Source organism: Beta vulgaris, chromosome 1 (genome assembly GCF_026745355.1).
Source record: "Beta vulgaris subsp. vulgaris cultivar EL10 chromosome 1, EL10.2, whole genome shotgun sequence".
In the NCBI taxonomy this organism is placed as follows: domain Eukaryota; kingdom Viridiplantae; phylum Streptophyta; class Magnoliopsida; order Caryophyllales; family Amaranthaceae; genus Beta; species Beta vulgaris.
Window position 1 is genome coordinate 1455090 of NC_079202.1, and position 72089 is coordinate 1527178.

General features: G+C 35.7%; 5 protein-coding genes across 8 annotated transcripts in view; 3 read left to right on the forward strand and 2 right to left on the reverse strand.

Moving 5' to 3' along the window:
• Positions 1-9944: 9944 nt before the first annotated feature.
• Positions 9945-24022, reverse strand: LOC104902159 (hypothetical protein). Of its 2 annotated transcripts, XR_791326.4 has the most exons (9): positions 23683-24022; positions 18452-19170; positions 15456-16807; positions 14714-14889; positions 13620-14268; positions 13452-13533; positions 12610-12657; positions 10729-11384; positions 9945-10605 (listed from the first exon to the last, which is right to left on the reverse strand). XR_791326.4 is itself a non-coding variant. In XM_010689857.4 (8 exons), the coding sequence occupies exons 1-8, from the start codon at positions 23990-23992 to the stop codon at positions 11181-11183; spliced, it is 3540 nt and encodes a 1179-aa protein (XP_010688159.1). In that variant the 5' UTR covers positions 23993-24022; the 3' UTR covers positions 9945-11180. The 2 variants fall into 2 exon arrangements, 1 of the variants encoding a protein (XP_010688159.1); XM_010689857.4 differs by having other exon boundaries at positions 9945-11384.
• A 3605-nt stretch (positions 24023-27627) lies between these two features.
• Positions 27628-41628, forward strand: LOC104902150 (uncharacterized). The gene is made up of 9 exons (XM_010689849.4): positions 27628-28395; positions 29625-29784; positions 29934-29995; positions 32238-32332; positions 35173-35286; positions 38849-38914; positions 39223-39320; positions 39450-39874; positions 40373-41628. The coding sequence occupies exons 1-9, from the start codon at positions 27996-27998 to the stop codon at positions 41470-41472; spliced, it is 2520 nt and encodes an 839-aa protein (XP_010688151.1). The 5' UTR covers positions 27628-27995; the 3' UTR covers positions 41473-41628.
• Positions 41629-45641: 4013 nt separating this feature from the next.
• On the forward strand, positions 45642-52374 carry LOC104902143 (uncharacterized). 2 transcript variants are annotated; one of them, XM_010689837.4, is made up of 13 exons: positions 45642-45985; positions 46620-46785; positions 46953-47033; positions 47484-47566; positions 47646-47761; positions 47849-47959; positions 48219-48328; positions 48875-49178; positions 49527-49604; positions 49694-49744; positions 49843-49935; positions 51827-51904; positions 52020-52374. In XM_010689837.4, the coding sequence occupies exons 1-13, from the start codon at positions 45976-45978 to the stop codon at positions 52059-52061; spliced, it is 1323 nt and encodes a 440-aa protein (XP_010688139.1). In that variant the 5' UTR covers positions 45642-45975; the 3' UTR covers positions 52062-52374. The 2 variants fall into 2 exon arrangements, 1 of the variants encoding a protein (XP_010688139.1); XR_007276125.2 differs by lacking the exon at positions 52020-52374 and having other exon boundaries at positions 49694-49754; positions 51827-51875.
• A 2858-nt stretch (positions 52375-55232) lies between these two features.
• On the forward strand, positions 55233-58841 carry LOC104902132 (cyclin-D5-1). 2 transcript variants are annotated; one of them, XM_057393130.1, is made up of 5 exons: positions 55233-55991; positions 56322-56408; positions 57147-57441; positions 57568-57665; positions 58344-58841. In XM_057393130.1, the coding sequence occupies exons 1-5, from the start codon at positions 55698-55700 to the stop codon at positions 58560-58562; spliced, it is 993 nt and encodes a 330-aa protein (XP_057249113.1). In that variant the 5' UTR covers positions 55233-55697; the 3' UTR covers positions 58563-58841. The 2 variants fall into 2 exon arrangements, with proteins under 2 accessions (XP_057249113.1, XP_010688128.2); XM_010689826.4 differs by having other exon boundaries at positions 55239-55991; positions 57532-57665.
• A 2367-nt stretch (positions 58842-61208) lies between these two features.
• Positions 61209-72089, reverse strand: part of LOC104902123 (calcium-transporting ATPase 1) — a 13819-nt gene continuing 2938 nt past the window's right edge. The window contains exons 3-8 of the mRNA XM_010689815.4: positions 72066-72089; positions 70025-71961; positions 69316-69474; positions 63396-63567; positions 62698-62996; positions 61209-61920 (exon numbers count right to left, since the gene is read on the reverse strand). The exon at positions 72066-72089 is cut by the window's right edge and continues 31 nt beyond it. Coding sequence (XP_010688117.1) covers positions 61681-61920; positions 62698-62996; positions 63396-63567; positions 69316-69474; positions 70025-71961; positions 72066-72089 — 2831 coding nt within the window. The 3' untranslated portion in view covers positions 61209-61680. The remainder of the gene's footprint in view (positions 61921-62697; positions 62997-63395; positions 63568-69315; positions 69475-70024; positions 71962-72065) is intronic.

A 72089-nucleotide genomic window follows, 5' to 3' on the forward strand; every position in this document is an offset into this window, starting at 1 on the left:
AATTGGTTTTGGTTGCTGGTGATGTGATGTTTGGACTTTTTACTTTCGGGTTTGGCTCAATTAAATAATGTTCACATTTTTCCAATGTCTTGGGACTAGTAATAATGTGAGAATTATTTGAAAGTAAACTTTTTGTCTTCTCATTATCTGATGACAGAGTTACGTCATGATTTGTCTTACCTGGAGACGATGACTTTTGTTGACAAGATCTTTCTTTTTCCTTTTCAGACTGACCTTCTTTGCTGCCATTTGATGATTGCTGCCAGAATTGCCTTTTTTCGGATATGTAAACAGGGTAGTTAATCCCTTCTATGCTCATGGATATTTTTTTGTTAATGTCAAAAAGGCAGTCAGTTATGATCCTCACATTTGCACAGTCAAGATCTTTGTAAGTTACTGACACGACCTTGCCCAGAATACTTCCTATATTGTAGAAGTTTTCATATCCCCATCCTACCATAGGCACTCCATAAATAGTTATCCATGTCTCTCGCCATAGGGTTGCACTTTGACTATTGACGTCTTTTAGTACCATGTACCATCTCTCCAGCCACTTGCATTCAATCATTGACTTCTTGTCTTCTTGCGAATTGAAGGTGATGAGGTGTTGCATTCCTCCCATTGATTTAATGGAGAGGCAGTTTACTCCTTCTGAGAGTATGTGCTCGTGGATTATTTCAGCTGGTTGGGCTGATAGTGATATGCCAATGACACTTCTCGACAATGTTTCTTCTTTATCTTCGCATCTTTTTCCTTCTATCGCAGCAGCATAGTCTCCTTCAATTTCAATTTCAGTGAGAGAATTTCTCACATTTTCTGTATCCTCTCCTAGAACCCTTGAACTCATTATTCTATGGGCTGTTGGGTTTGGCTTTGATAGGTTTTGAATGGGTATGGATTCTTCAAAGGGAGTTTTTGCTTGTTTGGGTTTACTTGGGTCAAAGTGTTGGGATTTTCTTTGTGTTTGTTGTTTTTGATAGTTGGGTTCTGTGTTTGGTGTGGTGGCTTGGGTGGGATTCATCACTTCTTTATATGATCTGTTGTCTCTAACACTGTCTTGATAATTTTTGGGGTGCATTTGGCTGGTTTTTTTGAATGTGGATGGCTGGGTTTTTTTAATTGGGTTTGTTTGATTGGGTGATATTTGTGGTTTGTCGTATTTTGCATGATGCATCGTTATTCTAGCACCACCTACTTTTGTCCCATTTTCATCTCTCATTGTTGTGACGAGGGATTGTGAAAAGTAGTATTGAACAAAGGCAAAACAGTGTTTTGGGTGTTTTTGGGTGGTGGGTATTGTTATGGCTTCTATTGCTCCATGTTTCCGGAAAATCTGGTCTAGTTCAGGGACATTGATGGTTAAGGGTAGATGATTAACAAAACATGTTCTTGTGGCTTGGGGAGGTGAGGGTTTTGGTTTCTTTTTGGTGACTACATTCCATTGGTTTCCATGGCTTCTTTCTTTGGTTTATCTCTCTCTCTCTTTCTCTCTCATCCTTTCTTTTTTGGTTTGGCAAAGGTAATAAGTAACTTTCATGAGTTATGTATCATACATAAGTGGATGGAAACTTCTTTAGTATGCTATCTTACTTTTTCTTTTTTGATTTTTTTTAACATGAATTGGTTTAAGACATAATTTATGCACAATACAACGACATACACAACTAAAATTTAGCATAAGTTATTAAAAAAATTATTTGGACATGATATAGACATTGCAGCCTCACCATCACCCAAGTATGTGCAAACCTACTACCAAGGGAATCGTAAGCATGTGCAAAATCAATATGATTCAAAATGTTGAAGACATACTTATAAGTAAGTGAGGGCAAATTTATTTTTATTTTCAATCATTTTTCGTTAATTCTATGTTGAATTATAAGTTGCTTTTAGTGAATGACTTAAACTCAATGATAACTTACAAGCATGTTAGTTGTATATTGTGTTTAAATACTCTTATATAATAACATGTTTGATTTTCTAATAATCAATGAAACTCAATAATAACTAAGAATTTATATATTTCATGTGCTTTCTAGATGATTACCAACATAGTGTATAGCATATATAAAGCTATAATTTTAATTTATTGCAGACATATAGAAGCCCATTTTATCACTAATCAACTCCATAAATTTTTTGGTTGTTGTTTGATAATCAAAGAAAACTGTAGCGCGAATACTTAAGCTATTTGAATCAATTAATTTGCATGACAAATTGGTCCTCATAGTACTCTCAGCATTAAATAGGCTCAAATGTATATTAGTATAATTTTTTATCTATATATAAGTTCAACATATTTACTCTTTCTATTATAGACATAGTAATTTGTATCATTATATATGTATAGCTGAAGATGGCTTCACATACTTAATTGATTGTGTAGTTATAAACAAAAGGTATGTGTGTATTATATATATATATATATATATATATATATATATATATATATATATATATATATATATATATATATATATATATATATATATATATATATATATATATATATATATATATGAACACACCGAATTTACAAGACAAACGAAAAATTGATTGAGACCGACAAGAGGACCATAATAGTTTTTTTTCGCTGATTATATTTTTGATTACCTTTGTACAGGATATTAAAAAAAGAAAGAAGAATAAGAATACTAATGATGTTAGTGATAATAAGAGAAAGAAGGTGAGGGAAAGTAGTGTGTAATGAAGACGGTATTTTTGGTAGTTTTAGTGAAGTACATGCAGCATATAATTTATTTTACATTCTTATTTTTCTATATTATATATTTAAAATCTTATTTGGTGGAATATATTTTAATTGTGTATATGTGACTTTTTTGTTGAGGTCGCAAAAAGTCATACAAGCAACCCACTACCTCAATCTGAATCCGACACGAAATTATCGGGTTGTTTAATTTAGTATATTTTGGTAAAATATTAGTAAATAAGAAATGGGTTAAAAAGATTCATGAGATTGATTTGTTTGAGTTATGCATATGTTCGAACTTGATAAATGGGTTAATAAACGGGTCGGATACATAAAATCAACTAATAAACAAAACAATTTATATCGGCTACTAAGAACCCAAAACTAGAGCTTTCTATAACTCCTCGCTTCAAATAAGAAATGAGCTTGAGGTAATCACTTTCAAGGATAAGCCTATTTAGACCCGCCTCCAAAGAAATCTTCATTGCATGCCTGGCCGCGAAAGCTTCAGCAACATCAATGTCATAACGTCCCTCAACCGACACACATGTAGCACCCAGAACTGCACCCTTAGAGTCCCTCATTATCTCTCCACACCCCACGCTTCCATCTGAAAATACAGCAGTGTCTGTATTCAGCTTTACCATATCCCCCTCCAGTGGTTGCCTGCCAACTTCAGTGTTGCGCGCGTTAACATCACGAGCATCGAGGACCTTGTTATACTCCTCCACACTTGACAACACTTTCTCTATCACACTTTGATTCTCTAATTTTTTTTTCCTTCAAAGGCCCACTTATTTATTCTTAACCACATATACCAAATGATGAACCAGATTATTGCCCACCACCTATCGTCATCAATCAAGTTTGCAAAGTGTTCACACCATTCCTTAAACGAGCACTTCAAAGCTAGGTTCACATCAATCTGCAAAGGCGAGACCTTCCATACCCACTGAGCGTCTGGGCAAGTGACCAACTTGTGAATGATGGTTTCTGCTTCCTCCCCACACAATGGACAGACCTGATCACACTCACAACCCCTCGTTTTAAGTTCGCAAAAACTATAATGCCATTTTGTAATACCCTCCACCCAAAAACTTTTACTTTTGTGGGAGTATTCGCCTTCCACAATTTTGTCCACATCCCTCGCCTACTCACACCTGACGTTGAGGCCCCATTTGTTTCACCTCGTTTAATTCAAGGAAGTACACACTTCTAGTAGAGAAATCTCCATTCTTTGTGAAGTTCCATGCCCAAGTGTCAACTCTTGCATTAGAAGCAATAGGGACGATACTTCGAATAGCTTCAACTTCCCAACTTGTAAACAGTTGATTCAACAGTTCTACATTCCACTCTCTCCCCACCATTAAGTCACTCACCACTTGTGGACCATCCTCTTCGCACGCCCCATAACAAAAAATGTGAAATTGGGGAAGCCTTGGGACCCATGAATCCTCCCAAATATTCACCTCATGTCCACTTCCCACCACTTTCTTCAAACCTTTTTTGATCAGATCCCTAGCCGACATAATGGACCGCCAAGTGAAGCTACAAATAGGGCTCACCTTGGTCTCCATGAATGACGTGTGAGGGTGATATTTATTCTTTAGAGTTTTCGGCAGCAACGAGTGACCGAATTTAATGATGCGCCATGCCTGTTTCGCGAGGAGAGCTTTGTTAAACATTAGGAGATCCCGCATCCCTAGTCCACCATCCTTTTTCGATGCCACTAATTTATGCCATGCCACCCAAGCTATCTTCCTTTCTTCTTTCCTTTGTCTCCAAAAAAACGTCTGATACATACTTTTCACTTCTTTCAAAATGCTCATTGGAATGGTGAAACATTGCATAGCATAGGTTGGGATGGTCTGCGCTATCGCCTTTATAAGCACTTCTCTTCCTGCTTGAGATAGAAAATCCTCTTTCCACCCTTTTAACTTCTTCAAAACTCTTTCTTGAATATATTTGGAAACCCTTTTCTTCAAAGCACTAACAAACGTTGGAAGTCGAAGATATTTCTCATGGTCATCTAAAGCCTTAAAGGATAACTTCATCTGAAGAAACTATTTCTTTTCTTGATCAATGTTTTGGCTAAAAGAGACCTCTGATTTCTCTATATACAACTTTTGTCCTGAAGCAGCTTCATAGGTTGAAAGAATCTGTAAAACTCGTTCAACTTCCACTACTTCATTGGCTCTAGTGAACAACAAGCTATCATCCGCAAAAAAACAAGTGAGATATTGCATCCACTTTTTTGCCAATTTTTAGGACGTGAATCTCCTTTTTTGCTTCTGCATCTCTTAAAAAAGATGATAGATCAGCACAAATTATAAACAGGAAAGGAGAGAAAGGATCACCTTTGGCGAAGCCCCCTAGACGGAACAAATTTCTGCGTTGGCTGATCATTCACTAAAATTGAGAAAGACGTTGACGACACGCACCTCATAATAAGTCCCACATATCTCAACGAGAAACCCGTTTTCAACATCATCTGCTCCAGAAATTGCCACTCAACTCTATCATAGGCCTTGCTCATATCCAATTTGAGACCCAAGTACCCCTCCTTGCCCTTTTTCTTCTTCTCTAGGAAGTGAAAACATTCATATGCAACCAGGATGTTATCTGTAATAAGTCTTCCTAGCACAAAACCGCTCTGAGATTCATGGATAATGGACGGGAGAACTTTTTTCAATCGATTTGCCAACACCTTGGAAAGAATTTTTAAAAAAACATTACAAAGGCTAATTGGTCTAAAAACTACTGGAGATTCACATGTTTTTTTTTTGGAATTAAAACAATATGACTCTAATTTATAGAGCCAATATCTCCCCCATTGTTCAGAATTTCAAGAATTTTCCCACAAATATCATTACCGATAGTATGCCAGTACTTATGTTAAAACAAAGCGCACATGCCATCGGGTCCATGAGCTTTTGTGGGGTGCATCTGTTTTAGAGCTTCCTCGATCTCTTCACGACGAAAATTCTCATTCAACATGCTGCTCATGTGAGGAGATAGTTTAGCACTAACTTTGTTTAGGATCGGCAGCATTTCGATAGCTTCATTGGCCTTAAACAAATCCAGGAAATATTGCACAAGCAGGCTCGCAACATCCTCTTCATCCTCAAAAACTTCCCCAGTTTCATTCTTCAGACGCTTAATGTGATTCCTAGCAACACGTTGTTTTGCTTTTTCATGGAAAAACTTCATGTTTTGATCTCCGTGCTTCAACCATTCTTGTCTACTTCTTTGTTTCCAGTAAATCTCCTCTCATTTCTCAAGCTCATCCATCCTCGCATCAAGTGCATGCATTCTAACAATGGTCTCCTTGGTTTGCTCTTCCTTCATTAATTTCCCCATTTGATTCTTACAAGCACGCATCTCTTGTGCGAACTCACCAAACCTTTTGTGACTCCACTCCTTTAGCTTGCGAGCCATGCGAGTCAAATTACCACACACATCTTTCCCCCTTTCGCCACATAGCTTCGACAACCTCCCCACATTCCTCTTCTCTAGTCCACATTTCTTCGAACCTAAAAAGTTTCCACTTGTTTTTCACATTTCTAGGGGTCATTTTATGACGGATGTGCACCACCAGTGGCAGGTGGTCAGAGCGTCGCTTTTCCAATTGTGAAACAGACGAGTACCCATATTTATACCTCCACGCAGCATTTGCAACGAATCTGTCTAAACGTTCGTGTAAATTTTTCTCCCCTCCTTGATTATTCATCCAGGTAAACGGGTGCCCAACGTAATGAAGATCATCCAATTTACAATAATCCAAGGCATCTCGCAGAATTTCCACCTCTTCAAAATTAAAATCTCGACCACCTTGTTTTTCAATGGACCAAAGCATAAGGTTGAGGTCGCCCCCACAAATCCACGACCTATCATCGTCTTTATATAGATTTTTTTAGCAGCACACCTGTTTTCGATTTATTATCCGCCTCCGGGTAACCATACAAACCAGTGAACCGCCACGAAACCCCATCCTCCATTGTTATAAGTGCATCAATATGGTTGTTGGAGAAAGACGTCCCATCCCTTCTTCCATAGCAAACTAACCCAACTTTCCTTCTTCTCCCTTCCCCCATACAATCTACCGCTAACATACCCTACACTTCAGTTTCATTCTAACCCTCTCCATCTCAGCATGATGGACCTTCATTTCTTGAATAAACACCACATTTCTTGAATAAACACCACTTGGGGTTGTTCGTTTATAACAACACGCCGAAGCACATTGACTGCCGGGACGTTATTCATTTAGCACCGATGGTCCAAGAGGTGGGACCCGCTACTCCATCAGCAATTGTGGTGTCAACCAGAGTCTGAATCAGACTAGCATTTAGACCAAATTTTTTCTTTATTCCACAGTTTACCCCTTCCCGCTCACCCTCCTTTAGATCACCTTCTCTTTCTTTCCGACGTAATCCACATACACTCTTCTGTGTCTCCAGTTCAATGTCTCCCTCCCTAGCTGCCCTTTTCCGTCCTTTTTTCCTCCCAGCCTTGTCACCTCTTCCCTAGATGTGACTTCCTACAGGCTATGAGTATTGATCGCCAAGTTTGCTTTCTCACTCCCTCCACTCCCTTTGCCCACGTTTTACTCGATTACATCCACCCTTACCTCTTGGTTACCCTTCTCGCTCTCTAAAGTAAGAGCCACATTCCGTATGCTTGCCACATCCCTCACTTGTTGACACGCCTCCTGGGTTACTGCGGGTTTTGGTTTCGTTACAAACAATTTCTTCGCACATCCAGAATTCTTCATATACTCTTGTTGATGGACCCTTGCCGAACTTCACTTCCATGGTGAGGCTTTCATCCAATCCCATAATTTATGTTCGGTTCTTCCTCCTCCTTACAGGCGGCACAATCCTTCACCCCATGCCCAAGCATCCCACAGTGATAGCAAAACAAGGGAGGTCTCTCATTTAATTTCATAGAAATCTTCCTCCCCTCCCCTTAATTTCACTTTGACTTTCTGTAATAAGGGTTTTCTAACATCAATTTCAATATGCAGACGAATGAATTCATCAATGCCTAGAGATCCCGAACTATCCATTTTTACAAACACCCCAATCTTCTTTCCTAAAGCTTCAACATTGGTTAGGTTTAGCCGACCCTTGAAGGGTAAATTATAGATACGAACCCACATTGGCAGTTCAAAAAGATTCAATTCTGAAGGTCTAAAGTTACCTTGTATGTCATCAAAGATGATAGCATGTTTATTCAAGTGCCATGGCTGGCCTTCAACAACCCTATTTTTGTCCCACCAATGGTGAAATTAAAATATGAATGCGTTCTCCCCAATACTGCTAATGTCAACGCCATGCATTGGTTGCCAAACTTGTTGCATCGTGCTCATGAAGGCCTTCGCATTAATGGTACGCTTCGTCCATACCTTTCCCACCAAACCTAATTCAATCCTTGCATCGTCTTCCTCCTCGCCTTCGCCACTGTTCCACCATCAGAATTCTCTGCATTAACTTTCTTTTTTAGGGTTTTGGAAACTTGGTCAGTGTCATTGAGAATCGAGCGAGGGTCATCCCCACATAATGATTGGTTTGTAGTCTCCATTGAATTGAAACAAATGAATCATAATAAATCCCGAGGAAAATCTCGAGAATGAACCCCCCTAAACGAGGAAACCCTAGAAATCACCTAGACCACCCTCCCAAGGAAAACCTAGAGGAAACTTTTCATAATTCACACCAACTAGCATATTAGTTCAACTTTTCCCCTTGTACTTAATTAATGAATAATAATTTTTTCAGAAGTTTTCCTTTTCTTTTTTCACTCTAACGGTTAACGTTACCTTATACACAAGGAGATCCTTAATTGCTAACTATTAAATTAGAAAACTTTAGGTCCTTAAATGGCACTTAAATCGGAAAAGTAACTTATTTAGAGGGTGTTCAGTATGGAAAAACTTAATGTAAGAAACGGATTCAAAATAAGCTTTTCCATTTCTAGTTGTTTGGTATGAGTGTTACGTAACAAATACCGTTTCAAGAGGGAAACACAATCCCCCCATTTGTTACCCTTATCTAACTAGTGAAAACAAATCATATTTCCTTCCTCAATCATAAACCTCTCAATTGTTTCCATTCCACTATGATACCAAACAACTATTAAAGGTAACAATTATTATTTTCATTTTCCCTCCTTATCCAAATCATTTCCATTATGTTTCCTTTAATCATACCAAACGCCCCCTTATGACTTATGAGGGAACTTTAGAATGTAAAACAATCTGGAGAATGATACATGTACGGATGTACCCACCAAATAAACTACCCACTTGAAATAGACAATAAATATTTTATTTAAAGCTACTAAGTAATACTCCTTCCGGTTTTTTTTAGATGTAACATTGGACTTTTCACATTTTCCGAGGCACAACTTTGACCGATAATATCTCCAATTGTATAAAAGTAAAAATTCTAAAAAATATATATTTGGAAAGTGTATACCGTGACGAATCAAACAAGATCCCACATGACTATATTTTTTCTTATGTATAAATAACAATTAGTGGTCAAAGTGTAATGGATGAATAGTGCCCAAAGTCAATATGTTACATCTAAAAAAAACGGAGGGAGTATTCACTAATTATTAAATATTATCTATCTAATATTATCTCTAATAGATAGATAATAATTTTCCAAACAATTTCAATGGCTTTTGTTTTAGTATATAATATAGATTTATATGTTTAAGTTATAATGTGAGGAAAAATTGTAATATTAGAACACTTGACTTCAAGAAAAAAAGAAAAAAAAAGTACTCCTACGTTCCGTAATATAGTGCTCACATTTCTTTTTAGGTGTCCTAAAATGTTGTGTCTATATATTTTTGATCAATTTGTGTGTACTAATTTATCCTTGTTTTCTACACAAACATTCCAAAATACTCCAACCTTTCTTTCAAAATATATACCCCTATTTATTGATTTATACCATTCCAACGAACATGTATTACTTTTTTATTCTTTTTAAGGAAAAATGAAATAAAGAATTAATTGCAAGACAAAAGTACCAAAAAAACTTCCTTACGTTGTCAAAAAAACAAAAAAAAAAACTTCCTTAAATATATTTATTTGAGAAGTCTTAGTACTCATTCCAATTTCCTTAATTCCCGTGAATATAAGAAATAAACATTATATTATGAAACAGAAAGAGTAATCAATACAATAGTGAAAATGGGACTACAATAAACTTCTTGTAGATGATGTGAACAAATACTTATAATAAACTTATTTAATCCACGAAAATTCCGTCTTAGTAAGATAATCCTAGCTTTATACTCCCCCGTCTCAAAATATAGTTCATTGTTTCCATTTTGATTGTGTCTGTAAATAAACAAAAAGTCTTTGCTTTCCTCTAAAATTCTACTACTACTTTTCTATCCAAAAAAAAATAGAATCAAAAACTATATTTTAAAACGAAGGAAATATTACACCAAAATTATAACTTGATAATTTCTAAAACATCATCCCTATCCATGTTTATGTTCTTTTCTTCAATGGAAGTATTGAGATCACGTTTTCACAGAAACCCCAAGATTATAACAACTCGTTACATGTTGAGGAATCAGAACTAATGGTGGTCACCTCAATATAGCATTCATACAAGAGATGCGACACTTTCTATGTAATCATACACGTTGAAGAGCAATCAAGCTGCCTGAAGCAATTTATACCGCTGCAATGTTCTTCAGCGCAGCTGGGAGCCTCAAGTTCGCAGTGTTACTCAAAACAGAAGATAAATAAGAAGTCGTTGGATGTATTTACTCATATACAAAATCTTGTCCAGGCGACGAGGCAAGTTGTTTCTCAAACGCAATCTTGCCCACGAGACCGATGCCTTCTCCTTGGCTACAACCCGCACCTATATTCAAATTGTAACTAAAGCACAAATATATGCCAATCGACTCGATACATTTGAATCTTAAGAACTTGTCAAGTTATAACCACAAGACAAAGCAATTTACATTTGCGTAGGAGAACTAACCTGCGGAGGGTTGCATGGTCGCTGATGCTAAACTGTGGCGGTGCTAACAAAAATTTACATACTACTACAGTAATCTTTGCGAATAAATGCAGTCCATGTTGCCTAACATAATGAACCTTATTCAACTTTGACAGTACCCTCATTGTAGGAACTATTCAACAGTTCAAAGGCAACTCATATTTCTGCTCGGCCTCTTTATCTGATTACTGTGCAATAATTGAGGGACATATCTGCTGCTACTTAAGCTTCCAAACTTAGATTCAACTAAAGCTCAGCTCCATATACTGGACTTACATCAATAGCAGCAAATTTGCTAAATGGTTGGTGACTGTGATCTAAGTGATCAAGCTTCTCACTCCCTTTATATTCACACGCACAACCAGTGCAACATCATTTCCTCTTAACATACATGCTCTCCAAAGGTCTTCCAAACAAGCCCCAAACCTAACAAACTACGCACATTCCAAATTTGCTTCCTTCGGCAAAACCACAGTGAAAAGGCAATCAGAGGCGCTTGACTTTATAGAAAGCATTGAACAAGCCTCTGGTGAGCAGGGAAGAATGAAAAGCAGTCTAGCCCACATAGCTTTAGAGGCTGGGATCTTAATAACTCCAGCACATCCTCTCTGCTTCAGATACGAGATGAAGTCCTGAAACTGCAGGAAGAGAATGATAGATAGAGTAAGCTGCTGCTTACAAGTTATAACCATCAAACTCACTATTCTGGGTAAGAAGCAAAGGTGCACATGAGCTAACAGAAAGGGAAAGTAATACCAATGAAAAGTTGCTGATGAGATCAGCCATCACAGCACAAGCTACAATTATTATACAGGAAATCACTACAAGATTATGACATTTAATCACAATAGGAAGTTTGAAATTTCTTCAATCCTAAAACAAGCAACGTCAACCACCACTCCGACCATCAAGAACAATTCTGCCATTGGTAGGAAGGTACAGAAGTACATACCTTACACTATCGGCGATCCAAGTCTACTAAGAGACTGGCTCTGAATCAGGGAAAAGAGACAGTGATATCACATTATCAATATCCAGAAAAGGCAAGGGAGGTAAATGATGGTGACAGATTCTGACTAAAATCAGAGACCAGGAACATGATAACATAACCCTGTAACATTCTCTTGAAGTGAACATGCTGTAGGTTTACGATATCATATTCTTGATATATACTACCTCCGTTTCAAATTAATTGTTACACTTTGACATTTTACACTATTCACAAATTGCACTTTGACCCTCGTTTGTGATTTATACGTGAATAAAAACATAGTCATGTGGGATCTTGTTAGATTCGTATTAGTATGTATTTTATTAATATGTACTTTTTATAATTTTTACAAATACAAAACTAAAGATATATGTCCTCAAAGTTTTGCATTGGCATGCGTGAAAAGTGTAAGTGTAACAATTAATTTGAAACAGAGGTAGTATAAGCCTAGAACATATACCAAAAGATGCCTAATCACAGAAGTAAACCTTTTGTGCAAGTGAGGTTGTTCCATCCACTCGAAATTTCTTTAACAATTCCCTTATAAGACACCAGCAACATCAAAACAACAAGAAAGTAAGCCAGATATGACAGAGAGTCTGCCAATGAGGCAAAGGAAAACATCTCATGATTTTAGCGGATTCCTTTCCAGTCAATTTAATCTTTACTATGACATCCATTTGATGGTCTAAAACAGATTTTCAAAGCCAACCCATCACCACAAGCCCTACAATTCCACAGAGTGGAAATTTTATATGTATCATGCTATAAAAAGAGAAAAAGATCCAAGCTAGTGTAGCCATCTCGTATAGATAAAAGATAAAATAAATGAAATATAGATAATGTAAGCATGTTTCTGCATGGTAACTTACTCCTTTTTTATCAGCAGCCGAAGATGGGACAAGCAGGCATACCTCCCTCTGCTCCACAGCAAAAGACCAGTCAGAATTACATTTTTAGAATCTCAACCACAAAAAAACTTGCTGCTCAGACAGAGATCGCAAGTATAAGAAGCACCTCCCAATCCACTCACAGAAAAACAGGACAACGGACCGAGAGAAAAGACAAAGAAGTCAGCACATGTAGCATAGCACAAAACAATTGGCAGAATTTTCAAAAAATGCAATAAACTTAGTTACCCAACCAATTTTCTCTCATTTATGGGGAGTTTCCTAAAACAAAAGAAGTTCAGCAGAAAAAAAATGCACAATAGAAGTTGCAGATGATGTAAGATCTGAACATAAAAAGAGAATATATATACTAGGTCAACATTTCATTATATTTCACAACAAAGCACTTGATGTCCCATAGTTGTCAACTAGCGGCTCAGATTGATGTCATTATGTGGATAAGCAAAAGGACATAGACCAATCCTATTAAAAAATGGCAAAACTTTGTATCAACATCAAACAGCTCTGACACATATATCCATCAGATGGAAAAAACTGAGCTATTGGAATTTCTTATCGAATCATCAGCATTCTTTATGGATAACAAAAGGTAACACCTTGCGTCCTTGCCTTTCCAGTATGTGTGTGTGTGTGTGTGTGTGTGTGTAGGGGGAGGGGGTTGTCAAATGATAAATACAATCTATAATCTGTCTGATAATTTGATAATGGCATGCTTGGAAGTGTCATTTTCTCACACCCGATGTAAACTAATGCTTTCTACTTTCAGAATGCTTAGATTTGACAGAGACAAGCAATTGACTCACTCTAGATGATGGGGTGTTGGTAAATGTAGCCTTAACATGACGAAAATCTGTGCGTTTTGTCATGTCCAATTTTGCTGGCCACCTGCAAAAGCAAATGTCTGTCATCAATAGTGAACATCATCTAGAAGATGCCTAGTTCAGCTTGTTTATTCAAATAGAAGTCCTTACCCAGAAGGCTCTGACATAGAGATTGTATATTTACAAAGATCTGAATCAACTCTATGTGCGTAAATATTACAGTAATGAACTCCACTTTTTGATAATGTACCCTGCCACTGAATTGGCATACTGCCTACTCCACTAATCATGTCGGAAGGTTCAGTAGCAGGTGGGGGTGGGTTCATTGTAGGCGGTGGTGGAGGTGGCGGAGGAGAACAGGGAGGAGGAGGAACCATAGGTAATGGAGGCGGTATTTCAGGTTGAGGTGGTGGCATTGATGGTAAAATAGGCGGTGTAATTGGCTGGGGAACCATTTGATTATATGGGTGAATACCACTTCCTGATATCTGTGACAATGGGGTCAGAGAAGCTTGAGCAAAAGGTGGGAGAATGGAATTATTATGTACATTAGTAGGTAAAACATTTGCAGAAATTGCATTTAGAGGCATGTGATGGCTCAAACCCTGTGCATCCCACAAACTGGTAGGTGGTGGATAAACAGGTTGCATGTAAGGTTGAGTCTGAATAGGCTGAAGTGTTGCATTTGTAGGTCCTTGGGTTGCTACAGGTGTGCAAGTGACACTTCCTCCAGCAGGTTGCAATTCAACCTCAGGTCTCCCATATAACCACATCTGTCCCGACATACAAGGCGCATAACCTAAAAAAAATCTTCAATTAATGATTGAACTAAACAAGCCTCCACCAAGGCAAAAGAAAAAATAAAAATAAATAAAAACAGTAATGGCTAAGCTAATTTTTCTAGCAAAATCAGAAGTTGAATAATTTTTATGATTCTCAAGTAATACCAGATAATTGATACTTCTCTGTTTTTCTTTTAATTGCACCATCTCTTTTTTTTTTTTTCAAGTCTGACAAGAAGCTTCTTTGAACGTCAATATCTCTAATTGCGTAAAAGTAAAAATTATAATTTGATATTTGGAATCTTTGCATTGAGACGAATCCAACAAGAGTACAAGACCCCACTTGACTATGTTTTTTTATATAATGATATGAGATAGCTTAACAAAGTTGATTGATGAATAGTGTCAAAAACGATAAATGGTGCAATAAAAAAGAGGAAGTATAATTCTAAGAGCACCAACCTTGGTTGCTCCCTACACCCCGTGTATCAATGCAACCAGAAGCCGCCATATTTAATTGTGAGCCTTGTCCACTTCGTAAAGTCAATCCCTGCTTCTCAAAACCTGCTTTAGGCGATAAAAATTCGGGACGGATGCCTTCAGGATTCATCGTAAAAGGCACACTAGCATTATGCATCCTGTATTTTAAAATTGTGTGAGAAAACCCCATCAAGAAATACAAAGCATGTCCTTCAAAAACTAAACTTCACAATAAAAAAACTGCTGGTCAATAATTTTAAAAGATTTATCAATACAAAAGAGCCCATGCATGCTCCAGACCATGACTTAAGATCAATGTCAAGCAATGAAAAATAATGTATTAGTATGCTCATAGCAACTCCAAAAGGAGAAGGCGGAGAAAGAGGGTGTAGAGCATCATGAGCAACTTAAGTAAGAGAATCGATATATAAGAAAACATTTTGAACTTGCCAGTCATAGCAACTCGGCATTGAAATTTAGAAGCTTTTAGTAAAATTATTGAAACAAAATACTGATACAAGATCACTGACATGAAAAGCATCGACTTTGAAATAGCCTAATTAGGGAAGGGAATAGAAAAATGATAAAAATAAAACACTGAGGATAGATCTAATTACAAATAGGTAATAATCCATCCAAGTTCCTAGTCTTCTTCTATTTTTTCTCTTTTTCTTTTTTCTTGGGAGGTGGGATTGGGGGAGGGGGTGGAGGGGGAGAGTCAAACCTGTTAGATGGGCTCCCAACTGTATGACCATGAGGGGAACCAAGTGAGGTGTTGCACATCCCGAAGGAACTGCTGATAGGAGCAGGACCAACATTCCAAAAACCAGAACAAGGTCTTGACATGTCAATTCCAGCACCAGCTGCCGGAAAACAGGCCGTTCCTCTGCGGAACTGCCTTACACATGCCATCGCGTTCGCAGCTTCTTCAGGAGTATCAAACTCCATAATTAAAGCAGCTTCACTGGTTAATTCAGTAACCTGACGAGGCCCTCTACAAATGGCCTTCATTGTTTCATTTATAATCTCATCTTTCGTCCATGGATTCAACACATTCCCCACAAACACATGGCAACTGGAGCCAACGGCCACACCATTGACAGCTCCTCTTGTTCCCAACCCAATATCGATGAATTTGACACGAACCTGGTAACCCCAGGGAGAATATCTTCGCATGAATTTCCGAGCGTTAATGGCATCAATAAGACTGCTATACTCTACCAGAGCAAATCCTTTGACTGCAAAAAATGAGAAACTGTCTATAGGACCAAATTTCTCAAGCTCAAATCTTACTGCAGCCTCAGATGTATCAGGGGTGAGAGAACCCAACCAGAGCTGTCTAGAAGCAGAAAACACATCCATCGCAGCAGGGTCCCCATCTGAAAACCAAATGATATGGCTTGATGCAGATGGGTAAGGTACGGCAGTATTGCTTCCGTAAACAGCATTAACTCCCAGACTACTAGAGAATCTCAAGGCATCTACATTCATAGGTTGATTTTTCTCATGTCGCGCTGCCTGATCCCGCTGTTCAAAACATTCCATCTTAATGTGAGATGGTTTTCCTGACAGCGGTGAGAGTAACTGGTCACCATGGTTGTCCTTAGCCATGGGCAACCAACCATGGCACTTATCTCCCTGCTCCTTGCTGCCAATTTCCCTACACTTGGACCCTCCACTATCATAATTAGAGCTAGTGTTCGAGTGGTGATCACTTTCAAGTGAACCCATGGAGCTATGTCGTCTCAAAATCTGCCCTGAAAGTTTATTAGCCAACTCATCCTTGTAGGACTTATCATGAATTTGCAAAGAAGAATCTTTTCCAGATGCTTCACAAAGAACCCCACGTTGACTAGAGATCCCATGGACCAGATACTGCCTGTTAACGTATTTGGATGATTCTGAACCTTCGTCATCACTATCTTCTACAAATTCTTGGACTTGTTCAGTAAAAGATTCAAATATATCCTGAAAAGCACCAGTGACCTGAGACACAGCTTCAGAAGATGCTGATTTCTGAAACTTCCGGTACCTAGAAAATATCCACTTCTTCAAGGAAGGATCTCCGTGAAGCACCTGAAGCCAGAAAAAAAAATAAGTAAAACTAGAAAAAGAAAAGGAATAATTTGATATAGCTCCTTATGAACATTATGGTACATGACCACATATAACCAGGAACTCCAAACTAACCAAACAACACCCCCCTCCCCGGAAGTCGAACTTCAAGAAACTCCTCTTAGATTAATGAAAGAGACTTAAAATGACTGAGTTGCATAGAACGAAGATGACTCAAATCCCCTCGATATAGTAACCAGAACAAAAATGCAGAGCAAATTAGAATATTTCCAGTGATGAACGGGTAACGCATAAGAACGAGGAGGGAAACAACAGCTGGAAACGGCTGCTAATACCCGGCAAAACTTCTACCTCGAGCCCACGCAATGGAGCCGTAGACAATCAAGTGCAATCCAATCCACGAAATAATTAGATCTATGGACAGCGTCGTTGTGGTAAAAAGGTTGTAATGCCAAAGGAATCATCATAGCGATCCATAACAAAACACCAATAGTGAGATCAGCTTGAACAAGGTAAAACGGATTGCCTTCTTATTGGATGATCATGATACTTTCCAAAAAATCAAAATTCTTCACCAATGGAGGAACAATATCACCATATTTGTTCAATAAGATACCAAATTGGGATTTTCGATAGCATAACAAAATTTCTAAGCCAGATGAAGATATTGCGTTTATTTATTAGTGACATCCACTCTCTTCGAGAAAAATCTTTTTATTTGTATGTTTGATTCTTTACTTGCCAAAGAAGAAACATATTTATAAGAAAGCGGTAAAGAAAAATGAAAGACACCCAATTTTGCATAAATGCTCCGTTTGGTAGGGCGTATAACATTTTCTTGGAAAACTGTTTTCATCTATTAATGAAGGAAAAATTATTTTCCTTCCTTTTCCTTGCACACTCCTCTCACTACCTCCTTACTTTCCCTTTTATTTTCATTTCATCATCTTTCTTACATGGAACCAAACAACGAAAAACTAATTTGGGATTGTATTTCCATTGTAAATTGTTTTCCATGAGAATTATCTTACATTGAAAATATTTTACCCCCAACCAAACAGAGCCAAAACGATAAACCTTAAATAGAAAAGAAAATGAGCCATAAGAGTAAAAATTTGTTGTAAGCAACATAGAAGAAAAAAAGGAAAAGGAAACATACATCTATTAATTAGTCACGAATAGCCAAAGAAAAAGCACAAGCGTACACTCCCGTCAACACCACGGAATCAATGAATATTTCGTTTAAGGGTTGGTTTCTTCGGAGAGAGAGAACGGCGTACTACCTCCGTTTCTCAATACATGCAACATTTTCGTCTTTAGATGTTCCACAATACATGCAATATTTCCCTATTTGATAAGTTTTTAAGCATTAAATGACTTATGTACTCTTACGTTTGATAATCAACAAAACTAATCACATGGGCAAATCAAAAGGAACACTCTCTCTCCTCCTCCTTGGTTCTTGTGCCAAAACAAAATGTTGCATGTATTAAGAAACGCGGGTAGTATGTCGCTTAACCTGTTAGCCATCACACATAATGTCATATTCTTATATTACCAAATTATCAAAATATCACTCGTTTCGTTCTTTGCTTGAGATGTAGTCCTAGAGATATAGAGGTTTAAGTCAAATAAAAACCTTACCAGTCCTAGCAAACAGCTTTTTTGATCACCAACAGACTCTGCCCCTTCACCATCCTCTTTAAGAGCATCTGATCCTTTACAATCGGTGCTAGCTTCAGGCTCACCACCTTCGTCATTCACATTAGTGGAATTAAGGCCATCATCAATATTGAGTACACAACACAGCTGAGCAAGAATGTACTTTCCTTCTCTACAAAATCCATCTGCTGCATGAGTGCTGAAGAGCTCAAAGCAAGCAGCAATTAAGTCTTTAGGGCAAAGAAAGAAGATCCTAAGAAGACATAAAGCTTTTAACTTCAATAATTTAAGTAATGGAGATATTTCTTCTTCTAAAATGCTCTGCTTTAACTGAATAAAAATTTCACCAGAACCTTGCATCTTAAGGCCATCTTTATCTATAATTTGAAAAATATCTTTGCCATCGACTGATGATGCAAAGAATGCAGCAGCATTGAGGAACACAGCAGAGCAGATTCCTCGGATAACTGATGATGAAGGTGCCTCTACTGAGGCTGTACAGCATATATCAACCAAGCCAGTAACACAATTTTTAGCAGTCTCGAAAGAAACTCCATCAACATCCTCCCCTCTGCTTATCACAGGCACACTCCAATTATGCATATTAATTACAACTTGTGCAGCAGCTTCAAGAGCTGTAGGACAGTATGATCTGTACCGAGGGATGAACTCAGATAAAATACGCTGAACACTTGCACAACCTGCAGCAAGAGGCACAATAATGAGTACATTGAAGATCAAGCTAATTGTCCTAGTAAAGAAATTAGCAGCCCATTGTGATAACTTCTTACAGTTGACAGCTAACACCAAATCAATTAAGGAAGAGGATAAAAGTAAGATACAGTGGCAATCGAAGGTGTGCATTTCCTCCACAATATCCAAAGTATCTCTTTTTTGGTATCCCATTGGAGGTTGATAATGCATCAAGGATCGGTTTGGTAATAGATGCGTGAACCAAGACACTTCAAAGGTAGATGTCATAATCTTTTTTTTTCCATACATCACATTTGTCGATGACATCAGAGAAAGTGTCAACAAGAAAATAGAACTTCGAAAGATATTTTGGAGTCAAGTAATTTAAGACTGCAAAGGGTGAAAACGTAATTACAATGATACTACTTCAGAGGTGAAAGAGAATAGGGATAACTCCTCCTTTGGAGAACTTCTTTGGATAAGGAAGGGGGGGGGGGATGAAATTCAACGGCAAAAACAAAGAATACGAACTTGACGCCAGAAGTCCATGAATCAAGAAAACAGAGAAGATAACTTTGATCATGCAATACATAATAGAGGGAATCACCTATAACATCCCGCCCGCGTAGTTGCTTAACTCGCTTCTAATCCAATCCGTAATTCTTTAATCATGCATGAGTTACGCCTCTAACGGTGTGGACTTTACTATAATTACCTCCCAATAAGAGGGAAAGTAGCTTCATGATATCATAGTTATCCTTCTTCATATCAAAAAAAAGTAACTACTAACTATTACATCCTATTCTAGAGGTTGTAATTCACAGGAAATGTGATACAACCTCTAGAATAGGATGTAATAGTTAATAATTACTTTTGTTGATATGAAGAAGGATAACTATGATATCATGAAGCTACTTTCCCTCTTATTGGGAGGTAATCATAGTAACGTCCACACCGTTAGAGGCGTAACTCATGCATGAAAGAAGAATTACGGATTGGATTAGAAGTGAGTTAAGCAACTAAGCGGGCGGGCTGTCACAGGTGGTATCACAAATTCCCCATGAGCCAAAGGAGGAGTGATATACACTACTCACTCCATTTAGTAAACAAAGAAGACCCCGGTCATGGAAAATCCTATCATTCTTCTCCAACAAAAGGACATACCTCTTGTCACAAAATATTATGCTCACCCTTAAGTTAATCAGAACGGTTATAATATTCTAGATTGAGTTCTAAAGATATCTTAGGCCAATTGGCAATGATAGACAGATGAAAACATCAAAAGTCACATTAACAAATGGCTAAAGTATGACATGCATTACATATCCTATCTATAAAGATAACATTCTTTCCTTTGTCCCTAGATAATTGCCGACGTTCGACTTTTTAAGAGAAAGTTGACAAATTGACCTAAAGCTTAGGAAGAAAGAGTAGCCTCTCAAAAGGGAGATCAAAGTGACCAAGCACGATCAGTTGCTTACCAAAAATACAAACCTATGCAAAGTCGTAAGGAAATTATGGGGATGACGCCTACCTAGTATCGGAAGATCAAGGAAGTTGACAACCAGTTAATGATAGGAAGCGAGCTACCAAAGCCCCTACGAACACCAACCTTTGTTAAAATGGTCCTCCATCATTTAATTCCATCATTCCACCATAATTGTAAAATATAAACTCACAATATTATCTAAGTATATCTTCACATAAACTTTGTTATGTTAAGGTGTGGAAGACCGATTTCACAATTTGGTGGTGCACTAGGATATAAAGAAACCAATGGACTTTTAAGGGTTTAGCAGCCACTTGTCAAAATTTCAACTTCCAATTTTTAACATTTTTAGACACCAATGAATATTTAAGGGGTTAGCTTCCATTCGCCCTAACATTTCATATTCCAATTATTAAGGGTTTTGCATAGATGAAGTCAAGTTCTACGATGGCCCAATTGTCTTCGACATTTGGTTTAATGTTTGAAATTCCCATATCCAACAATTGAACAAATTTCCAAACGATGATTCCAAAAGTGATCCATGAGACTATTCACTCGTGATGAGGCCATACGATATTGAGCAAGATAATCTATTTCCAATCTTTGTCCTTGCTAACACTCATGTTCTCTAGAAAACTTTCAAGCTTAAAGAAATCGTGGAATAAATAAAATGTGCACAATCTTGAGCCTAACTTATTTCTATACACAAACCACTTGGCAGGAATATTTTCCGCATTAAAAGGCGTCCACTTGCACTACCTCTGGAGTATCTCATAAATGAGTCTTAGCATTAATGGCAAAGTCCTTTTCCCTAAAGATGGACAACAATAAGGAAGTTTTCTAGTTAGAGACTTAGAGAAGTAGGTAACTTCAACACTCAACTTCTAAATTTTATGTTTTGGTAACCCTAACTTCTTACAATAATCATACGGCTACTCTTAATATCAATTTCTAATCTTAGTTATGCAACTAAATTTGGTGGTGGATTTTAGGATTTCAAGGTCGACTTGGCACCATTGGCCCAACCTTCATAATACTCCTTATGATCTTGTTTAGTCTTATGGATCGAATTTCTCAATCATGAAGTAAACTTCAACGTTATTACACACAAAGAGAAAAATATTAGTTGTCATGTGGGATCTAATTAGGTTTGTTTCATTATGTTCAATAAAAAAAAAAAAAAAACAGTACATCCTACTTTTTCGCACATATATAGTCAAATTTATTCATGACTGAAGTTTGCATATAAAACTATGAAAAATCAACCAAAAAAAATAGAATACAGGGAGTAATATAAAGGGAAATATGAATAGTTTAGAAAGTATTACATTTGAAAAGCCATTCAAAACTATATCATGTTGTAGCATTCATAAGATAGGAGTAGATAGAATGAAACAAAAGAAAAAAGAATTACTTATCAAGTTACCCAACTAATGGCTCACTCAAGAATAAGACAAGAGCCGAAAATAGAATTACTTTGCAATAAGCTCTGTAAGAAAAATAGAAACAACACATAAGTGGGCATGTTCCGCTCCAAACCCATTACTCGGTCGTAAAATACCATCTTTTTCAATTAAAATATCATAATATAAAAATTGATGCTTCACAGCTCCTAGTCAATCACTCACCTGCCTAAACCCTTCACACATTTCCCTCTTTTACAACTTACAAGCACCTCAATCAAACAGAGGACTGGTAGCCGGCAAGGCGGCAACACCTCAATCAAATCAAGTTCCAAATTTTGAATGCATCAAATTCGCACATAATCTAAAGACCAAAACGAAGAAGTAAAAAAGGAGAAGTATGTGCAATGAGGGGTGAATAAAAAGAAAGAGAAATGAAATTCTAAAGAGAAATTTTTTCAGTTCGGGTGATAAAAAAAAAACGTCATTGTGAAGTTAAGATTCTATTTTTCCTTTTCGGGGTAGCATATGCCACTCCTTGCTACTACACAGATTATAAAAGTTCCCAGACTAGAGCCACACTACACAAACATGATGGCCTAAAAGCACCAAACATGACAACAGGAGTGTGTCACAATACTATTCAAAGAACTCTTTTCCCACTATTCATGAATAAGTTGAGTAAAAACTTGATAAGCTGCCAAATTGACGATCTTGCACTTACTTGATAACAACATAGTAAGACATAAGCAAACAAAATTACTGGTTTGTTCACAAGTATCAATCTATAAACTGGCAAATGATATTACACACATGCACCAGGATTCAGGGCAGCACAAATAACAAATTGGCCATATGTACACAAAGGGGTCTATAAAAATCTGAGAGGTAAAAACCTAAAAGAGTGCAAGATCCAATTCTCTCCCTGTCCAAATGTTTCTTCAAAAAACGGCATGAAGTGATTTTTCATTCATACAAAATATTCATTTTGTCATTTTATTTACATGAGTTCTAATCTAATAATACAACTGAATGATCTTTAACAGAAAAACAAAAGTTAATCTTGGTATCTAAAAGTCAGATTTACAAAGAATAGCATACCTAATTCAAACATAGCATGATAACTTGCACATAAACACTCCAATTATCGTGCTTAATCCCACATTAATTATTATTCCCTTTTACCATTACATCAAATAATCCCATCACAAACTAAGCAAATTACGTCAACGTTGAAAACCAGAAAAAGTGATTTTCACTTTTCAGTTGTCAATTTTCAAAATCATCATGTTCCCAATAAATTTGACTAATTTTTTATATATGACCCTACCCAAACAATTCAAATCTCTACTATATATAGCAACTACCTACTTTAATTAAACAAAAAAAAAAATTAAGATCACCATAACGCACGTATAACGTGCATATAAGACTAGTTACATACAACCAAAATATAAATTGTAACATAATATAAACCTCTAATCACAGACAATTCCTTGTTTTCCACCCCATCAGTTCGCTAGTAAAATTCCCGAAGAAACAACGAATTCAATTCTAATTTGATAAAATCAAGGAGCAAAAACCCTAGAAAAACCCTAAGAAAACGGAGGAAAGAGAAAGACACAAACCTCGAGAAGCGGAGATGAGAGATAGATAAGATTGCTCAAGCTCCGACATATGACGAGGATCACTGCCCAAGAAGATGCAACGTTTAATGGTCTTGTAATTCTCGTATACATTGCGAATTTCTTCCTGGTTACGCCGCCTTCGCTGAATTTCTTCGTGCGGTAATTGTGGCGGAGTTTGCGGCGGTGGTGGTGGTGCAGATTCTTGCGGTGGAGGAGGTGGTGGTTGTGGTGGTGGTTGTGACGGAAGAGGTGGTGGTGGTGAAGATTCGTAGAGCTTTCGCTTCTTTAGAGGCTGCTCTGTCGAAGACATAATTGATGGAGATACAAATGACCAAACGTTTGCCGTCCAACCTATTAAAAGCAAAAAAAAATAATTGGACCCTGTTTTTCTTTCTAATCACTAATTACTAGCAAAAGATTATTAAAAGTGTGTTAAGCCAAAAATAAATATAAAAAAATATTGGGGTGTTTATTTTAGGATTGTTAATAATGATCTAACTCGCGATTCGTTCGAATATTCGATCCAACTTTTTTGAATTTGTTTCGGGACAATTGTGGATCACGATTTTTTGTTTTCAGGTATTCGGAATATCTGTTTTTAAAAAAAAAAAAATCCTAAGTAAAACTACTAATGAACTAATGGCTGGAGTAAACCGAAGGCCTTCATTTTTCATACCTTAAACGTTGCGCTCGCCATTAATTCTCTCTCTCCACAATGTGACTGATCGACACTCGCCACCGGTCCACCACAGTCTAGTCGGCTGTCGCAACCATAATCGGAGATCAATCAGCGACATCGCGAGGCCCACCACGACATAACGACGGCCACCTCACTTCTTCTTCTTTATCCGTGAATGAAATGAGCTATATCACTTCTTCTACTTCTTTATTTTGTTGTTTCTTGTCATTTACAGTATCACATAGTCATTTATTAGTTATTATTAGGATTTAGGATTTTCGTACATCACTTCATTCCTGTTAGATTTTAATTTATTTACTGGCTTGCTTTCAGAAGTTGGATGATTAACATCTTTTTTTCCTACTTAACTTACTTGCTTTTGGGAGTTGGATCATTGTCAATGGATAATGCATGTCAAAAAAGGCCCAAAACCGTTCAAAATGGATCCTTTTTAAAAAAAATCGGATATCTGGATTAAGATCTATAAATTTTGAATATTCAAAATTTTCAAAATCAGGTTCGGATCACATTTTACCGCAAGTAGCTAGTACTCAACTCGACTAATATATAGTCGTAGATGAATATTTATGAAATTGAGTCAAACTCGACTCAAGCGTTGACCGAGTTCAGTTCGAGTTGCTCATAACTAAGAAAAATTTGATTGAACACCTTTTGTTGAAAGCGTAATGGGTTGAGGTCTTAAGTAAAGAATTAAAAAAAATAGATGATATAATGTCGTGTTACTCCACCTTATGACTTTTCAAATGTTAGTTTTTTTTTATATGTTTGCTCTAGCATTCTCGCCATTTAGAATTAATCTATTTGTTTAAGTTACCAAGCATTTGCTTAGTTTTTTTTATTAAGGAAGAATTAGTTTCAATATTAGACAAACTATAGCATGAAATTATAATATAAGTATAATATTATAATAATAAGTTATTATCGAGCTCAATTGTGGCTCGTCAGTTCGACTTGTTAAGGTGTTATTGTAGCCTTAAAATCAACGGCTATGGAGGTGACACGTGGCCTCATCGCCACCTTACAAGTGGCATGTACTTGTACTGGTAAAGTACATGGGTCAAAAATTTAGATGGGCTAAAGTACACTTTTCTGAGGAAAAAAGTGTACTAACAAGCTTCATTGTGGCACAAACTTGTACTTAGGCCCAGTAAAGGTAAAGCCTATTTCTGTAAAAAGGTGAGGTGTACTGACCAATCAGCACCTGCCACGTGACAACATTATTGCTTAGCCAATCAGATGCTCCCAAATTAGGATGACATCAAGGTACAACAGTCATTTCAAACAGTATAAATAGTCCTTGAAATCAGGGGAAATGTACGTTTTTCAGAGCATAATACTGTTATTCTGCCATAAATTCTCTCTCTCTCTCTCTAAAATTTCCTTCATATCTCTGATATCTGACTTAAGCTTCGGAGGGGGAAATACCACCCAAACCTCCAGGGTGGGTCCCTTTCTTACAGGTTTCAAGGCAGACCTCAGGTCCGGAATACGAGCTCAGGTGTTGTTGCACAAGTCTCCAAATTGAGAACCTACTGTTGGGAGTTGTAGTATTGATTTACTAGTTTTGCATTACGTAACATGTGTGGTGTTGAGTCGAGTCAACTTGAGTTAAGCTTTTATTGAATAAGTACGAGTTACTATCTAGCAACACAATTCTATTACCGCCCTAGGTGTTAAAGAAGCACTTGAGTTATTTTGAACAATATTACTCATAAATTTCCTAGACTATATTACCCTCTTGCTCTTTTTTCTTCAGCACCTAATTCGTCCCCACATTGTATATTTTCTTTTATGGAAGACTATCAATTATGGGGAAAAAGTTTGGGACTCTAAATTCTTTTATTAGTGGAGCCAAAACATTTATATGATCAAAAACTTGCATAAGAAGTCTTGAATTCGTAACCTCTTACTTTACAATGATATGATTTTACCGCTAAACTATGACATGTCCTTGTGACGAAATATCAATACCAAACTATACACTCTTTTATCTTATTGAATGGTTGGGGACATCGTTCCGACTCAATAAAATTTTGATTATTAAATAGACAAGTCACACGTCCATACAACACTTTCACATTCTAGAGCGTGCTTCTCTTTTGATGATTAAACATGTTTGCTATCCATTAATAGGTTTTGAAAGTTGGAGAAAATCTTAACCATTAATGATATCAATATTAAAATTTCTATATTTACGATGTAAATATACTTACAAGGTTTAAATTTATTTATTTATCAAAAGGGGACATTCGTATGTTATATGCAACTTCATCATTCTATGTTATAACATTATAATTTTTTTCCATCAAAAGGATCTAATTTAAAGATCTAGAAACAATAGACTTGGAAGTAACCATAACTGTTGCACTTAATAAAAAGTGTTTATTTGCATGTAATGTTGTAGGAGTTGATCGTCGCAATGTGGTAAGGACCATTATCCTAAAAGACGATTTTGCACTATTTAGGAGTACATACACAACAATTGTCTTTTAGGAATTAGGATAATCACAAAACAGTAAATTAAATGCTTGTTATAAGCTTTAATCATTCTAAATACTTAATTTATACACGGTAGTTGCTAACTAAATTCCATCAGTAGATCAGATCATATTTAATTTGTAACAACAAGTAAAAATCTATCATTAGGGGTGTTTGTAGTTTGGCTTGGTGAAGTTTGTGACATGACTAAACCAAACCCCCCAAAAATAATTTGAGATATTGTCAAACTAAACCGCACTACATTATGGGCCAAATTGAATCATACCTAACCACTTAACAACGAGTAAACCAAACTAAACCACAAGGTACACTCCTAGTTAAATTCTCAAAGTAAATAACAATTTTAACCGCAAACCTAACTAAACAGTGATAAAACAATTCAATATGCACTTTGTGTAAATTCTTATTTTAAGTGAAGATTGAACCCACAATCTTTTTTCCACAACAACCATTTAGGAAGATTGTTGAACACCGTCCCAAATTTTCTTAAAATTTTCCCAAAACACACTTGAAAATACAATTTTACCCTTGACTTTCTCTTTCATCCTCATCATTACTAAACCCCCTTCACTACCCAACCATCATTACCCACATAACCACCATCAAAACTACGCAAACCACCACCAAAACCATGCACGACCACCAACTAGCCAGACGTTCCAGTGGTGGAGGAGGCCAATTTCTTTTTGGTTTTTGTGGCTTGCTCGTGGGGGTTGCAGGGATAGGGTAGGGGCCTGCTGGTAAGGGTGGGGTGGACTGGTGGGTGGTGGAGGGGGTGACTGTGGGGATGGAGGTGGTGGTTTGGGAAATAAAAAGAAAAAAAAAATTAAAGTTGGAAATATTTGATGAGATCGCGACAATATTAGGAAGTTTTAGGGGATGATCGTTAACATTCTAGTCATCTAGGGTCCAAGTCCAATTTTTTTTTTTTTTTTTTTTTTGTTTCTTTAAAGAAACTTTTGACATCAACTGATCATGCTCATTGCTCGCAGCATCAGAAATCTACTTTTTCTTGCCAACAAGATTTCCTGAGGTCATAGACTCCCACTTTCCTTCTACTGCTCTCCCCCTTAATCTCTCTCTCTCTCTCTCCTCCACCCTAAACTGCGCACAAATGTCGAACCGATCAACGCATCACAGGCAAGATTCCAGCAACTTCAACAACAGCAGAGGTTTCCGAGGCAAAACTCAGACGAAATTCGTGGCAAAAACCAACCTTTCTTCTTCTTCTTCACTTCCATTTCCTAACCCTAGTTTCTCCGCTTCTGTGCGCCAATCTCAACCCCCAAATTCAGCTTCATCCACACTTCCATTAGCCAACAATGGCGGCGGCGGTGGTGGTGGTGGTGGTGGCAATTTCGTAAATTATCTCCCTCAAGATGAAGCTGTTGCTGTTGGTCGCAGTGCTGAAGATGGTGGTTTAGATCCTCTTGAGTCTCAACGAGTTGTTGATCTTCTTAACAGAGAGTTGGCTAGCTTGCTCAAGCTTAAACCTAGAGATTTTTGGCGAGCTGGTTCGTTTTCTCCTATTTTATCTCAATTTTGATCATTACAATTGTAACTGTGACTTATTTGATGAATATTTTATTTGCATTTTATCAAGGTTATGTTTCGCAACACATGTAAGTCAACTTAGATGAGCAGGTGTTAAAAGTTTAAGTCGCCAAAAATAACTAGTCGTGTTTGGGGTAAAAATTGACTGAAATTGAGTTGCTATCAAATATAGCATCTCAATTTAAGATGCTGAAATTTTCAGCTACTTTATCAGTTTAGCTCCTTTAAGCTACCTTATCAGTTTCAGCTTATGTTCCCAAACATAGCCCAAGTGTTACGATTATATGATTTAATTCATTGGTGTAGCATTGGAACTATTACTAATAAGAAACAGATAAAGACTTATTTGATGAAGAATTTATTTGCATTTTATCGAGTGTTACCTTAGCATGATTTAATTGATTGGTGTAGCATTGGAAGTATTACAAATAAGAAGCAGATAAAGACTTATTTGATGAAGAATAAATTTGCATTTTATCAAGTGTTACGATAACATGATTTAATTTATTGGTGTAGTATTGGAAGTATTACTAATAAGAAGCAGACGAAGACTTATTTGATGAAGAATTAATTTGCATTTTATGAAATGTTAAGATAACATGATATAATTTATTGGTGTAGTATTGGAAGTATTACTAATGAGAAGCAGATAAAGAGTGTTATCAGATATATGTGAATAGAAATGGTTGTGTTTCATTGTCGATTTCTGGACCGGTTTTTTTTTTTATCGAACCAAGGAGAAATGGTTGAAGCTTGTTGCTTGTTTTTGTGTTGAAATATTTGAGTCTGGAATTGTATATTAAGTTTTCCTTGCTCTTGTTTTATAGTGTTGAATGTTGTTTAAGTTTTTTTACTGAAAAGGTAATTGTGAAAGAGGAAGGAGTTTGCCTGGTGTACTTTCAGATCATTTCTTGGAGAGCATTATTTCGACTAGCTAAGCACTTGGTTTTGGCGAATGAAGTGAATAAATTGGCATTGTAGTTATGAATATAGGGATTGTGATGATTATAATCTAGACACCTTATAGTTGCAACTTTGATCTCCAGACACTTTTAAAGGGGAAATGTTACTTGGACAGTAGTTTTCTCCGTTTTAAATATAGACACGATACCCCAACTTTATTATAGCTATTCTATACTTCGCTCATTTTGCGTTTTTGTTTGGTGTTTCTGCTGTTTGTTGTCTTCAGTGGCAGTAGATGCATCCTTGCACGATTTTCTTGACAGCTTCCTGCAGTTTAGGAGTAGATGGTATGACTTCCCTTATCATGGAGCCAAGGGAATTGTTGCTGGTGTTATTGTTGGGGACTTGGAGCTAAGTCGCCGTGTTTTGATGCTTTTGTATAGAATGTGAGTTTTCAGCTTGAACGAACTCACTGAAAAACACTAGTTACAATTTTTTTCATTTTGGGGTACTATCTTAAGTGTATTATAAACTTGTCATCATAATGTTTCATGAATTTTATTTCGACATATTTTTATTTGAACTCATCTTGCAGATCTTCTAATAAGGATCCTGGTTCTCGGGTCACAGACAGCCTAAGTCAGAAAGAACATCAAGGTAGGCTGTCTTAGCTGTCAATTGAACTTATGATGGTTTATGTAATGCCTTGGATCCTCTGCTCTACTGGCTCTTTGTACTGTACCCAGAGGAATAAAGAAAGGATGGGCCTTAACTTTCTGCATTAGATGATTAGGATCTGATCTTTTTTTGGGGAGTTTTCAACTTTTCATGCTAGAGTCAAATCACTATTGAAACTCTAGTCTTGTAAGTCTTTGCTGGGATGTTCTGTATCTATATCATTTAGGATAAATACTAGGTCTTCAGATAATTGTCAGAGTTTGGATCAACGTGTTGAACTTGGAATAGCAGAAGTAAGCTTGAAATTAAAAGATAGATAGTAGTAAGTCATAGAACCCTGGTGGTGTTGACTTCATGAGCTGCGCTGCTGTGCGCTTCTGTGGATATTACACTTTGACTTGAAAGCTTCTCAAATTGTATGCTAACATTGCTTTGAGCATCTCTACATGTGGAGTAGTGACGGTTTCTTTTAGTTCAAGCTTTAATAAACCAGTATATAATTTTCTAATATTGGTTGAATACAACCAATGTCAGTTGCAATATTAGCTTGATGCACAATGTTAGGTTCTCCACAGAAGTATCTTGTAGTATTAGTTGCTGAGTTTGATTCTGTAGCAGTATATGTTACTAGATTAGTTTTTGAGATTAAGCAGTTCATACCGTATCACAATGCTTCTAGTGGGTCTCCTGCATTAGGCGGGTTATGGGCTCGTAGCCGGTGTCAGAACCTTACATATATTATTAGAAAGATACTTGAACCGACCCCCTACAATCACACAACTGTTTTTGGGTAAATACTAAATCCTTGATGCAAAAGGCCAAAGTTTGGCAGATGGCCTTCTAACTGGTAGCAACTAAGAAGTACATGACATTTAAGTGAGACATTTAAATTAGTTCGTTGTGGTCCAAAGTTTAAAAAAGAGGTTTTGTTAGATTGTCCAGCTATGTTGAAGAGGGACACCTCTTACAAAAATAGTTCTATGGCCTGAAAAAAATAGTATTACAGATGTGGACATACACCTCTTATAAAAATCGTTCTCTGGCCTGAAAAAATATTATTATATATATAGACATTCTTTAACATCATTGGATTAAGTATGTAGGCTTTGGTGCTAGTAATGGATAGATAAGAGTATGGTGCAGTCCTTTAATGGTGTTTCTTTCGGAGTAATTGTGTTTCAGATCTATGCTCTCATTCCTTGCAATGGAGTGATGGGTTGTTACCGCATATATGATTGGTTGGTGGATGGTGGTCTTAACAACAATATAGTTGCTTGCTTCAGGAGTTCTCTTTGGGTTTGATTTTTTAATTTGTGGCATGCTTGGTCCTCTGTTGGCTTTAGAGAACCATTGGTACTTCTGTATGTAGTGTCTTTCAGTCATTTCCATACAACTGTCTTGTCTTTTCTTTCGAAGGGAAAAAAAAAGAATATTACAAAGCAATTATTCTTTTGTTGTTGATTGGTTTTTGAAATGTTAATTGAACTCGTATGTGGCATGGTGTGTGTTTTGTGGGGAAAGGGAACACCATTTTGTCAGACGGGCCTATCCGGTATATTCTACCCAAACCAGAGTTGGTAATCAAACAACCAATCTCAAATAATGGGAGGTGGTTCTCAAGTCTCAACTATTGAGCTCTCATTACATTTTTGGTGATATATTTCTCAGCTATTGAAAGTTTAACCTGTACTATGCCAATATTGAAATGATAACTTGAACAAGATTCCAGCTTGATAACCTAGTCATGTAATCAAGCTGTATGAAGACTTCATTAGTTCTTATCATTGACAAGACATATCTGTCATTATGTCTTTATAAGACACTATTTTCTGGGATGCCGGGCTTCCATCAATATTGAATCAAATTTTCAGTCCTTTTGCTTGCTTCTATCAATTTTGTGATTCGTGTTATATTTGTATGTTGAATTCAGTGCATGATTAGTTATGCACTAATGACAGGTTGGTTACACTTTTTATAACAAGATTCATATTTGGAATATGTATATGATGTAATATATGTCTTATCGATGGCAAAACATCATTCCATGCTTGAGTATGTAGTGTGCAAACAAACATTGTACTATTAACCTCAATTTCTTTCATTTCTTTTTCACGTGCCTCAGCCGTATTACTATTTGTGGTGATAGCATCTCCTGTTTTCTTTTTCTTATTTTTTATTTGTCAATTTTCTCTTTAATGTACTTCATTAGTTCTATTTGTAGTCCTTCTGCAGGAAAAGAAGTTGCTTGATTTGCCCAAGTTGTTGGATATATGTGCGGTATATGGTCATGAAAATGAAGATTTGACAAGATCACTGGTGAGTTTTTATTGATGTACTAAAACATTGCATTCTTTGTCTTTAGTGTAGCCTGATAATCTACCGTATCTGCTCTGATTATAAATCAGTACTTGTACTTGGGGAACCTTTTGTTGATCTTCTTTTGTTCTCTCTCCGGAGTGTAACAATTATTACTTTGATTCTCCACCAGGCCACTCTTTTTTCGAGCGTACACCAACAAAGTCTCAGGGTTAAACTTTCAAGGTTATTCTACTTTACACATGTGCATGAAGGATGTGAGTGTGGGAAGTTAGTGATCTAGGAAGTGAATAATCTACCATTTTGTTTCTACTACTAGTCGGATGTGGAAACTTGATAACAGGTTAAATTTTCTAGGTAATGCTACCCTGGACGATTATACACCTATGGATGCCTAAATAAGTTCCAATATAAGCTTAAATTTACATGCTAAGTACTTATTTTCTGTTTATGAATTTTGAACAATGTGAGATGAGGAATTACTTATAGAGCCTCCTTCCCATGGTAGCCCAACAAAACCACAGGTTCTTGTATCTCTTCTTTAGTTACTTCTGGACTTCTAGTGGAGACTGTTTTTGTTCTAGCCAATAATCAAGTTTTGGCAGTTGCCAGACTTGCCACAAACAACTTATATCTAGCAAATATGTGTATATGCCATGCCTTTTCATTTTATATTGTATGTTTAGGTTCATCCTTCCCATTTGAAATTGTTGTGTGATATATCTTTTTTCGCTATTGTTGAAAGGAAGTATTTCCTCCGTTTAGAAATAGTTGCACTGTTTCATGTTTTCACGCTTTGTTAATGCATGTTTTCAAATATTAATATCTTTAATTATCAATAAGTTATAAAAAATTGATATTAAAAAAATATACATTGAGACGAATCTAAGAAGATCTCATATGACTATGAATTTCCCAAAATATAAATCATCAAAGATAATCAAGTATAAGATGTGAACAAGGGACAATAAAGGGGATGTTCTGGTGGCTACCTGCTGCGCACTGAAAGGGAGTTTTGAGGTGGAAACAGCTGAAGCGTTGGGTGGCGCCATGCAATGCAAGTCACCATGGAAGCTGGGTTTAGAACCCTCATACTCGAGACGGATAATATGAAGCTTTTCTCGTACCTCTCCAACGATAAGAATGCACCTTCATCTTTTGGAATGATTGTGAGGGATAGGGGTGCTTATCGAGCGAGCCGAGCCCGAATAGCACTGGGCTCGGCTCGAGCTCATTTAAAATTTTCCAGGCTCGGCTCGGCTCGTGATGGAATTTTGGGGCTCGAGCTCGTTTAGGCTCGGCTCGCGAGCTCGTTTAGGCTCGACTAATGAGCTCGGCTTGGCTCTCAAGCTCGAAGTAGGTGAGCTTCACTCACCCATCATATGCTTTTTATGACTTGATTTCCCTCTTAGCAATGCTAAGATTTCAATGTGGGACTTCATGGTTTGTTAAAGAAAAACAAACTCACTATCCCCATTTCAATGTGGAACTTTATGTTTTGTTTAAGATAAACAAACTCATTCTACATATGCTCAGTGGCGGATCCAGCGTGGGTTCAGTGGGTTCAACTGAACCCACGTGGATCCGGAACAAAAACAGAGAAACTGGGCAAAACAAAAGAAATAACATATATAAAACGCAACAAGTTATATCAATTAAATTCCCTGTAGTTCAGCGGTAAGGCAAGTATATTACTTTATGTTCTGCACTCAATGGTCTCAGTTTCGAATCTTGTGATGTGTTTTCCTTAGCTTCTCTCTTTTTTTTTTTCTCCTCCCCTTTAGGCTTACTGCATTTTTGTTTTCCAATCAAGGAGATACAAAATTAAACTTTAAGTTGAAGTAAGGAATAGAAGCTATTTATAAAGAAAATAAGGTTGATTCTTGTTTTCTTAACCAATGTGGGACTTTAGTGCCTAGTGGAGTAGAGGTGAAGTTGGATCACAAATTAAAATATATAATTTGTAATCTAAATTAAAATATAAATTAGTATTAAATTTTTTTAATATAAAATATTTTTTTAATATAAATATTTTTTATGATATAAATATTTTTTTAATAAAATAATAAACGAGCTGCTCACGAGCTTTACGAGCCGAGCTTTGCCTAGCTCGGCTCGGCTCGTTTAAGTCTCGAGCCGAGCCCGAGCTCGAGCCGAGCTTCAACGAGCCGATCTTTGACCGAGCTTTGACCGAGCCGAGCCCGAGTTGCTCGCGAGCTTGTCAGGCTCATTATCACCCCTAGTGAGGGATATTCAAGCATTAGCTAAATCTTGTAATGATGGGTATTCTCTTTTGTGAGGAGGAATGGAAATAGAATAGCTCATAAGCTTCCGAGAATGAGTGAAAGTTTCATGGAAATGAGGGTGTGATTGGAGGACTATCCTCCTGATATTAGTAGTGATCTACTCTATGACATTTCCCTTATGAATTAATAATTGTGCTATTTCCCTGTCAAAAAAAAAGAAGAAGATGTGAACACACTATGCAAATGGTGTAATTATTTCTAATCGGAGGAAGTATATCAATGTATTGTGGTGCGAAGAAGGATGAAAATAATTCATTAGTTTTTGATGTTAGGAATAGGAATGTTTTGATGGATATACTTATTGAAACTTGAAGTAGTACCTTGCGATTATATGCTTACTCAGACATACTGAGTGCCTATTTTTTCCAAAATCCTGCTTAGTTACCCCAGTGTATATTCACTGGATATAATATCATGCCCAGTGAACTGTCCTTTTAGGACACCTAATTGATTGTGCTGTGTTATGCATGTGACTAATGCTTCCCCCTTAAAAAGATTCTAAATAATTGCTCATGTTTTTTTTTCCTGATCCAGGTTTCAAATGCTATTAATGCTCAGCCTGATATCTACAGAAGCTTTACTTCCATGCTGTCTCATTTTTTGGGTATTGTTCACACAATGTATGAACGTTGCAGGTCATCTTTGGAGGTATTATTTTGAGGCCTCTGCCATATTTCCGTTATTGAACAGATGCTCTTTTATTTTTGAATGTAAAGTTGAACTATTTTGATATTTTACTGTAGTGGGAGGATGGCCTTGATCTGATCAATCAGTCCTTACAAGAATATGAATTATTTCAAAAAAAATTCTCTCTTTGCTGATCTTCCTTCTTTAAGTGTTGTTTATTCGCGTAATCTTGGTGAAGTGACATTGATAGATCTATCATTAACCTTGATCTGATCAATCAGTCTTTCCAACAATATGAATTATTTCATTTTCTTTTCTCTATTTGCTGATCTTCCTTTTAAGTATTTTTTGTTCACATAATCTTGGTGAAGTGACATTGATAGATCTGTTTTTAGGTATTTGTTCCCTGGATTAACGGATTTACCTAACTGGATTTAGATTGATGTTCTTACCTCTTTTATATAAGTGGATTGACTACAGGAGAAGCTTCTACTCCATACTTTAATAGCTCTCTTCTTAGGTTATTCGCATAAGTCAAAGACTTCTTAACTATTACTTTAGTCGTACCATATTGACTTCCGGTACTATTCATAAACTTAATGCTGACCCTCTTGTATTATTTATACAAAATTCATAGCAGATCTTGTTAGATTTGTCTCAATGTGTATTTTCAGAATATCAATTTCTTATATATTTTACTTGTAGTCCTATACATAATTAGAGATATTAATGTGTATTTTCAGAATATCAATGTGTATTTTCAGAATATCAATGTATATTTTACTTGTTAGATTTGTCTCAATGTGTATTTTCAGAATATCAATTTCTTATATATTTTACTTGTAGTCCTATACATAATTAGAGATATTAATGTTCAAAGTTGTGAGCTGGCAAACGTGCCAAGTCCTTTGGGTACAACTTACAAATAACGGAGGACGTATATGGTATTTGAGTAGCAATAATTCCAGGTATTATAAAGTGTCAGCTATTATTGGATAAATTCATAATTTCATAGATTGTGGATCAAGTTAAGTTGGTTAGATTAACTGCTGGAATTGATTCTGTGGTCTTAATCGATGTTGGCTGCTGCAACGCTATCCTGATAGAGGGCTCCTGGTCTGCCGGTTCATGATATAGGGTAGTCTATCCTCCCATGAATTGAACTGGCGTTGAGGCTGTAGTAAGTTACTGGTTTCTATTTTTTCAATAGTTTGTGTCTTGAATTGAGATATGGCTGTAGTCTGACATTTAGTTTGGTGTCAAGTAGTCCCTTGCACATGAATAATTCGTATTAAGTTCTGGTTATAGTCGCCTTCAAAAAAGAAGTTCTGGCTATAGTCTGCTTCCATGCATGTGAAGAGTCAAGCTTGTAGCCATTGTAGTTCCTTGAAGGTGAGTGCTAGTAGATATCTGTGCAATTTTGGGGGCAAATCTAGGAAAGTTTGTGTTGATTTTTTATTATTTTATTCCTTCCCATGCTTATGAAAACTTGAAGAATCCTCTCTGATTGTTAATAAATACTTTGATTGCCCAAAATCTAGTTATTTCAGTTAAGTGGACCAATTGAGAATGTAGTTTGATTTATTAGGCCTGTTCGCCATGTAGTTATTCTAGTTGCCACTTCTTAGTTACCTTTCTGATTGCCACTTTAACATACAACTCCCTCCAACCATATATATCTGCCACATGTCATTTTCCTTTCTGGGCCGTCCTAGTTTATTGTATACACCCTTTCTGGTAATCTCTTTTCCTCTACAGTTGGGCCCACATCTACTCACCCATTCCTTTCTCTCTACTTATTTACTTCTCTATGAACTCGTGCGAAAAACGTTTGTGGCAAATAAATTTGACGGAGAAGTATTTAGTTAGTTTGAACGAGAGACAGATACAGGATACTGGATACTGGATACTGGATACTGAGACTATATGTACTCACGAATTTACCCAACTTAAACAAAGTAACAGAACAGTTCTTGGGGCCTTTAGTCTCCACTCATCTGTCCCGCAGAGTAGCTAATATTCATGCAAGGAGACAATAAGAACAGATGCCATTCATGAGAATTGAAAAGAAAAATAAAGCGATACAATTTGAGTGATTGAATTTTGGATCTGAGGACAATTACATGTGAGTAAAAGTTTTATTTGACCGTAATAACAAATCTGAAGTAGCATCAGAATTTTAGAGATTTTTAAACAATTTGGAGATGCCAACGTGATCGCTCCCCACCTCATTGGTCATAATGAAGCAAGTGTGACCAACTAGCTTCTAATAATCAAAAGTTTAGTATGCGAGGAAGGAATTCACTTTTATTTGAGAAGACATAGATCGCTATTAATGCTTCTGCTGTAATGCAGATATATTAACTTCTGTTACTGTATGGATTTCATTAAAAATTAAAGAAATGAAGTAAAAGATGGTCAGATTTCTTTTGAAGCTCTAATTGGTGGGTTTCCTGTGATAAAAACTGCAAAGCAGCTTCAGTTATCTGTTTTTTCAGCAAAAAACAATATGGTCCATGTATATGAGGAAGGAATTCACTTTTATTTGAGAAGTTGAAGACATAGAGCTCTGTTATCGCTCCTGCTGTGTTTTAGATATTTAAAACTACAGAAACGAAGTACAAAATCGTCAGACTTCCTTTTGAAGCTCTAGTGGGTGGGTTTCCTGTGACAAAAATTGCAAAGCAGCTTCAGTTATCTGATTTTTCAGCAAAAACAATATGCTAGTCCATGCAGTTGACAGCTGGAAATCTGGAATGATAGAAACTTGACATGATGTTCTAATAGGCTGGTAGTTCGAAAATGCGGTTTCGGTCACGATCGCGGTACCGGTCACAATGATGCGGGAACGGGGATGATGCGGTTGTCGTACCCCCAAATATCGGCTGAAAGTCTGAAACCATGAGATATCCTTAGAACCCGCCTAAAACACCGTTTTTTTCACACCTTTACAATGCAGGTGATATAGGTTTGGTAGATTTGAAAACCTTTACGATACGACCGATACGGTACGATGCGACCTTGTTTTTACATCATGTATAGGTCATTAGGTCTCCCCTTCTAACTTTGGTGTATGAAATTGAAATATGAATATGCTGCTTTATTAGTTAGAAGTTGGCTCCTCTAGGCTCTACCCCCCCTCCCCCCCTTTTCAGCTTTGGACAGCACTTCTTTCATTGCCTCTTGTTATAACATGTCCTAGCTGCGTACCTGTCTTACATCAATGGAAACAATGAGGCTGGACTACAGTTACATGATGGAATATCTACGATTCATAGTGCTTTTGTTCTTGCTTGGTTGTGCCTTTATTTTTGAGTACTATCTGCACCCTACAGTGTTGCACAGATTTGAGCATTGGTCGGGGCTCATTACTGAATGAAGCAGATTGCATACAAGTCAAATGTAGTCTTGTTGACTAGTAGTGAGACTTGGGTAGTAAACTTTGGAGAATATTTTGTCAGAATGTTTTAAGTATATAATGTTGGTACTGTTAAATAAATATTTTATCTAGTCTGTGTGCCTTTCTAATATTCTTCACTTTGTAAATCTTCGGAATTTCAAACTCAATCCTTGCTCTGAACAGGCTTTGATATCTGCTGGTAGCTGTGAGGACAATGGGGCTAGTATACGTCATCTAGAATACTTGGAGGTTGGTTATAATTTCTTCACTTGTTATTTTATGATAGTTGAAACTTGAAATAGACAATCTTCTCCATGAAAGTAGAGTTTCTCTGTTCTTTCAGTTTTCATGACCTTCAAGCAAAACATTCTCCGATCTACAATATATCTGGCAATTCTATTTGAAAGTTTGGATGCTAACTTTCCATTAAATGTTGTCTACAGGAAGCATATTGCCTCTTTGTTTACCCTATTGATCAAACTGTTTTCTACTTTTGCATTGCTCTATTTGATGTATAGATTTTGCTAATGATCTGTCGTTTTGTCTTTTGTTTGTAGGTGATGGACTTCTTAAACGACGCTGTTGTATCAATGGACACATTTGTTAGTGCTTATAGGCCTGTAGCTGTTTACTTCTCTTGCCCTATTGATGCTAGGTAACTTTTGTATTATCTTTTCCTTCTGTTTTTTTTTCCTGCTTACAATAGTTGTCACATCGTGTACTACTAATGACATTCAGCACTTAATCTTTTGTTTCATGTTGACTTCTTTCGATATACTTGCAGTCATGGTAATGAGGAATTGATTAATGTTCTTGCAACTTTGCATGACTCGCTGTTACCCTGTTTACGACAAGGACTACAAATCATCTTAGCAGCTGGGGAGAATTCATCTCCCATGCTTTCTGATGTATCTGTTAGTTTGAGAATTTTATCTTCAAGATTAGTTGGTATTGGCTGGAAATTACTGGATAATTGTTACCTCAGTCATGAGCTTTTCAATGATAACCTTCCCTTTCCTGCTGCCATGAAGATGTTTCCTGGTAGTGTTGAGGATCCTGTTATAAGGGCTGATATATTGGTTCAAACTTTTAAGGAGATTGCTGCAGTTCCTCAGCATGCTCAGGGAAAACATCACAGGGGTACATTTCTTCAAAATATTGAAAGAAATTACCAAATCATGCATAGAATTCAGAGCTTGAAACAAAGTGGTAAGTAAATGTTTTCAGACAAGCATGGTTTGTGGACAAATATTTTGTTTCATTGGACAAATCAATATCTTTTCCGTATGACATTGAAGTGTCCTTTTCTGTGTGGTCCCCTTACCTTGCCATGTACCAATGGCCCAGACATGAATGGCTGCTTATACACAAGTTTATAGCGATGATGAATGATACTTCCATTTTTAGTTGCTACAGAGAGAAAATGCATTTTTGAGTAAGTGAAAAGAGAGAGAGAAGGGGATCCACAAGGATGGTCAAATTCACTTTTGAAACCAGATACCATGGTCCCCACCACATCTAATAAAGTAAATTTGTACTTTTTAAGCATGCAAGGATGTCCAACCGTATGTAGCAATTATTATGACATTTCTATTTTAGGGAAGTGTAGCAAATATTGAATTGAAGTACATGTATATTTGGATGGCCCACAAAGGGAGAGTCTTTCTAAGAGTTTAATGAATGGCTTATACAATTGTGTTAATGCAGGGTGGATTTTCATAGATGATGACCAATATCAATACTTGACTGGGATAATGACGCATCCATTGCCCGTCATTTCTAAAAAGTTACCTAATGCTCTAAACAACTCTGTTGGAAATGATGGCTTGCAAATGGAAGAAGATGCAGCCATATCAGAGTCAAAAATCAGTCAAGTGAAAGACCTTTTCCCTGATTATGGAAAAGGTTTTGTATCAGCTTGTCTTGAAGTCTATGACAACAATCCAGAGGAGGTGATTGAAAGGATTTTGGAGGGAACTTTGCATGAAGATTTACGCAGACTGGATACTTCAATGGAGACGGTTCCACCTAAGTCTGCTCAATCGGTGACCAAGAAAGATAAGGGAAAAGGAATATTAGTTGAATCTACAGAATTCCCTCCTACCAAACCAATCTCATTACCTCAGAAGCCAAAGCATGAAGCAGTTTCATCATCAGGATCTTCCGTAGCACCGTCAGCTGGGCGATTTATCAGAAAATCTAAAGGTGACCAACCTGATCATGATGCTTTTGGTTCAAGAGATGAAAAGCACACGGAGAAGACAACTGCTTTGATGTCACAGTATGAATACGAAGACGAGTATGATGACTCTTTCGATGACCTTGGCATGACCCTTATGGAGTCTGGTGTGGAGGAGACGGAGATTTTAGGTGAGAGAATCAGTTCAAAATCGAGTGTGTCTTCAAGGCCTGAAAGGCAAGGTTCAGCCTCTAGCGGTGCTAGTTCCAAATGGAATTCTAAACAGAAACCTCAGTTTTATGTCAAGGATGGTAAAAATTACAGTTATAAGGTGGAAGGATCTATTGCAGCTACTGATCAAAAGCAAGCATCTTTGATTACACAAGCTCAGCAAGAACTAATACACGGACTTGGACGTGGTGGTAACCGTCCTCTTGGTGCTGTTAAGGTGCTAGAAGAGCAAAATGAAGTAAAAGGGGAAGGATCCAATCCTTCAAATGTGGATGGTGTAGGTGATGGTGGAAGAGGAAGAGGAAGGGGACGTGGGCAACGAGGTGGTGGAAGAAATAATCATTACAGAAAGGATAGAGCCATGAAGAAGCACATGACTGGATTGAGTGGTTTTTAGGTAATATATACTTACACAGGTCATAACTAAAGGCTGTATAGTCATTTTGTTATTCACAGTTTTGGAAACTTGCTAGTGTATTTTGTTTCCTTACCAAATTCTTACATCATCCAATACAAGTACAAGAAAATAACATAATGCTGGAATTCTGGAATACGGAATTTTTCTATTGGAATTAGTAATTCCGAAGCTCAAGTAACTGCTAAGAAGGTGAATGTACTAGACTGGTGCCAACTCGAACGTGGTGGATCCCTAAATAACCCGAATCGAAATAACCCGAATCGATATGACTTGACTTAGGATATGTTCTCTTAAATTGGACCGAACTAAAATGAATGGAAATTAAAAAAACTGTGAGAGGATACTAACTGAACTAAATAGAACTGAATTGAATTTGTTTGAACTAAAGTGAAATAAATTTTTATTAAATTCAGTTCAAAAGAACATAGCGTTAGTTCTGATCCAAACGATTTGATTGCCACTTATAGTTAAACAATTAACATAGTTTTGGTAATTTAGGCTTCAATTTAATTAGGAATAACAATGATCCAGTGATTTCAAGTTATAATTGGTTTTCATAAACTTAAAGAAATTGATTCGACTAGAAATTAATCCGAAATTCAACTGAGAGAAAAAGGTCTCAAATAAGATTGTAACTCTTAAATGATCCAATCAAATAACCTGAAAGGAAAGTGGGTCAAACATGACTTGATCACCAATTGACTGCTTTTATAAGGTTTGTAACTCAACTTTGTAAATATTTTGGTTTTAATCTCGAGTAGAAAAAAATGATATTGTAGTTTTCTTCCTTAGTGTTTGACATTAAATCGAACATGAACCAATTTTTCAACTGTTCCGATTGACCCTGACCTCATTTTAACTGATCCAAATTAACATGAAAAGGTTCGGAACTCGTCTGAATACAAGACAAAACCCCATATAGTTCAAAATGATCAAACTTAAACCCCATCCGAGATTGTACTTTGTTATTTTTTCACGTGAGGTATAATGAAAAGTTAGGAAATCTTTCTTTTAACGGTAAAATTTTCAAATTGATAACGTAGACTCATTACTAGTAGGCAATAGCAGAAAATAATTGCTTCAAGAAAATTGTTAAATTGATTCAGGTATTGTTTGGTTGACAAAAAAAAAAAAAAAAGATATAAAGTAAAATCTGGTGAGATTGTTGTAGGAATAACTTTTCAGGTGAAGTAAAACTTCACATTACTAATCAAACAACTTTTGTCACTTCCCATAGATTGGAACTTCAAGAGAAAAACAATGTTTTAGAAAATACAAATGCCTAAGTTAAATCAAACAACACCTTGTTCTTTCTAAATTGTTAAATTTGTCCTTTAAAATAAAAGATGCCCTAACTTTTCTTTATACATCACATAAGAAGAACAAAAGTAAAAATTTGAAAGTTTTGAGTTTGAAAATAATACCTTACAAGGAATTATGATAAGAGAATATGACATCAATATTCTCTTGTAAGTTACCTAATAAGAGTGTTGTATAAACTTGTTTAAGTCTTTTTAGTTATTTATAATTATTACAAGACTTTATCATATATTATTTGAAATATTAGACAACAATTTAATAAGGACAAATTGCCAAAAATAAGCCAACTTTTGGCCCGTATTCCAGAAATAAGCCAACCTTTTGAAAATCTAGATATAAGCCAACCTTTGTATCAGTTTTGCCAAAATTAGGTTAAGTGCTAAGTTAACCTGTTGGTAACCTGTTGCTTTAGGTTAATAATGCTATTATCACTAATTATTAATTTATTATTATCACTAATTATTAATTTATTATTGTTATTAAATATTAATTGTTATTGTTATTAATTATTAATCATTATTATTGATTTATTGTTATTATCACCACCAAACATCAGCCACCCACCACTATCACCACCGCCAAACACATCCACCCACTGCCCACCTCAACAACCCCCACCTCTCACCTGAAAACGCCCACTTCCCACCCCGACAACCCCCACCCCTCACCTGAAAACACCCGATGCCCACCCCGAGGCGGAAAACACCCAATGCCCACCCCACCAATCAAATCCTCACTCGAACCAAACCCACAACCACCACAACCAGACTCCACCAATCGAACCGACCCCCCAACCACAACCAGACCCCCCAATCGAACTCTCATTTCGAACCGACCCCCATCAAAACCAAACCCAGGACCACCATAACGATCCTCCACCACCCGAATCCCCACTACAAAGCCAAATCGGACCCCAACATTAACCCACAACTGAACCCCTATCATTAACCCACAACCAAACCTCCACCGCCACCAAAATCGAACCCCCACCACCCCAACTCAACCATTCAAGTCAAACCAACCTCATAACCAAACCATCCCACCAAACCCAACACCCCTAGCACCCGAAACCCACCCACCACCGAATTAACCCCACCCAGCCACAACCCAAAACCCCCACAACCCAACCATGACTAGCCCAAACCCCAAAACTGAACCACCCCCACCAAACTGAGATCCCCAGAATCGAACCCAACAAGCCCAAGACCCCCCAACAGAACCCAACACCCCGACAATCTAGCCCCACCAAACCCAACCCAAGACCAAAACCCGCAGCCCCACCATAAAAGGGGAAAATTAAAAAATAAAAATGAAACAAAGAGGAGAGAGAAGATCCGGCGGCTGCGGTGGGGGCGGTGGTGAGTGATGAGGGAGAAGAGAGATGAGGGAGAGAATAGATGGGAGAGGATTGAATGGAAAAAATGAGGTAAAAAATAACAAAATAAATTCGAATTTTTTCCTTGAATAATGCAAAAGTAGGTTTTAATTCCCAAAATATGCCAAAAAAAAATTCCATGTGTACCGTCCACGTAGGACGGCATGCGTGATTTTTTTTTCAACTTAAGTAAAACCGCTACTTGAAGTAGCGGTTTACAAATTTTTTTTTTTTGTGTGTAAACCGCTACAATGAAATCCCAAGCTCCAAAGTTTGATATGTGCTTGCAACATTTTGCCCAGGTAAACCGCTACTCAGAGTAGCGGTTTATATTTATAAACCGCTACTTGAGATAGCGTTCTATGCGTATAAACCGCTACTTAAAGTAGCGGTTTTCGTGGGAAAAAAAAAACAGTTTCTCGCGTGCTGTCCTACGTGGACGGTACGCAGGGAAATTTTTTTTTTTGGGCATATTTTTGGAATCAAAACACATATTTGCATTATTCAAGGAAAAAATTCAAATAAATTCAAAAAAAATTAATATATTTTTTAACCTGTAAAACAGGATGGAGGTAATCTGACCTAAAATTCGTTAACTGATACAAAGGTTAGCTTATATCTCGATTTTCAAAAAGTTGGCTTAGGCTATGTTCAGTTCACCTTATTTTTGCTTATTTCAGATCTAATCAGATCAGATCATATCAGAAAAAATAAGTTCAGATCAGATCAGTTCAGATCATGCTTATATTTCAAAATCATTATATCTTTCATTACATATTAGTAAAAATTATAATAATTGAATATTAATAAAGTACTCATTGAGACGAATCAAACAAGACCCCACATGACTACATTTTTTCTTATATATTGAGAAAAATCTAAAAGATAAGATCTTGTAATCAAATCAGTTCAGATCAGATCAGATCAGATCAGAAAAAATAAGTTCAGATCAGATCAGATCAGATCAGAAAAAATAAGTTCAGATCAGATCAAATAAGTTCAGATCAGATCAGATAAGTTCAGATCAGAAAATTTCAGGTGAACTAAACATAACCTTAAATGTGGAATACGGGCCAAAAATTGGCTTATTTTTGACAATTTTTCCATTTAATAATATATTAATAGTTAAACTCTTACTTTTCATTTTAAAATAACGTTCACATACAAACAAAAGTAAAAGGACAATCTGTTAAAGAGACAAGACTAAGATTTAGCTCTTAAGTCATTACATACATAAAGAGCCATATAAATATATAATCCACCAAACTTTCATTTTTATTCACACAACACGTCTCACTTGTTCTCACAAGATAATGTCCACGTGTTTTTCCCTTAGGGTATGTTCTCACTAATTTATTTATAGTTCAGTTTAGTTTAATTCAGTTTAATTCATTTTTATTCAATTGTAATCCTTTGTTGATTACAATTGAATACCATTTCCAGCAAATCTCCGCCTAGATACCATTTCCAGCAAATCTCCGCCTCTTCTTTCTCACAACTCCTCTTCCTTAGAGAGAGAAATTCTTGAAACTCCTGTTAAAATTCATCTCTCTATTCCTATTAATAATTTAATGGCTATTTCTTCTTCTGAATTATTCTCGATTAATAATTCCAAGAATTTGAGTTGGTCGCATTTAAACACCAAATCAATCAATTTTCCCTTGTTGATTAATTCTTCTGTTAATTTTTATCACTCTTCCAGCTTTTTAGATCAGCTTTCTACTTGTTTCTGACACTCATCATCATCTTCTTGTTCTTTTGCCACCTTACAAATCTTTCTTGCTTCAATGGGAAAGCGTAAGTTTTTATCATTTTTTGACTCCTAAAATTAATTGCGCTTTTAATTTACTAGGTTAGTTTAATTTAGTTTTTGTGGGTTAATGAATTTTTGAGTTTTTAGTCTGTTATTTTCTGTTGGTGCTTAATATTTGATGATTTTGTTTGTGGGATTATTAATTTATGAGGGTTTTGTCTGTTATTTCCTGTTGGTGACAAGATTTTGATGAATTTGTTTCTGGGTTTTTGTGGCATTAATGAATTTATGAGTTTTTAGTCTGTTATTTTCTGTTGATGCTAAATATTTGATGATTATGTTTGTGGGATTATTAATCTATGAGGGTTTTGCTGTTATTTTCTGTTGGTGACAAGATTTTGATGATTTTGTTTCTGGGTTTTTGTGGGCTTATTCATTTACGAGGATTTTTGCTTGTTATTTTTTGTTGGTGATAAATATTTTGATGAATTTGTTTCCTGGTTGTTGTGGGATTGTTAATTTACTAGGACTTTGCCTGTTATATTCTGTTGGTGATAAGCTTTTGATGAATTTGTTACAGCAATGTTATTTTTTCCCCCTCTTTTGTTCCAGTAATTCTAATTTGATGCATATATATTGATTCTTTTCGCTGTTTTTGTGTTTAATTGGATTGAATAGGCAATTCAAATCGTAAGAATTCAGCAGCAATGCTGGATAGCGACGACACCGATAGTGTAAGCTCGTCGTCTTCAGTCCGTTCTGATATGGTTTCGGTTGGGTTTGGTTCGGATGTTGATAAGGATAGCTTATTGGATCAACATCTTGATGCTTTGTATGAGAAAAGGTAGCTTTTTGCTAGATTTAGTGTTCCTTCTTTTTGGTTTTATTTAATCAAAGCTGTAAACTGCTTTCAATGAGAATTGAGATGATTTATTACTGGTTTGAAGATTTATGAATTTAACATTCACATTATTTATGCTTATGCTTGTTTTCTGTATATCATTGTTGAAGGAGTTCAACAAGGGAGAAGGCTTTGGATTCTATTATTGAAGCATTTAGTCAGAACTTACAGCATGAATTTGTTGAAAAGAAGTAAGTTATATTGACTTATCTCTTGACATCATGATAAATGCCTGTTTGCTCCCTTATCTGTAAAAATAGAATAAACTGATAAATATTTTAGTTTATGAATTTGTTGTAGTTTCACCCTATAATACTTGGTTCTAGGTGGGATCATTTCCTTTTTTCTGTTGTTACTTTATAATTGAGGGTATATTTGATAATAACCAGTGTAATTTCTTTTGTACGCACGGGTATGTGCATCTTGGACTGACCACCCTCTTACCTTTTTTGATATACCTACTTTAGTAGTTATTGACAATCTTAGCTATACTTCAACACTTTGTTTTTATAACTATGACAATCATAGTGTAATAAAGCGAGCAATAATGATATTATACCTTTTTAATTTGTGTTATCTGATGGGGATTTAGAAGGTTTTGCTTGCATCTTATATATGCAATTTGTTGTCTGTTTCATCAGATTTGCGACCCTGTTTCATCAGTGCCTAAATTCCATCAAGAAAGGCTCTGCGAAGGAGGTCACTTTGGCGTCTCATGCTATTGGTGAGGATTCATCTTCTTGCTAATACTTCTATTGTTAGTTAAGCTAAGTATGGAATGATAAAACTTAGATACCGTTTAGGTCTATTGGCATTGACAACTGGTTCGGGAAATAATGCGCGTGAAATACTTGAAGAATTAGTCCCTCCAGTATCACAGGCTCTCAGGTCAAGATCTGAATCATCGAAAGTTGCAGCGGTGAGTGATTTTCTGTACTATACGTGGCGCCAAGGATGGGGTTCTGAAACACTAGTTTTATGTTCTGTTTGGATTTGCAATTTGCAGTTATTAGAGTGTTTGGCTGTCGTCACCTTCATTGGTGGGGAAGACCCCGAGGAAACAGAGCAGTCAATGCAGATAATGTGGCAAGTCGTTCATCCTAAATCGGGTGCCAATGTAAGGTTCTATTCCCTTGGTGGAAAAACTTTGTTAATGTTTATTGGCCGATTCTTTGTGAGTCCACTAGAAGTAAAAAAACTTGGGGATTCTTATGCTAGTATGGCCTTTGAGATCCAAATGACTGGAATCTTATCTTATTAGCCTTGATTGTCTTAGATTATGTCATGAACTCACTTGTTGGATGAGAAGCTACCACTAATTCTTTGTTATATAGTTCTGTGGATGCAAAATTAATGAATACATATGTACTCCTCAGGTAGTAGCAAGTAAACCCTCACCAGCTGTCATAGCAGCAATGGTATCAGCATGGTCGTTTCTTCTCACAACTGTTAACGCGTGGAGTTTGAGTATAAAAGATTGGCAAGAGTATGTTATTCCTATTTGTTATATATATTTTTCATAGAATGGTGCTGCTTACACAAACCTTTTTTGGTATCTTGTCTTGCCTAAGTCCTTTGCTTAGGAGGAAGGAACCAGGACATAGGAGTTGCTGAACCTTTGTAGTATTGACAAGTAAATGAGATGGTTGATGTGTTCCTGTCATTATTATTTTATTTCAATTTGGTTGTAGTCTTTTTTGCTGGAAGGAGATGGAAGAATGGTGTACGAGAGAGGTAGTAGGGAGGGGTCTGAAAACAAGTTTGCCTGATGGGAACTATAGTCTATATATCAAATTTATGGTTTCAATAGATGGTTACCTATAGCTAGCATAGTAGATGATCTTTTTTGCACAGAAAAGTAAATTTTATTATTATTTTGGTAACTGACTTGAAGGGTGATAAATAGAAGAGAAATGTTGAAGGAAATTCAGTTTCCAGATAAGTTGGCAAGCACCATGTGATGCTAGTTACTTTGTTCTTAGCATAAAAGGATTAAGCTCACAATCTAACATTAGTCATATAATGGATGCAGATCGATTTCTTATCTGTCTACTCTCTTGGATAAAGATGATCGCTCTGTGCGTATTGCCGCTGGTGAAGCATTGGCTGTGATATTTGAAGTTGGAGATTTTGAAAGATTTTTTAGTGAGAAAAATGGTTCCAGTGATAGCACTGATAAGGATACACGAGATGGATATGTACATTTAAAAGGACTAAGAGGCAAAGTCCTAAATCAAGTAAAAGATCTTGCTTCTGAGGCTGGTGGCAAAGGAACGGCTAAGAAGGATCTGAATGTCCAAAGAAACTTGTTCAGGGATCTCTTGGATTATCTAGAGGTATTGCATATATCCAATTGTTATTTACTCCCTCTGTTTGGAATTCTATTGCAACGGATTTTTAACTTTTGCACTTCCGACATACCTTACTTTGACCATATCCTTTTAATTGCATATGAAAATGTATCTTAGTACATAAGATGTTGGATTTGCCTCTATGTATATTTCAAAATATCAACACTTTATAATCTTCAGAAATAGACAATTAAATATATTAATGGTTAAATGCATTGATAGTGTGGAAGTCAAACTGTTGCAATTAGATGGGAATAGACGAATAGAGGGAATATTTTGCTTTGGTGCAATATGCCAATATCTAATCATGGTGATTTTAAATTGTGTTTTAAGGATGGTTATGCTCCTGAAGCCTCTACAAAAATTGGTGGCGAGACTTTAGCCACATCATCATGGTCAGGGCTTATACGGGTGTGCCTCTCCGCTCCCCCTTTACATGTGTTTTTGTTTTTGTATTTTTATGCTTTTGTTTTTTTAACAAATATTTATATTTTTTGCAGTTAAATTTTCTGAAGCATTTCCTTGGGGGAGGATTTGTAAAGCATATGCTGGTTGGTGTCTGTAATGCCACTTTTGTTATATATCGTGTCTTGCTGTAAGTTTCGAATATATTTTGTTATCTGCTTATCTTGGTATTCCAATCTTGTAGGAAAATGGGTTCCTGCATGAAGTCTTTGGATTCACTCCAAAGAAAAAGGCTTGGGGCAATGAAGATCATTCAATGGAAAAATCTTATGAGAAGGTTAGTCAACTGTAGCCTTCTTCTTGCTAAGAGTTTAATGTGGCCTTTTTGGGTAACTTGATGTGACGCAGATAGAAATTGTATTTGGAGAGAAGTACCTGGGTATCTAAGGATTAGTTTTGAACTTGATCTGATGGCTATATCTTATATTAAATGTAGCTAAAATTTTCATTATCGGATAAAAATTTAACTTAGAATTGACTCTCAATGATGTCACCACTTAAGTGCTTAGGCTCAGTGACAAGTGAGAATGGAGAATGGAGAACATTAATGTTTGGAGGTTTCATTCATAATGTGCCTCCTATTGCTTTGATTAATGAGAATAATAGGTTATGTTATGCAATTAGATCGAAGGTAACAATAATGTGAAGAAGTTTTTAAGCAAACACATGAGGCACAAACTTGTTTCCTAGGCTCAACCATGGTGATTGGAGAGTAAATGGGTGCTTGCTTTGATGCTAATCTGAAACATAATCCCTTAGTTATTTATGAATATTTATCAGGCAGTAGAGCACATAGGATCATTCTCATGAATTGGGTATACAAGGAGGAGAAGTATGCATACTTAGGTAAATTGGGTGTATTTTGGATTGGACTTCAAGTCCAAGTCCAAGTCCAATGCAAAAAATTCAACTTGAAATTTTGAGTCCTTGTCTAATTTAAAATGGAAAAACTGATCTATCAGTCCAAACTAGTAGTGGTCTTGCTTAACCAGTCTCAACCATCAAATATTTTTAGTTGGGCCTAACTTTTAGTTTGTATCTGACAAAAACAGTCCTGGTTACCTCTTAACATATTATAGCAGGTAAACAATGATTCACGTGCAATTCACATGACTTTTAATGATAATTTATTTTAGAGAAAATTTCCATCTTTTCCTTTTGTTATTCTTGTTCTTTTCTCTATCCTCAGTCTCTCCATTTCTTGATATTTTGATATCTCTCAAAATCATAGAAACCCATAGAAGCTTTTTATAAGATTAATAGTCACACAAAATCAAACAAACCCATTGAAGATTATGCAATAACATCAAGTGGGTCAAAGATTTTTTTTTTTTTTTGAAAAATACTATCTTTGAGTTCATCTGCAAACTTGTTTATCTTTGTCTTCAGTAGACATTTGCAAGTAAACAACTTAATTCATTATCAAACAATGGTGGTAAAACTGATATTCTCAGATGGGTTCGAAATTCTTTGAATAATTTTTTGGAAATTTTATTACTTTAAGCTCAAACTCTCTTGCCAGAGTTGTGAAATTGGGATTAGTAAGAATATTAAAAGAACGAAAAGGAAGGGACAATAATGATGGTGAAGGTATAATTATGATCAGAGGAGTTTGCAGGGAAGAGAAAGAATAACGAAAAGAAAGAGCAAAGCGGAAGGGGAAAAAAGAAAAATTATTGGTTCTTTCTTACCTGCTACAATAGGTTAACAGGTCACCGGGACCGTTTTCGTCAAATGTAAGATGAAGTTGGCCCCACTAGAAATAAACAATTGTTGGGAGTTTGGGACTGTTTATAGAATACCCCAAATAGTTGGGACTGATGGTATCAATTTTTCCATCTAAAATTTCACAGATCTGGTTTAGTCCAGTCCCAATAAAGATATATAATGTCTCAGAGAATCTGACAATATCAGTACATAGATTACTTATGAGTACCATGATAAATGCTAACAACATCTAAATCTAATTATCTTAGTTGATATTGCATAGTATAAATTATATATGTATGTAGATATATTTTCAAACTAAATATCTTCTATATTTAGAATCTTTAGACTTGAGATTGGACTTGGACTCCAACATTAGGAATGAGGCCATGCTTTTAATTTTCGGTCAAGATTTTCGAGCTAATGATTCATGTTCACCTTACATGCGTTATGTTTTGCAGAGATTGTACAAGTCACCAAATTCTGCAGCTGCTAAAGCACGAACGCAATATATGAATAAACAACGAATGATGTTACAGGTATGGTTTGTCTTCTTGAATTTACTTGGTTTTACCTTCTTTATGGTAGTAAATTAGCTTATACTTCTACCTTATTTTAGCTAAACTACAGTGTTATTATGGCGATACCTTTCAGGATCGGAAGATTGGTCATTTCGCTGCTGGTGGCGAGGAATAATAAATTTATTTGCCAGCAAAACACATGTTAATGTGGCTTAAACCATGTAGTGAAAATTCATATTTGCCTTGTATCTTAAATATTTGATGTCTGATTTATTGAATAGAGTTGTTGTTATTCAATAATAATGTGAAAGATCATCACTTGTAAATTCTTGAGTGTTTATGAGATTGCTATCACTCTTGTACTAGGTATATATCAACAGCTTGACGAATGTTAAATAAACAAAACCGTGAAACTGAAGGTATGACTTATAAGTGATCACTTGTCAGTTCAAGGTACTGCTTTGGTATGTTTTTTTTGAGCTGCCTTGGTTTTATCACCCGTTGCTATATTTCTCTATTTCTTTGTTTGCTTAATATTCCTTCCGGAAGGAACAAATTATAAGGTATCTTAGCTTAAGAAGATTTGTTTCACAATACAAGATTTATATGTAATTCAAATATCAAAATTCATCTTGCATCTAATATAAAACATAAATTAGTATTTTGGACCGGGTCAGTTAGTTACAATTATTAAATATATTATTATTCATAATTGATTTCATTAGCTTTTCATAAATTCCTGTCTATTATGAAATTGAAAAATGGACATTATGGTATGATAAGTTGTTTTAAAAAGAACTTTTAAGAAATTGAAGATAAAAATAACAATTTCAATAGAACTGGGATAGAGAATATTATTACTTTTAACGGAGATAAAAGAGCTTGTCTATGTCTTTATCGTTATATGTATTATAAGATTTTATTATGTTTTACTTTGGAATAACAAACACTAAATATATAGTGCGTTGATGGTAAAACTTTCAAATTTCATCTCAAAAGTCATATGTTCGATACCTGGTAGCTACATATTATTATTTTTAATTGTGATTATAAACATGTGCATTCAGAGCTTTAAGAAGAGTATCACGCGACACCGTTCTGTAGATAGAAATGCCTTTATATTTGTATAGATAGATACATTGGAAAAACATTTCTTTTATTTCAAAATGGAGGAAGTACAAGTTATCTAATGTACTACCTTCTTTTTTTATTTGTTACACTTTTTTTAAAACCATTTCTATTTAATGGTTGCACTTTCACATTATCAATATATAATAATATGTTATGTCAAATTTACTCACTTTTCTCTCTCCTCCAATACTTTAATGTTTATTTAACATTTTTCAAAACAAAATCAGCTTTATTTTGATGCACTTTATCGTATTATTGTTTTATGTATGTTAAAATAATAATTCAAGTAACAGCTTTTAAAAAAATAGCCCAATTTAAAGATTGATATACACTTCATGGAGAAAGGGCATCATTCCAGTTCAAGGACAATAAAAAAGGGCCAGATGGTGGGACAAAGTTGAGTGTCGGAGGTTACAAGTCGGGTTGGAGAATGCGAATTATTAGAGTTTGAGTCGGAGGCAGATAGGATATCCGCGACTACAAGGAGGGTTGGAGCCGGATCATACAACATTAGACCCAAGTTCGACGCATTGCCATCCTAATGGGAAATCAAGACGATTTTTTGTTCTAACTTTTGTTAATCCACAAATGATTCATCAATTGAAAGTTATTTTCTTACAGGAGGAAAAAGGAATATATTCATAAGGGCTAGCCAAACGGCAATTACAATCAAATCCTGAAACATCGAAAATTCCAACATAAGTACATTACACCTTAGAACTAAATACATAGTAAATTGAATTAAAAATACCTTTAATAGAAAATTTCTCCGAAGCAATGCAATATGTGAGTTCGCTCTGATTAAGCTTAACTTACAATGGTGCAGCTTAACTTACGTTGATGCATAGTCGTTTGGGTGCAAATACTTTTCCGTGGTCTTCTAGATTCTTACAGAAAATAGAGATTGTTAGATCATCCTACTTCATTAAACGAACAAAAAAATTGAACATACTATAATATATATCATTTTAAGGATGAGATATACTTATTAGAAGTAATTAAAGGAGCTTTTGGGGCTTCCGCTGATCTAAGGATTTACAATTGAGGCCAAAAAGGAAAGAGATGAAAGAGAAAGAAGGGTAAAGAATGAAGGAAAGACCTTAAAAAAAGCAGAAAAAATCTAAGAAAAAACCCTACCAAGGGAAAATCCTGGAGGGAACAAAAAACCGTCCCAAGAAGAAACCTTATATAGGAAACAACTTTTATCAATCGAAATTTATTTAACATCTATAATAGAAATCGTAGATAACGAGTATGAAATAAAACTTCTTGTCAAAAAACTATGATCGTTGTATATTAAATAAGACAACTCTTCATACACTCTTCTATAATCTACATTGTTGTTTCATACAACGACCCTTCACACTATTTGGATTAACTCTCAAAATATCTCCTTATATTTAATTTGAGTACAAAATTCGCCTCTCAACCTCTCCAAGACCCCAAAAGATCTCCAACATTATACGCGATATACATTACCTTCTGCAACAGTTCCAGTCATGGGATATTCGACATGTCTTCTGGAAAGCTAACAGGACCGCAGACTGAATAGCTACTGTTGGTCATTTAGTAGATATATAGTAATTTCTCTATAGTAGATTGTACTTCTTGGAGCTCCCCTCGTGCGGAGAGTCTCCTAACTTTTTTTCTCCTTACCTTAAAAAAAGACCACCAATATACGTACTATATTCATATATCCTATGTACATTAGGCAAAGTTTCGCTTTTTCGATAAAATTATTGTAAATTTTTTTGACGAAACTATTGATAGATACTTCAAAATTAAAACTACTAATAATGTAAAGATCAAAATTTATGAAGTAGGCTTGGCCTTGTTATTAGTTATTAGTAAAAATATCCAAAATACTATTATTATTCTTTTTTTTTTTAAAAGTAATTATTATTCATTATTAATCATTCTTTATTATTACTTATCATTATAATTATTATTTAATATTCATATTATTATTATTTAAATATTTATTATATTCAATTTAATTCAATTCAGTTTAATTCAATTCAATTTAATTCAGTTCAGTTGTTTTATGCCGAAAAGAACAGACCCTTAGTCCCTAGTTGGTAATTTTTCCAAATTCTACTTCCCAAAAATATTTCCTTATATTTCTTTTGAGTACAAAATTCGCCTCTCAATTTCTCCAAAATTTCCAAAAGATCCTCAATATATGTACTATATCCATATATCATATAATGTAGAGTTTTTTTTTGTGGGAAAAAAATTAAAAATTGCTAATAATGTAAAGATTAAAATTTATAATGTAGAGTTTTTTTTTTTTTGTGGGGAAAAATTTATAATGTAGACTTGACCTTGTTATTAGTAATTATTACTTGGTAGAGTTTTTTTTTTTGTTTTTGTTTTTGTATATGAATGCAGTTTCAATATTTCATCGTCAAAACAAGAACAATAACAGTCAAAGTTCAGTCCATCACATGACTGTCTATCCTAGGTACCCGCCCAAAAACAATAATACTAAACTCATTTCGCACCAAAAATAAAAAATAGTACGCACATAACACATTATTCTTCTGTAACTGTTTCTGAAAACACCTTCCTCTATATTCTTGACAACACTATCTATCATTTCCGCAACATTTGGCACTTTCATCAACCTTCTTTCTCTCTCCTTCCCACCTCTCTAAACTCTAAACTAAGCAAGCAGTTCATGATAATGCACAATTTTACCTCAAAAACATATTCTCTAACTAGTCTTTTTTGTGAAGAAAATGATGATAAAACTTGTGTTTTTCAACATGTTGATCAACACCCACTATTTAATTCTACAAATATTGAGTATTTCAATGCAAATTTTGACGTAATATCAGAGTTTGAAGAAGATGGGTACATAAATATTCTGCTCCAAAGAGAGATAAACTCTGGTTTTACTCAAAGGAGTCAGATTTTACCAATTACTACTAGCAAATCTTCAAGAAATCATGCTATTAATTACATTCTCCATGTCAGTTTACTATTTTTTTTTTTTTATTGTTCTCACTTAGAATCTTGATACTATTCATACTTAGAGAAAATCTTCTTAATTTTTTTCAATTTATAAGAAAAAATATAGTCATGTAGGGTCTTGTTTGATTCGATCGTTGTAATTTTTACTAATATATAATGAAAGATAATTAAGTTCAAAAATGTGTATTGAGAGATGTGCATAGAAAAGTGAGAAAGACAAAAAAAATAAATAGAGGGAGTACTTTCTTAAACTTTGTAATGATACAAATTTTAGAGTACATTATTGTATGTTACTATATTTAAGTTAATGTTTACTTGTATTATACAGATGGGAGCAATGCTTGGATTTCAACTACAAACAGCTTATTTATCTCTCTGCTACTTTGATTTATTCCTATCCAAGAGAAGCATTGATGTGAGATACTTAGCATGTACTATCTCTTTTCTTTTTAATTTGGATTTTTTGTACAAGACTTAGAAATTTGTGAGAAACCACTTTTTTTTTTTGAGAACAAACTTTATGTAAGATTCCGATCATTGATCAAGCTTCCGGCATTGACCAGTCTTATATATGACATGGTGAATGCAGGAATCTTGGATCATGATCGGAATTATGCATAAGGTTTGTTCTCGCCAAAAGTTTTTTGTTTAATTTTTTTAAAAAAAATGATATAAGGCATATTTTTTCACAATTTCATGTTTATAAAGTGGTTTTTGACAAAAAAAAAATCCTTTTTAAGTTACAGAGTTTGATTTTTCACTATTGCTAATGTAGAATTTATTTTGATCATTATTGGAAAACAAAATAACCTAATGAGTTATATTGTAGAAACTAGTTTTATATGCACGTTATACGTGCGAAGTAGTTTATGTAGTTAAATTATTCTATACTTACATCTAACTCTTTCTATATAAGTTTTGGGTTTTATGTATATGCATATGAAATCATAATCGGATGTATAGCAATTGCAATAATTACATCTAGTATTAATTTAAGGAAAAATTCGTTCTTGACCATATTTTTAGTTACTAATAAATCACCATTAAAGTCAAACAAAGTATGTAAATAGTACACTACTACAATCTTATTATGCTCCTAACTTTTACTACTTTCTATATTTGGGAATAATTATCTGTTATAAATTTGATGTAGGAGGAAAAATCATGGGCAATAGAGCTGATTTTAGTGGCATGTTTATCAGTGGCTGCAAAATTGGAAGAAAACAAAGTTCCAAGTTTATCAGACTTTTTTCAAGTTGGAGATATCAAATATGAGTATGAAGTTATTCAAAAAATGGAGCTATTAGTCCTAAATACATTGGAATGGAAGGTGAGAATTGTTACTCCTTTTGCTTATTTGCCTTACTTCATCAATAAATTCTGCGACGTACCGCGATTTCAAGGTTCTTCCTCAACCATTAATCAACTTATCTTGGCCTTCATGAGAGGTAATTTCTTCTACAGAAAGATATAAGGTCTTTTTTCTTCTTATTAGTATGATTTTATGGTAATTTGATTTAATGGTTAATGGAAAACAGAGATTAATTTAGTGGATCATCGTCCATATGCTATAGCTTGTGGTTCAATATTAGTGGCATTGGATCGAAGTTTGTCACGAGAAGCAATTGAGTTGAAGACCAATACGATCTTACCTAGTAGATTTCTTGACATTGTAAGTTCATCTTTCCTTAAACACTTGTACGTACTTTTTACGCATGTCAATGTAACTTTGAGTATGATATATCTCTAATTTTGTATTTGTAAAAATTATAAAAAGTACATATATATTTAAAAAAATACATATTAAGATGAATCTAATAAGATCTCACATTACTATATTTTTATTCACGTATAAATTTCAAACGATAATTAAAGTGAAATTTGTGAACACTGTAATGTCATTCTTGTTAGAGTCTATGTCATTGTAAACAATAAGTTATAGTGTATCATATTCATGGTACACCTAAGACGCACTCTTTTTTATTTTTTTTTATCATGACACCATGCCACCATCAAAACATGTACCCATGGTTCTTTTCGTGGTTTAATATAATACAAATATCAAATACTATACATCAATATTACACCGACACCTTCCTTTACCTCAAAAACGGGATGTCGTGTCGTTCGTGTCCGACACGACACTTTACTTGGATACTTCATTTTAAACTAAAAACTTGACTTTTTTCCACAAAATAGCCGAGTCGGACACTTGAACACCTGTATCCAAGTAGATACTCAATCCGTGTCTAAGTACCATAGCTATACATACATAGGTATATTATGTTTTATGCTTTTACATAGGTATTTTATGTTCTAAAAGTATCACTGCTTGTTTGAATTAATACAGGAAGATATCTTAACTTGCTACAACATTATGTTACAATTAGAGACACATACAACCAAGGTACTCAATTCACCAGATTCACCTCATCAGTCATCCATCCATCTTTTCGAGAACGCCCAAGCTACTTCTTTTCTATGCACTAAAAGGTCACTTACATTTGAAGAAGCTGATGATCAGAAATATGATGATTTATGCAAGAAATCTCGACATTGTTTGGTCTAATCACTAGATGATCACTTCACTTTCTTGGTGATTGAGCAGTGTCTTAAGAAAATTAAAGCCGAAGAAAGGAAAAGAAGCTTTTCGGCTACACCCATCTCAAAGGTCCCTACTAAGGAAATATTATGTATGAAATAATTGAGTACATTATTATTCTTCAATCTGTTTTAGTAACCATTATTGTTTTGGATTTCCACCTCTTTGGTTTTCCTAAGTTCTATCCAATTACTTTTAAAGTGATCAAATTTATAAAATGTTGACTATATTTATCATTTATATATGAAAAAATTATCATATGAGATTTTGTTTAGTTTGTTCAATGTTTATTTTAAATTATTTAGAATTTTGTTGATACATACTACATATTTCTTCCATTTCTTTTTAAATGATACACTTCTTCATTTTATGTAGGGGTGTTCATAACAAACCGAAATCGAAATACCGAAAAATCGGTTAAAATGGTGGTAAACGTAACGATAAAAAATGTTTTAACAGTACGGTTACCGAACAAATAAAATTATCGGTTATAAGGTACGATTACGGTCATGATTTTAGAGTGAACGGTTAACCGAAATACCGAAATATGTTTTTCCTCTATATAATTATTGTGAAACATTTTCAAACAATCATGTTAATTCTAATATTTGTTACTAAGTTACAATAATTAGATAAAGTATGTGATTATTTGGAAACTCTAGTACTAATATAAAGTATAAACACTATAATTAGGAAGTGGAGTGAATTCTTAGTATTAGTTATGTTTACCAATAAATTTATTATACACTTCATAATTCATTTTATATTAGAGTAGATATTATATTAAATATATACACAAAAAATTAAAAAATATATATGTACATTAAGTAAAACATAATTGTATAATTTAAATAACGGTTAACCGCTTATATGGTAACCGGTCTAAATGGTTACAGTTCGCAAAAAGAGCGAACCTAAACTTTCGATTATCGAACCGAAATGTTGTTTCGAGATGGTTAACCACCCATGAACACCCCTAATTTTATGTGAGAACTTTTTGTAAGAAGTGTCACTAAAAAAGAAATGGAGAAAATATGTTATTCGTAGTTAATATTAAATACGGTATTAAATGTTAAAGGATATATTTGTAAGATCTTTTAAGATCCCATATTTAAAGGGTGATCTCTAATATTGGCGTGGATGTGGAAAGACTGAAAGCAAAAGAGTCGATGGGGGAATGATATGAGGAGGTGGGTTTGCAGGTGACAGCCTTAGTATTGGATTTTTGCCTATCATCATCAAATTCACCATAAAAGTTTGTTAAAAAGTTGAACATGATTGAATTTGTTGAGATGTTTCAGGTTAGGGGTTTGGTCTCTTTTTAGGTGGGGCTTGAGCTTTCCTATTTTGTTGATGGGATCATGAAAAAAACAAGAGCCTTATTACTAATTCAAGAAATACTTCATTGCATTGATTCATTTGATGTGATGTGTGGAAAGCTTTATCTGCTAGCCAGTCTAGACTATGTTGGAACCATGTGAAGTTCCGTTGGAAATTGAGTAAGAGTGTAAGACTGTAAGAGTAAAACATAATGAAACAGTTAAGATTGTGTTTGGCTGAATGATAGACACCAATGCTTATAGAAAGATCACTTATTTATTGACAAACAATCTACCTTTTGAAAAGGTTGGACTTTGGAGCCTTCAATAGGCTGGAACTAAATAAGAAGCGATAAGTATGAAATTCACAATTGAACTTCTATTCATCGTTTTAAAAGTATTTAAACTCGTCCCAAAAAAAAGTTGAAATTACATCTCTAACCTTTTCCTTCTTTTTCCCTAAACCACCACCCCACCACCAGCCACCTCACTCCACCACCATCTAGCTCTTGCCACCATCACCCCATTGCCACAACCACCCACCAGCCACCCCTTCAAGATTCCACCATACACTATATCAATCCCCCTCTCTCCTTCTTCATCACTACATACTCAACCCAAGTCCAAGAATGGCAATCACAACTGAGTTCACAAGGACGATGGGTTCACCGCGTACCACCACTAGCCACCTGCAAGCCATTGATTTTTTTTAGGACGATGGGCGAACATCTGGCTTAGATGTTCGCCTCATGGCCAGAACGTCCGGCCTAGACGTTCGGGTTGGATATTCCACCCATGACCGGAACGTTCAGGCCAGACATTCAGGCCATAGAGAGAAAAGAGGACGAGGGACCAGATGAGGAGATCGAAGTTATGGGGAAAGGGTAAAAAGATTACCCTTATAATTGTTACTCTGGACCCAGAATAATGTATTACCCTCATAGTCAAAAAAAGTACAGGCCCAATAAGTCCACCCTAATCCAGGTGTGTGGATTAAGTCTAGAGCTGATACTTCATGAGATTTTTCGACCCACTAAACCCAATCCAGGCAACGCCTAAGTTTGAGATCCAAAATTTACTTATTGTAACCATTCGATGAAGAAGCTCAACATTTTCACCAATTACAAAGAATATATATATACTTCCTCCGTTTCGTTTTGAATGCAACAAAGTAATATTTAACATCTCACAAATAATACTCTATTGCATTTAAAACGAAACAGAGAAGGTAAAAAAGAAGAAGATAAAAGCATTATTTAGCTTCTTTTCTGTCTGCGGATGGCAACCTTGAAAGTTAAAAAACATTGCAGTTTAAATCCAATATGGAAAAAATTACATGGATAAGTGGGGCCTATTATGCCCAATACTGATCACAATATGTGAAATACAACATATCAGGAAAGGATTATGCAGGCGACTTTCCCTATCATAATCCATGATATAATCCATGTTCGAGTTAACAGATGATGTGGAGATTTTCTAGTATCAGAGATTCATCAATCAATTCAGCGAATCATCGAGTACCACCATTCTCGAGAACAGACAGAATCACAGAAGCAATCTGAGACTAGAGTGAAGCAACAAGAAATCTGAACATCATTTGAAAGATGCCTACGAATTCATCAGATGTTCGATTAATCACAAAGTTAGAACTTGCAAAGATCATTGCTTCAGGCAGTGGCAGCTGTAGAAGCACCTGCACGTACTAGAAGTTGCAGCAAGCTACAAAATTTTCTTCTCCAACTTCACGTTCAATATTCAAGGGTTCATATTGGGATCATCTTCAAAGCAGCAGCAACTGGCATGCCAAGAAACCCAAACAAGATGCTCACCGACCACTGAGTTAGAGTAAGTGGAGTCGTGTTTGCAAATGTACCGAGGTACTCGATAATTACAATTTGGAAAAGGACAGTTGATGTGAGAACACCCACAAATATGTAGTTGTTCAGGATCCCTGCAAAAACATTAATCTTTTCCATCTCCCTGGAGTTGATCTCGTTGAATACCTGACACAGAGAATTTTCTGTAAGCTTGACTAGGTCTCACATTTTGAAAAGACTTGGAGAGAAAATTCTCATCACAGGATAACATATATGGAGGACTAGGAGGATTTGGAAAGAAGTTCTCGAAACTTTGAGAGAGACAATACGAATTCCAGAATGAAGAAAAGAATAGCTGAAAGCTGATCAGTTCACTCTTGATTTTAAGCAATATCACACTTAATTTTAAGCCAGATACTGACTAGTGACTACTGTTCTGGGCTCAGAAAAATGCAAAAAAAAAAAAAAAAAGAAAAAATCAGGGTCAATGTAATAACAATAGAATAGAGGTTCAATATTTTATCTATAGAACAGCTTGTAAAGTGAATGAATCTGTAAGAGCTCTTTTATTGTGGGCAGTGCATAACTGCATATAAAGAGTTCTTCCCCTCAAACCTTCCTAGAAGGTGGGAGGGGGATTACTGATGCTTTTTCTGCCGCCTATTTGTTTTTGTGCTTGCTTGTTCTGTTGTTTGAACTGTATTGACATATCCAGTTTGGTAATAAAATCTATATTCTCATTGCCAACAAAAAGATACACTCAAGTTCTTGAGCACTGCTTTCATTTTTTCTTTTCCCTAATGAAATTAGTATTTTGTTGCTTCTCCTAGTTGCTTTATATCTATAGACAATTAGTCGCATCAATTCACATGTTCACGCTCACCCAAAAAACAAATGTAATTTGTAACATATTGCTGACAGACATATAGAGCAGCAATGTAAGGAGAGGTCTGATATTTATACCTGGCAGAAGACAAATGAGTTGAATATAATTGTGTTCAGTGTTAACTCAGAACCAGGACCGCTGAGCCCAAAAGCTTCAATTCCTCTACTCTGTAGATACCATATGACAACAAATTGATAAATTGATTGACCAAGTATATTCCTCCACATCACATTACTGATAATGCTTCCTTTCCTTCCAACAGGCTGACGCTTCATCAATTCATCGCTAGGAGGCTCAGTGGCCAGTGCAAGGGCTCCAAGGGTATCCATAATCATGTTAACCCACAGAAGCTGAACAGCAGTAAGTGGAGCACTTCCTGGAAATAAAAAGATAAAGAGTAATTAGGTGGAAAATTGTGCTTCTTGTTGGGTCCATCTCATACTGGCCATAGTTAATCATTCATGAACCATAACCCTGAGAGTCAGTAAAAGAAATATTTTAGCAAGCTTAATTCATTCATATGCGAAGTTCATGAACGAGGTGAACACACCTGAAGTTTCTATGGGTTACTTCAAGTTCATGCATGTAAAATTTAAAATGTCAATATATGATTTCTTGGGTGAAGTATGTCAATTAACTAGACCATGTTAAAGATTCCTGTTTTTCATCTTTTCATTTTTCTTATCCTATTTAAGTTCTTATTGGGATTCTGTGAAGACCCAAGGGGTACTTTTGGACCTGTTTGGATATCTGTGATTGAGGTTATAGGGCTCACCGGTCAAACAGACTGAAGAAAAGTTGACAATAAGGGCAACAATGTTGACTGTTAATTGAAATTGTACAAATTTCTGAATGTTGGTATATACAGAGCGTCCCCATCTGGCCACCGTTACAATTGTAGAAAAATTGTCATCCAAAATAATGACATCAGCACTCTCTTTTGCCACCTGACATGAAACAGTTAAAGTTTAGGACATGAGTTATCATGCGTGTATAAATAAATGTTCTTGAGACACTGACTGTAAAGAAATCAGAACTGAGAATGCATGTACACTTCATTTCCATGAAAATAAAGAAACAACAAATCTTATGATTTCTTACAAAATCCTCCATGTCAGCTGACTCTACTAAAAACAACAAAATGCTACCAGAGAGTACTCCATCAGAAAAAATGGAACACTTAATCGGTGAACATGAGTATAGCAGTAACTACTAAAATGGCCCACACAAAAGGTTGCACTTATAGACAAGTTTGCTTCAATCTTAATGTAACAAAGAAAAGAGAAGTGCTATGGCTTGAGAAGACACGCCTAGATAATTTGTTTCCTTACCCTTTTCGAGATATATATTGAGGAAAGGGTGTGGATTTTTGTCTTCCATTTTCTTGTTGTGGGAAGGGGGGAGGGGGTGCTAAGCCTCTAACAACACATTGCAGAAGATTATTTGCAGGATTAACCTTATGCATATCTGTAACAATTAGCTGGAACTGCGTAAGCGATTGTTTTGAAATTTGACTCTAATTCTTTTCAAAGATAATTATTGTTAAGAGCAAGTAAACATGTGAGATGAAGACGATGAAATATAACAAAATTGACGCTTAGACGAAAAATAAAATATGCTCCCTCTATTTGGAACAAAAATAATCACATTGTCTCTACTCCTTAGCCTTAGGAATACTATGACTTTACTAAAAGACCTTCATAACCGTATCATCATTACTATAACCATCATTCACTCACGTAGGGTCATCTTGGGACAAGAAATCATAAACCAAAACTATTAGAGAAAACATCATTTTTTTCCAGATATCCTAGAGCTAAACCTAGCAAAAAAAAAAAACTCGTCCATATCCATTATCCAACCCAAACCCAAAACTATATGACCTAATTAAGACCCAAACTAAAAGTCAGTCGGACTGAACCAACCTGATTTTTAATGAGTTTCATATTTAATACTTTACCATAATAAATTACTCCCGCGGTCCTAGAAAGATTTGATCACATGTTGGGACATGTAGTTTCAGGTGATAAGTTGTAATATCAATATCAAATGATTATTTATTAAAAAGTACTCCCTCCGATCTTATGTAGTTTCAGGTGATAAGTTGTAATATCAATATCAAATGATTATTTATTAAAAAGTACTCCCTCCGATCTTTATTAGTTTACCCATTTCTTTTGTTTCTATTTTTAGAATGGGACCACTAGCTTTCCATCACACACATATTCAAATTTAACATAAATTAATCTTTTCTCTTTCTTTCTATGTCCCACAACGTAATTTCTCCTAAAACTCTATGCAAAAGAAACGGGTAAACTAATAAAGACAAGAGGAAGTAGATGTGATAGGATACAAGAGTTGCTGGAGTATTTTTTATTAAAGGAGAGAGAAAGTTGGGTATTTGTATATTGATTGAGATAGGCCGGTGGCAAAGAGGTGTTAGAAAATCAATATATTAATAGTTGGACCATGCTAATAATGAAAGTGTTCAAATTAATATGGAACAAACAAAAAAGGAAAGTGTTTAGACTATTCTGGACGAAGTGAGTATTTGATAATAGAGCCGCCGAACGAATATTACAGACTTATCACCTTAATGTCACTGAATTACAATTGACCTAACCCATGAACTAAAGTACTAAACCTTAGTATTCCAAGTCCAGACACAATAAAAAAACTCATATGTTAAGTTAGGTACAACAACCAACGACAGGGGCAAAGAGGTGGCACCATCACCTCTTAACACTTTCTGTAGAATTACGAGAAAAAGAGCATATGAGCTTAGAACTAAACAGAATCAATTTTTTCTAAATTGTATATAACAAAGGCATTGCAATTCAAATTCAACTAAGAGATATCCTTTTGGATATAGAGATATTGTAGAAACAAGAGGATTATTCATGATTACTCCAATGATGGTTAGGATATTTGAATAGCTAGTGGGGAACTCTGTAGTTGATCTCATGCTACAATATGTACAATGTAGCTGATCTAGATTGCATCTTGAATAATAAGAGACAGGTTGAACATTTTGAAACAAGCAAGGTTTGGTGTAGTTGGTTGGGGATTCATCTTAACCTTATGGTATTATCTTCCCTCATGCTCCCAAGTTCTAGCCCACAAATACCATAACAAGAAACCATAAGGGTTGACATCTGGTGAGGGTCCCTCTCCTTACCAACTAAGAATAAAAGAGTAGAACATCTTGGAAGAAGCTTATATTCAAAGTATAAAGGATGAAATATCTTGGAGGAATTTAATTATCAAGAAGAACAAGGACGTCTTTGAAGATGCGGACTTAAGAGCTCTAGGATTAAAAATTGAGCTTCCAAACTCAGAATAGTCACTAGTCACACTTTGAAGATTAACACAATCCTCTTAACAAAAATGAATTAATAGATGACAAAAAAATTCCAGGCACCACCTTCATATAGAAGTATAAGACAAAGACAAATATTTCTAACTAAGCTTTTCTTTATGGAGTTTTGTGGGCAATAATGTTGTTGCTATGATTATAAATATCAATGCCAGATTTAAATTTTTTATTGTTTCTTCAATTTTTGAAATTGATCTTACAAAATAAAACCCCTTTTCTTCGTCTCGGTAAGCCCGTGCACGGCTTTATGTCACATATTCTATGTTTATTAAGAATTGAAAAATAACTACAATTCGGTGAAGTATACACCAAAACCCAGTCAAAGTACTTTCCAAAAATTGTTGACGCTATATGTTGCATCATCTAGTCACTGTCTCACACGCCTAAATTACCATAACCAGTTCTTCCCTTTTAACTTGTCATTAATATCTACAACTCTAGCTCTCAAAAATCTTCGTACAAAGTTCTCTTCCTAAACTGTTCCCACACATCCATTTAAATATTTACATCATGTCCATCTCTACCTATGCTACTGTGACTCTAGGACCAATGTCCGACAGGGGTACGTGTCCAAGCATCCAACTCGGCTATTTAATGGAGAGTCCGAGTGTTCCACCATGTCCAAGGATCCCACACGGGTACTTGATGTGAAATGAAGAGTCTGAGCAACATAGATTGACCTAGTTACATGGTTAGCTCTAAGTTAATCTTTCCAGAACAACCTTACCTAAATGCCTAATAGTCAAACTCATACATATAAAATAGTTGTCCTATAGAATTACCCTTTTGACCTTAAAAGGCGCTATAGTCGCACAAAATTGCAGCTGCTCCCTTCCATTGCACATATCCATTGAGCCACCCTAGTTGTATTGTATTAATCATATCTTAATCAAAATCTTCATTCCTCTTCAAATTGACCTAAAGTACTTATAATGATAACTTATGGGAAACTCCTTCCCATCCATCGGCTCAAGTGATTCCTCTCATTACAAAACAACACCCCATACACTTCCGTGTGCTTTGACTTAACCCCTTTTCAATCGTGTAATCCTATGTTACTCCTCCACATGTTTTAAATTTTTTTCCACGTAATGATATATGTCTTTAAGCAAGTCATTATTTTTACGTTGTATTTTCTGACATTTTCAACCAAAGCACGTCTTTCGGTAGTTTATCAAAAGTCTTCTTCGTCTTTAATATTAATCATATGTCTAATAAGATGAATGACCCTTAGGTAAATCTAAATTGGTTCTCCAAAATGCTCATACATTTACTCAATCAATACTATATTAGTCCCGATCGTGATGTCATGGTGTAACTCATAAGTTCTATCCCGAAAGTTTTAACAACGTCAGGCGTTTCCTTAATTTTTGAAAATGGGTACCATTATCTTGTTTGTTCAAGCTTATGGTATTCAATGTGTAATCGGTCTATCATGCAAATTTCGATGTTTCTTTGGTTTGTCATGCAAATCTTGTTCATGTAGTTTGTTAACTAATCAATACCAACATGCCCTAGTAATATCAAAACCTCGACAACAATACCATCTAGGCCCACCACTTTCTTAAGTTCATTCTATTTAATGATTTCTCTAGTCTCTACCTCTATCTTCACCTATATATGGAATTTACACCTCAACTACATTGTTTATAAGCTAATCATCTATAAGAAACCAACTTTCTTCCCACTCTCATCTTGCCCCAAATACCAAAATCATACCCACCAGACCTCATAATTCTAACTTTTTTTCTAACCTAATTGGTCTCTTGGAGACGTATAATGTTAAAACTTGTTCTCTTCATCACAAGGGATCCTATGTTCCAAGATTCTACACAACTTAATCTCAATGTTCTTCACTAGTATCTCTTGTCTATAGCCTGGAAGCCTTTGCTCATTTGACACCACACTTCAGCAAAGATGTAGTGCTTCCCTTCAAGGTGAAATCCTTTACCTAGGAACCTTTACATACTTACCGTTGCACTTACGGCCCGTTTGGTAGTCGTTAATAAATTGCAGTAATGGGAATGAATTATAAGTGTAATTTTATTAGGGAGCACCCTTAAAATCTCCATGGGGAGGCATTTTTTCTCCATAGGCAAGCAATCTCACCCCTAAACTTGTGTTCTTGTCTCCAACGGGAAGCAATTTTCATTACCACTCATTACCACCTACAAGGTGGTATTGGATGGGAATGAAAATTCAAGAAGAAAAGTGGACACTTTAGGATAAACAGCATTACCATGGGAATGGACAATGATATTTTTCACAAATTTACACACAAATTCATTCCCATTACCACCATTTATGACCAACTACCAAACGGGTCGTAAGGGTCTAGGAAGTGCAGTGCATCACTGAGTAAAGAACGTGCCCCTAGCAACCCTTTGAAGACCACAAGCCTATTAATAGAGAATAACATAACTAAATCATACAATAATCCTACCTAGCTTTATTAGTAGTAAACTTTTTCAAAAATTTGTTGTATTTCAAAGAGTTCTATGCATTTAAAGCCTTGCACATTTCTTATTTTTTAAAATGCTCATAATTTGAAATAAGGAAAATTTGCTATAAACTACCTTATAAGAACATGTTGCAAAAAACAACATTATAAAAAAAATGTTGTCAAACTATCTCTTAAAACAAAAATGTTGTAAGAAGCTACCTTTGACCGAATTTCGGCCAATGACCACCTTTTTGGGCGTTGAACTTTTCTTTTTTAGTGTGTTTTTCCTTCCCTTTTCGTCCAATTTCACCCAAAATTTTGTCTCCTTTGAGAAAATAGTATTAAGTTGTGGTTGTTTGGAAAAGTTAGGTGAAAATGAGGGAAAAGAAGAATAAAAAGAAAAGGTCAACACCTGGATAAAGGTGGTCAACGACAAAAATTCAACCAAAAAGTAGCTTTTTACAACTTCTTGCTATAAAAGGTAGTTTCCTACAACATTTTTTTAAGGTAGTTTTTCACAAAAACATGTTTTTATAAAGAACTTTCTGACGTATGTTCCTTAAAATAATCATATAATAAACCTAACTAGCTCTATTAGTAGTAAAAAATTTCAAAAAATTTGTTGTATTTCAAAGACTAGTCTTGTAGAGTATTACTTATTTTTAAAAATGCTCAGTTTGAAATTATCATCTTGGATAGAGTTTACTATTTTAGACATTGCAAATTTACAGTACAGCCAGAGCCAATCCTATCTTAAGTTCTTCAATGGACCTCCTTCGCACACATCCTAATTTTAATGTACCATCACATCTTCTGAAAATTTGAGAATTTTATATAAAAAAAGACTTGAAAAGAAAAATTTGCCAACAAGAATACCTCAGTTCCAGCAATTCCCATAGCAAGGCCGATATCTGCTTCATGAAGGGCAGGAGCATCATTTGTACCATCTCCTGTCACTGCCACAACTTCTTGAAGGGTTGTCCGCAAATGTCTTACAAGGGTGTGCTTATCCATTGGTGAAGATCGAGCCATAACCTAAGAGGTGAGATTAATCAATACAACAGTCGATAGCCAAAAATCCACTTGCACATTGTTGGCAAATTAAATAGCAAGTTAACCCTGCTATGATTGCAAAAAAAAAAAAAAAAACAAAAATAAGAAGAGTTCATGCATCAAGAAAGAAATCATGAAAGTTTTCGTCCTTTCTGGTTTCACGCACATCAAGCTTTCTTAATGAGGAAAAATGGATTGGCAGTGTCACCTAAGCAACCCCAAAAGAAAATATAAACAAGGCAGAGTACTATTTTCTCCATATCAAAAAGGTGGTAATGCTAAAACTAAGGATAAAGAAACATATCATTTATAAAGGTTGCATTCATCATGACACGTATATCATTCATGCATAATTCCATTTCAGCCTTATCTTTCAGGAATGCTAATTAGAAATTTGACAGCCTTTACAAGCCAAAAAAGGAGCTAGTGTGGAGAACTAAGGACAAAGTTTCAATAATTGGAGGAAAACTTCTTTGTAGCCATATACATTCTACAAGAGGCAAGAGAAGGGCAAAGAACAGCATAGAAAAACCTGAATTTTTGGTATCAGTTCAGTTAACTCTTCCTCACTCTTCTCACGAAACTCAGGGCCTTCGATAGCTATGCCGTCTTTAGTGAGAATCCCACATTCTCTAGCAATTGCCTTTGCTGTATTTATGTTGTCTCCTGTAACCATTCGGACAATAATTCCAGCTGACCTGCAGATCGCAACAGATTCCTTGACACCAGGGCGCACTGGATCTTTGATGCCTACTATACCAATGCAGGTGTATCCATCAGAAGGAATAGAACTATCAGCAGAGTAACTATCTCCCAAGTCCTGATAAGCAAGGCATAAAGTGCGTAGAGCATCATTAGCAAACTCTTCAATTGTGGCATTTAAATGTTCAACTGATGATTTATCCAGGGAGACAACAACTCCATTTGCATCAATAACCCTATCACATGCAGCCAGAATAATCTCAGAAGCACCCTTACAGTGTGCCCTCAGACCTCCATTAGGAATCTCCAGAATCACTCCCATTCTCTTCTTTGAGGAGTTGAAAGGCTCCACTTTCACAATTTTCGATGCTTCACGCTCTGTCATGAAATCACCACCAATTGATAACCCAAACTCCAATATAGCAGTTTCAGTGGGACTTCCTAATATCTCAGTTTTGTTGTTTTTGGCTATAACAACTTCTCCTCCAGTATTATTGAAAATTGATTCTAAAAGAACTTTCCGTGCAAAATCAGGAATGTTAGATGTAGTGAGAGATTCCTTGAAGTTGTTTGCTTCCACAGTTTTCCCACATATGTGAGCTTTGACAACAGTCATATGATTGGTAGTAAGTGTCCCCGTTTTGTCACTGCAGATAGTAGTAGCAGATCCCATTGTCTCACAAGCAGCAAGGTGACGTACAAGAGCCTTGTCATTCATCATTTTCTTCATTGCAAACGCAAGGCTCAAAGTCACAGCCAAGGGTAGTCCCTCAGGAACTGCAACAACAACGATTGTAACAGCAATGGCAAAAAATTCCAAGATCTGAAGGGCATCATCACCAGATAAACTCCATGTAGAACCATCTTGTAACTTACGGCTGAATAATCCTTGAACCATCACAGCAAACGTAACCACTGCAAAAAAGAGCCCAATTTTTCCAATGACAGTTGCCACTCCATTCAATTTCACCTGCAGGGGGGTTTCATCATCACCTTCTTCACTAAGAGTAGCCATCAATTTACCCCATTGCGTTCTCATGCCGACAGTGGTAACAAGCATTTTCAGTGACCCGTCCTGAACTTTAGTGCCTGAACAAAGAAAAGGATGTTCAAGGTTAACATGAATGGGTTCACTCTCTCCAGTTAAGCTTGATTCATCAATAATAGCAGAATATCCTGAAATAAAAAGTCCATCAGCTGGGACCTGATCTCCAATGGCAAGATGAACAATATCCCCTGGCAGTAGGTCATATATCGATAGTTTCTGTCTACAACCATCTCTAGTAACCTGAATTGTGATCTTCTTTTTTTCCTTATCCAAATCCTTAAATTGCAATGATTGTCTATAATCACTTGTTGCAGTTACAAATACAACCAAGAAAATGCTAGCAACAATTCCAAGACCATCATGGGCTCCCTTGGGCCATCCTTCGATTAAAATGCCAACAAACAAAGAAACAATTGCACAAACTCCAAGTATCATAAGAGTCATGTCTTGAAGCGCTTCCCAAACAAAAACTAAGAAACCCTTAGGTGGACTTTCAATGAATCTATTAACACCATAAATCTCCTTCCTTTGATTCACCAACTGCTCAGAAGTAGATATTCCACTCATGGTTGACGTAGAGAGCTTCTTTGTGAGACCCTCAACTCCACCATGCGCTTTCAGCTTCTTCGTGTTGCGACCCTCAACAATGGACCCCAGCTCATCAGCACAAATCTCAAAGCCAGCTGATTTGACTTCTTCGGGTGGAGTATATGATACACCTGGCAGTCATTAACCAGTAAGTAAAGTCAATGAAGAGGCCACCTTCAAGTCAAAGCAAGCCCACTACCAAGTTGATAGGAGAAACTACAAAACAGATACATACCCTGTATAAACTGGAGGGCAGCTT

What these genes read in the sequence shown, in the direction of transcription:
- LOC104902150 (XM_010689849.4), top strand. Translation starts at nt 27,996, where the DNA reads ATGTCGAACCGATCAACGCATCACAGGCAAGATTCCAGCAACTTCAAC. An exon ending in TTGATGCTTTTGTATAGAAT is followed by an intron (nt 29,785 to 29,933) that starts GTGAGTTTTCAG and finishes CTCATCTTGCAG; the next exon opens with ATCTTCTAATAAGGATCCTG. An exon ending in GTCATCTAGAATACTTGGAG is followed by an intron (nt 38,915 to 39,222) that starts GTTGGTTATAAT and finishes TTTTGTTTGTAG; the next exon opens with GTGATGGACTTCTTAAACGA.
- LOC104902159 (XM_010689857.4), bottom strand. Translation starts at nt 23,992, where the DNA reads ATGTCTTCGACAGAGCAGCCTCTAAAGAAGCGAAAGCTCTACGAATCT. An exon ending in TCTCATCTCCGCTTCTCGAG is followed by an intron (nt 19,171 to 23,682) that starts GTTTGTGTCTTT and finishes CTCTTGCTGCAG; the next exon opens with GTTGTGCAAGTGTTCAGCGT. An exon ending in GTTGGGAGCCCATCTAACAG is followed by an intron (nt 14,890 to 15,455) that starts GTTTGACTCTCC and finishes TTTAAAATACAG; the next exon opens with GATGCATAATGCTAGTGTGC.
- LOC104902132 (XM_010689826.4), top strand. Translation starts at nt 55,698, where the DNA reads ATGATAATGCACAATTTTACCTCAAAAACATATTCTCTAACTAGTCTT. An exon ending in TATCCAAGAGAAGCATTGAT is followed by an intron (nt 56,409 to 57,146) that starts GTGAGATACTTA and finishes AATTTGATGTAG; the next exon opens with GAGGAAAAATCATGGGCAAT. An exon ending in CTAGTAGATTTCTTGACATT is followed by an intron (nt 57,666 to 58,343) that starts GTAAGTTCATCT and finishes GAATTAATACAG; the next exon opens with GAAGATATCTTAACTTGCTA.
- LOC104902143 (XM_010689837.4), top strand. An exon ending in GATTTGTAAAGCATATGCTG is followed by an intron (nt 49,745 to 49,842) that starts GTTGGTGTCTGT and finishes CCAATCTTGTAG; the next exon opens with GAAAATGGGTTCCTGCATGA. An exon ending in AACAACGAATGATGTTACAG is followed by an intron (nt 51,905 to 52,019) that starts GTATGGTTTGTC and finishes GATACCTTTCAG; the next exon opens with GATCGGAAGATTGGTCATTT.